Genomic DNA, 72,089 nt, shown 5'->3' with positions numbered 1-72,089 from the left:
CGTTTTAGAATGTTTAGCAACATCCCTGGCCTCCATCCAATAGATGCCAGTAGAACTATTATAACCAAACTGTCCCCAGACATTTGCAAGTGTCTCCTGGGGGGTGAAATGACCCCCAGTTGAGAACCACTGGGTTAAGGATATAAATATGAATGATATAAATATAAAGGATATAAATATGAATATAAATATGAATGACAATTTTCTTAAAATTTTAATACAGAAGATCATTTTTAAGATCTTGAGATAGGAAAAGATTTCTTGGAAAAAAATAAAAGCATGTAACATAAAAAAAGTTGTTAAATTAAGAAAGTAACTTTGTTAACATACCATAAAGAAATTGTACAAGCTAAAAACTAGGTAAAGATTATATATTTGCAACATATCCGAAGAAAAATATTATTATCTTGAATGCATAAAAAAGTTAATAAAAAAGTCAATAAAGAAAAAAACTAATAAACTAATAGGAAAATACAATTTAAAACCATGATTAGATCAAAATTTATACCCTTCGCACCCTCACTCTGATCTGCAAAAATGGAGAAAGCCTGCCAATACTAACAATTGGTAGAAAAGTTCAACACTCAACTTTGCTAATGATGGTGTAAATTGGGGCAACTTTTATAGTAATATTTTGTAGTAATATTGAATACTTGAAAACTCTATAACCTAAAATTTCATTTCCAGCTCTATACTATTGAGAAATACTTTCATCCCAGGATGGACATATGAGCAGTTTATAATATATAAAATTACAAATAACACAAATATTACCACTCAACAGAAATTGAATTAAAAATCTATAGCAGATTCAGGCAAAAAAAATATTCTACATGAGAGTGAAAATTAATGAATTAAAGCTACACATAACAATCTGGACATATTTCACAAAGAGAATAGAAAAAAGTAAATCACAAAAGGTTAGCATGTATAGATCAATAGATTGCTAGATATAGGGATAAGATGGTTCTTTTCATGTGAAGTCCAAAATGGATAATTAAATCATATGATTAAACTATATATTAAAAGTGCAGGTGCTTCCCTGGTGGCACAGTGGTTAAGTATCCTCCTGCCAAGGCAGGGGACACGGGTCTGAGCCCTGGTCCAGGAAGATCCCACGTGCCGTGGAGCAACTAAACCAGTGAGCCACAACTACTGAGCCTGCGCTCTACAGCCCGCAAGCTACAACTACCGAAGCCTGCGTGCCTACAGCCCATGCTGTGCACCAAGAGTAGTCCCTGCTTGCCGCAGCTAAAGAAAGCCAACACACAGCAACAAAGACCCAACACAGCCAAAAATAAATAAATTTATAAAAAGAAAAAAGAGCATACATAAGCGGTAATACTACAAAGTAAGGATAAGCACAAAATTTAGGCTTGCAGTTACCTCAGGGAAGAGGATATAGATATTGGGATTGTTCTATTTCTTAAACCAGAATTTAGTAAATAACGTGTTTGCTTTGTAGTAATATTTTAGACCATACACATAAATTATAGATAACTTTTTATAATATGACTATTCCATCATAAAAAAATCCTAAACCTTAAAGTGGTTAAATATATTTTTCAAAGCAGATGTGCAGCAAGTAATATATTGTATCTGTCACACTCCGTAAATTGTGTTTTCACCCACTAGGCAAAGATAAATATTTAATTTATTACAGTTCTCCTTCTGTGTTACCTTGATGCATACATTCAATAGAAAGTGCTGAGAACATCATTAAATTACTCATAGTTCTCAAGTGCCAGCCAAATTAGATATAAATTCTTTAGTTAAGCATTTAAGCCAGCTCTTTTACTTGACAATCCCAATCTGTTGATAATGACAGCAAGGTTTGAGCCTCTATACTAACAACAAAGCAGATTTCAAATGAAGAATATTATTAGGGTCGACAAGAGATATGTAATAAAGACAAAAGGAACAATTCACCAAGGACATAAAAATTCCAAGTGTTTTTACGCTTAATAACAAAGCTTCATTTTACTCAAAGCAAAACGTGACAGAACTAAAAGGAGAAAAAGACGAATCCACAATCAGAACTGGTGATGTCAACATTCCTTTCTGATAGAAAGATGGAATTGCATGAAATTAGTAGACAAAAAATCTAAGAATATGGGAGAATTGAACAATAATATGAACTAACTTGACCTAACTGATATTTATAGAACACTCCAACAAACAATAGAAAAATCCACATTTTTTTCCAAGTATAAAAGGGAAGGTTCACCAAGAAAGACTATATATGGGGCAATGAAACAAGTTTTGATAAGAATAAAATGACTAAAATGATATGGAATATGTTTAATCTTCACAACAGTTAAACAAGTGAAAGATATCAGAGAAATCTCCAAATATTTAGAAAATAAGCTATACAAACTTCTAAATTGCTTTTCAATCAAAAATGAAACCACAAGACACATTAGAATATCTTTTGCTCAAATGGCAATAAAAATACTTTATGTAAAAATGTGTGGATTTCAGCTAAAGCTTAGTGTAGAAGAAAACTTATAGTGTTAAATGTATATGCCAGAAAATAAGAAATATCTAAAAGTAAGCCTTAAGCTATCACTTTAAGAAACTAAAAAAAAGAACAACTAAACCCAAAGTAAGTAGAGAAGGGAAGTAAAAAGATGCAGCATAAGTAAATGAAGTAGAAAATGGAACTGCGTACTTAAAATTGGTCCATATGTGTATGTAATCTTTACCTCAAAGAATTTGATTTACTAAAAAAGCTATGAACAGGTAAGGTACGTAATTTATTGGAAAATAATTCTGGCTATCCTAGGCATGGAGTGTTTGGCTCTAAGGGGAAAAGTTGCATATACAGAAGTAATTTTATTACTTTTTAGCATATCAATCATTGTTTAACAGAAAAAAAATGAACACTAGGACGACAACAGGATCTCTCTTAACAATTCCCATTTTATGTGTGTTGCCATCAGCTGACCTTAATCTAGCTCTCTGCTTTTACCTTGGCTTTTATGGTTGAACATTTAAGAGGTCTCTAGATAAAAATGCCATACTGATACATGGATATATCTATATATGATTACAAAGTAACACATAGGTTTAATTCTCTTGGTACAATTTCAAGCTAAAGTTTAATGTAGGTTAGGAAAAAATAAATAAAAATTTCAGAATCCTACAACATACCAAACAACTTTAATACATATTTTGGTTCAATCCTCATAGCATCCTTCTTTAGTTTGACTCTACTTCTCAAGATAAGGAGAGAAATATAATCAAACAAGACATTTTCCCAAGTCATATAGCAGACTCTGTATGTCCTCAAACACAGCAATTTGTCTGCTATATCCCATTGCCTTTTTCTTAACCTATGTATTACATTTACTGTCTTATAAAACAGAGAAACATATGGTAATTAAACCATAGTAACAATCTTATATACACATATAGTCCAATAGATTTCTTTAAAACATCATTATCAGGGCTTCCCTGGTGGCGCAGTGGTTGAAAGTCCGCCTGCCGATGCAGGGGACACGGGTTCATGCCCCAGTCCAGGAGGATTCCACATGCCGTGGAGCGGCTAGGCCCGTGAGCCATGGCCGCTAAGCCTACGCATCCGGAGCCTGTGCTCCGCAACGGAAGAGGCCACAGCGGTGAGAGGCCCGCGTACCCGGAAAAAAAAACCCCAAAACATCATTATCAGAGGAAGATTTAGGAAAAATTAATTATGTAATTTATTTTTGCACTCAAAGCAGCTTTAAATCCAAGTTGAGGTTCTTTCTTCTAAACTTGTTTCAATTGGGAGAGATTTTACACCTCTTAGTTGATTGAGATAAAATAGTTTTATTTTAGACATATAATCTCACATTGATAGGTATAACATGTACTTTTTAATTCAGCTAATCCTGAAAGAGCTGAGTGCCTGATACTGGAATCTTTAAACTAATGAATCAGTTATGGAAAACAAAATTGGGGATATCAATTTTCTTTGACACATGATTTTGGTCATTTATTTTAAGACATTTGACTTTCCAATTATGGGCCTATGTAGTAAGGATACAAAGATAATCAAAATAGACTCAAAGAGCTTACAGCATATTAAGGGAGAAAAACGTGGAAACAATCTATTTGGAATATGATAGGAGTTACACTAAAATATCAACAACGCATAATGTTGATGCCAAAGAGGAAGGAATTGATTGTATATTTGAGCTTTAGGGGAAAAGGGTCTGAAAACTTTATAGTCAATCTGGTAAAATAGATAGACATTTTAATCCAAAAACATAAAACCCACTTGTTCAATATAACCTAGCTTCCAAATCGAGAAGTTAATTTGTATTTTAAAATTTAGGTATTAGTGTTCAAATATGTTTCACATTATTAGTAAATTCATCAATGAGATTGATTTTAAAGGTATCTCTCTTCTTTAAATATTTTCTCCTATTAAAACTGCCCTGAATCTGACACTGACCATAGCAAATTTGCTTTCAGGACTATGTCATTCCACTTACCTTGACCCTTTTATAGGAGAGATTTCCCTGCTGATTATTTAAAGACTACACACTGGCCTTGAAAGTCGCACATCTGAATAATGCTAAAAATTTTCTATCCGACATCGAAAACCCAGATACAGAGCATATATCATTAAATATTGTCTATTTGATATCATTATTTCATCCCTTTTATTTTTATTTGCACCTTTAAGAAGAAGGTATAAACATTCATTCAAGGAGTACACACCACATTCCAGGTCCTGTGCAAGGTACATTTTGTGCCTTCAGAACAACTTCACAGGATAAATTTTATTATAACTATGGCACATATATTTACCCTTAAGGGTTTCATGACTGTCTTCTGTTCAGTATCTCGGTTTGCAGTGCTGGTCACAATCTCCAGAGTATACCTTAAGACCTGGATAATGTAGACTTTAAAAATTCTAAGAACTGATGTTTAAGAGAACTGGCTCATGTCTGCCTGATCCCTTGACACCCCCCTTTTTTCACACTCTCCTTTCTTTCTCTGTCAGCTTACTATGGAAGCATCTCTCACCCTAACACTGATATTTTTTATGTGTATGGAATTAATTTTTTAAAGATATATTTTTATTTTAAAAAAGCTCTTAACATCTCATATTTCTAATTTTGTTAAAAGAAAGACCATTCTTCACCAGCAAAACACACATACACTGAGCCAGCTGCTCTGTTTCAAAAACAAAAACTATGATGCACAATCTGTAACTTCTGGAAAACTGCGATTCCGATTTTTAAAATGACTCTTTATTTTGAAATGATTGTTAAATGATCTTGAAGGTGACAATCCTCTGAGAATAATTCTGAAAAAAATAACCAAAGATGAAGACACTGTCACTTGACATAGGGAAGAAATTAGTAATCATATATATGAGCTGTTTTTTCTCACAGGAGTGATAATAATTTATTGTAGTCTAAAGAGGGAAATGTGTGAAAAAGTATAATTGGCCACTTTACTATGAAACAAGAATAAATGGACAAATCGTAAGAAAACACTCACAGATAACCATTATAATTCTGATTCACTCTATGGCATTTCAGTTTACCAATAGCCTTGGGAGACTATAAACAGATATTAGATAGAATAAAAAAAGATGATTTAGGTTTAATTTTAGGCAAGAAGACTTATTCCAGCAAGAATATATCTAAACTATATTCTTACAGGAACTTTTCTTTGTTCCACATTTGCTTGAGACAGCCCTGTTCTGTTTAGCTGAGCAGCAGTTAGAGATTGTCCTAGTATATTTCAGTGACCTCCTATGTAGTACATTTCCTTCACTGTTAGTGGTTGCTTGAAACTTGGAGATCGTTTCATCAACTATTTTTTTTGTCATATCTGGAATGTAAAGGAGACACTGAAGATAATTCTAAAGGCAAAGTTTTGTGATCTTCTGGATTCTGGTTAGGTGGTTATTACCATCTATATGATTTTATGCTTTAAAGTCCCCACTTACTCTAGCATACATGGGGATTTGAGATGGAACTTAAATACACATAAGTGTTCAATCTTCTATATACACCCAAATACACGTTAATCTTTGTCAAATTGCTCTAAAAAGTTTTCACTTGGACAAAATTCATCTTCTGGTTGTTGGTTCTCTTGGCTTTCTCAGCTTTGGATATCTGCTAATGGCTATTTGTATACTGCGATTTCATTTTCAGATTCATTTTTAGGAAGCTTTTTGCTTTGTTTGGTTTTATTATATATTTTCTCTCTCCTCACTTTGTACCTTCTTGTGCTTCCCGTGTGTGTGTGTGTGTGTGTGTGTATGTATGTTTATTTTCTATTTTTGATTGTCTCCAGGTGGCAGTCTGTGCCCCAGTTTCCTCACTGAAAACCAGATCTTAAAATATTTCTTTGGAGTTAAGGCCCTGTGGTTTTATTGGTAGATGGCAGATTCAGTCACAGAATTGGTGGACAACTTGGCCCATCCCTGATAGAAAGGCTGTGCCTATTTCTTTTCACCTCTCTAGGCATACAGGTTGATTCAAACCCCAAGCGGTATTTGGTAGGAGTTCATGTGTGTGTGTTTCCTTGTTTTGTTTAGCTGCATTCCAGAATGAAATTAGGGATAGATCACTCATTTTGAGAGAAATCAGCTGCCAAATGGTAGGGACACCTAAAGAGTCAGATTAAGAGCTCTATGCAGTGAGGAAATTAGGCCTTTCATCAATAGCCAGCATGAACTTGACCAAATATGTGAGAAACCCATCTTGGATATGGAAACTCCACCCAGTCAAAGACTTCAGATGACTGCAGGCCTGGCCAGTATCTTGAGTACAACCTCATGAGAGATACTTAGACAGAACCACCAGCCAAGCTGCTTCAAATTTCCTGACCTACAGAAACTGTGAGACAACACTTGTTTTAAGCTACTAAGTTTTGGGGTTATTCATTACACAGCAATAGATAACTAATATATTCATCTATGTTCATATCTTTGTCTATGTCTCCATCTCCATCTCCATTTTTGTCTATGTCTATGTGTATATCTATATTTCTTTGGAAAATTGCACTAAAGAAACATTATTAATTGACTGTATTAAAATATAAAAATTGGTAGAAAATCATTTTCTATTTAAATATTATTTAATGCCTTATTCTTTGACAAGATTACTTGAAAATAGCTCTGAAATTTGTATAAACTAAAAATTACAATCACATAATGCTCATTTCTTAGAAAAAATCACTAAGTTGTAGCTGCCTATTTGCATAAGATATTAATGGGATATAAATTATAAAAAGTAACACTGAAATCCAGAGCTGTGACATGGTGCTATCACCAGATCTCTGAATTATATTCCGTCTTTTATAAATGGTTTACCAAAGAAATTATATTTATTTACTAATTAAATATCATTTAAAGCTCTGCTACTATTAACAGGCTCTCAGAGACACCACTCATGGACTTCATAGTCTAAGTGGCCTCTAAAACATTGAGAGACAATTTAAAAGACACCCTTATTGAGAAAGGACTGAGATTTAAGATATTCTGACTACAAATACAGATCTGGAGCTATTGGAAATGTTTCAACAAAATCCAGTCCTCTTCTTGGTTTATGGATATGCAGTCTCTTAGGCCTCATAGCTGAAGTTAGATGATAAGAGTGTTCTGGTCTCCCTGGGCTCAGAGTCAATGCCTATTCCTGGCAAAGTGAGGGGGAAAAAGAGTGAGCATCACCCACTTCAAAAGCACACTGACTGAGAACACTCACTAAGGAATGGGAGACTTTCTGTCTCTCCAGGGGAAGGAGGCTGAATAGACAAAACTTTATGCACTGCATTTGTTATCTGAATTACTGGCTAGTTTTTAGTGCCAAAGTTGATATTCTAATTATCTGCCTAAGACAAGAGTGTTTTTCAAAATTTGTTGTCAATCTGTACAAGCATTATCTTAGGTGTTTATTCATTTATTCAATAAATACATATTAAACAGTTACTGTATGCCAGGAATGGTTCTAGGTCTTGAGGATAAAACATTGAGGAAAAAAAAGTGCACACCGTTTTTTTATTGTTGTTGTTCTCATAGAGATTACGTTCTATGTGTCTAACATTCTAGTGTTAAAAGCGTGCAGACCTCTAGATACCACCATGGACCTAATAAATTAGAAAATCTGTTAAAGAAGAAGATGGCAGAGTAGGAAGACATGAAGATCACCTTCCTCCCCACAAATACATCAAAAACACATCTACACGTGGAACAACTCCTACAGAACACCTACTGAACGCTGGCAGAAGACCTCAGACTTCCCAAAAGGCAACAAACTCTGCACATACCTGGGTAGGGCAAAAGCAAAAAGAAAAAACAGAGGCAAAAGAATAGGGATGGGACCCGCACCTCTGGGAGGGAGCCGTGAAGGAGGAAAAGTTTCCACACACTAGGAAGCCCCTTCACTGGCAGAGACTGGGGGTGGGCGGGGGGAGACTTCAGAGCCACGGAGGAGAGTGCAGCAACAGGGGTGCAGAGGGCAAAGCAGAGAGATTCCCGCACAGAGGATCAGTGCTGACCCACATCACCAGCCCAAGACGCTTGTCTGCTCACCCGCTGGGGCGGGTGAGGGTTGGGAGCTGAGGCTCTGGCTTCAGAGTTCAGATCCCAGGGAGAGGACTGGGGTTGGCTGAGTGAGCACAGCCTGAAGGGGGCTAGTGCACCATAGCTAGCTGGGAGGGAGTCCGGGAGAAAGTCTGGAACTGCCTAAGAGGCAAGAGACCATTGTTTTGGGGTGTGCAAGGAGAGGGGATTCAGAGCACCACCTGAACAAGCTCCAGAATGGGCGCAAGCTGCGGCTATCAGCATGGACCACAGAGACGGGCATGAGACGCTAAGGCTGTTGCTGCAGACACCAAGAAGCCTGTGTGCAAGCACAGGTCACTATCCACACCTCCCCTCCTGGGAGCCTGTGCAGCCCACCACTGCCAGCGTCCCATGAGCCAGGGACAACTTCCCTGGGAGAACACATGCTGTGCCTCATGCTGTTGCAATGTCACGTCAGCCTCTGCCACCTCAGATTTGCCCCACATCCTGATTATAACTACCGTACCACTTCCTGCCCCCGTCCTGAGTGAGCCAGAGCACCCTAATCAGCCGCTGCTTTAACCCCATCCTATCTGGATGGGAACGAAAGTCTGAGGGCAACCTACACAGAGCAGAGAGGCCAAAATTAAAGCTGAAAACCAGGAGCTGTGCAAAAAAGAAGAGAAACGGAAATTTCTCCACACAGCCTCAGGAGCAGAAGATTAAATCCCAACAATCAACTGAGGTACCCTGCATCTGTGGAATACCTGAATAGACAATGAATCAACCCAAAATTGAGGTGGGGGACTTTTGGAGCAACTGTAGATTTGGGATTTGCTGTCTGTGACTGACTTATTTCTGATTTTTATGTTTATCTTAGTTTAGTGTTTAACGCTTGTTATCATTGGTGTATTTTTTTATTGGTTTGGTTGCTATCTTCTTTTTATTTTTAATTTTTTTACTTTAATAATTATTTTATTTTAATTATTTTACTTTATTTTTTTTCTCCCTTTTCTCTGAGCCATGTGTCTGACAGGATCTTGGTGCTCCGGCCTGGTGTCAGACCTGAGCCTCTGAGGTGGGAGAGCTGAGTACAGGACATTGGACCACCAGAGACTTCCTGGCCCCATGTAATAGCAATCGGGGAAGGCTATCCCAGAGATCTCTGTCTCAGCACTAAGGCCCAGCTCCACACAATGGCCTGCAAGTTGGGTACTGGACGCCCCATGCCAAACAACTAGCAAGATAGGAACACAACCCCACCCATCAACAGAGAGGCTACCTAAAATCATAATAAGTTCACAGACACCCTCAATACACACCATCGGACATGGCCATGCCCACCAGAAAGACAAGACCCAGCCCCACTCACTGGAACACAGGCACCAGTCCCCTCCACCAGGAAGCCTACACAAGCCACTGAACAAATCTTACCCACTGGGGGCAGACACCAAAAACAACAGGAACTACGAACCTGCAGGCTCCAAAAAGAGACCCCAAACACAGTAAGTTGAGCAAAATGAGAAGACAGAGAAACACACGGCAGATTAAGGAGCAAGGTAAAAATCCACCAGACCAAACAAATGAAGAGGAAATAGGAAGTCTACCTGAAAAATAATTCAGAGTAATGATAGTAAATATGATCCAAAATCTTGGAAATAGAATGGAGAATATGCAAGAAATGTTTAACAAGGACGTAGAAAACCTGAAGAGAAATGAACAATGATGAACAACACAATTAATGAAATTAAAAATTCTCTAGAAGGAATCAATACCAGAATAACTGAGGCAGAAGAACAGATAAGTGACCTGGAAGATAAAATAGTGGAAATAACGACTGCAGGTCAGAATAAAGAAAAAAGAATGAAAAGAATTGAGGACAGTCTTAGAGACTTCTGGGACAACATTAAACACACCAACATACAAATTATAGGGTTCCCAGAAGAAGAAGAGAACAAGTAAGGGTCTGACAAAATATTTGAAGAGATTATACTTGAAAACTTCCTTAACATGGGAAAGGAAAGAGTTAATCAAGTCCAGGAACCTCAGAGAGTCTCATACTGGATAAACCCAAGGAAAAACACACCGAGACACAAATTAATCAACCTATCAAACATTAAATACAAAGAAAAAATTTTAAAAGCAGCAAGGGAAAAGCAACAAATAACATACAAGGGAATCCCCATAAGGTTAACAGCTGAACTTTCAGCAGAAACTCTGAAAGCCAGAAGGTAGTGGCAGGACATATTTAAAGTGATGAAAGGGAAAAACCTACAACCAAGATTACTCTAACCACCAAGGATCTCATTCAGATTCTACAGAGAAATTAAAACCTTTACAGACAAGCAAAAGATAAGAGAATTCAGCACCACCAAACCAGCTTTACAACAAATGCTAAGGGAACTTCTCTAGGCAGGAAACACAAGAGAAGGAAAAGACCTACAAAAACAAACCAAAACAATTAAGAAAATGGTAATAGGAAGATACATATCGATAATTACCTTAAAGGTAAATGGATTAAATGCTCCAGTCAAAAGACACCGACTGGATGAATGGATACAAAAACAAGACACATATATATGCTGTCTAAAAGAGACCCACTTCAGACCTAGGGACACATACAGACTGAAAGTGATGGGATGGAAAAAGATATTCCATGCAAATGGATATCAAAAGAAAGCTGGAATAGCAATTCTCATATCACACAAAATAGACTTTAAAATAAAGACTATTACAAGAGACAAAGAAGGAAACTACATAACGTTCAAGGGGTCAATCCAAGAAGAAGATATAACAATTGTAAATATTTATGCACCCAGTGTAGGAGCACCTCAGTACCTAAGGCATATGCTAACAGCCATAAAAGGGGAAATTGACAGTAACACAATAATAGCAGGGGACTTTAATACCCCACTTTTACCAATGGACAGATCATCCAAAATGAAAATAAATAAGGAAACACAAGCTTTAAATGATACATTAAACAAGATGGACTTAATTGATATTTATAGGACATTCCATCCAAAAACAACAGAATACACTTTCTTCTCAAGTGCTCATGGAACATTCTCCAGGATAAATCATATATTGGGTCACAAATCAAGCCTTGGTAAATTTAAGAAAACTGAAATCTTATCAAGTATCTTTTCCAACCACAAGCTATGAGAGTAGATATCAATTACAGGAAAAAAGTGTAATTGTAACAAATACATGGAGGCTAAACAATACACTACTAAATAACCAAGAGATCACTGAGGAAATCAAAGAGGAATTCAAAAAATACCCAGACAAATGACAATGAAAACACAACAACCCAAAGCCTATGGGATGCAGCAAAAGCATTTCTAAGAGGGTAGTTTATAACAATATAATCCTACCTCAAGAAACAAGAAAAATCTCAAATAAACAACCTAACGTTACACCTAAAGCAATTAGAGAAAAAAGAATGAAAAACCCCAAAGTCAGGAGAAGGAAAGAAATCATAAATATCAGATCAGAAATAAGGTTAAAAGAAATGAAGGAAACGATAGCAAAGATCAATAAAACTAAAAGCTGGTTCTTTGAGAAGATAAACAAAAATGATAAACCATTAGCCAGACTCATCAAGAAAAAAAGGGAGAAGACTCAAATCAATAGAATTAGATATGAAAAAGCAGAAACAACAACTGACACTGCAGAAATACAAAGGATCATGAGAGATTACTACAAGCAACTATAGGTCAATAAAATGGACAACGTGGAGGAAATGGACAAATTCTTAGAAAAGCACACCCTTCCAAGACTGAACCAGAAAGCAAGAGAAAATATAAACAGGGCAATGAGAAACACTGATATCGAAACTGTGATTAAAAATCTTGCAACAAACAAAAGCCCAGGATGAGGTGGCTTCACAGGTGAATTCTATCAAACAACTAGAGAAGAGCTAACACCTATCCTTCTCAAACTCCTGCAAAATACAGCAGAGGGAGGAACACTCCCAAACTCATTCTACGAAGCCACAATCACACTGATACCAAAACCAGACAAAGATGCCACACAAAAAAAGAAAACAACAGGCTGATATCACTGATGAACATAGATGAAAAATCCTCGACAAAATACTAGCAAACAGAATCCAACAGCACATTAAAAGGATCATACAAATGATCAAATGGGGTTTTCCCAAGAATGTAAGGATTCTTCAATATATGCAAATCAATCAATGTGATACATCATATTAACAAATTGAAGGATAAAAACTATATGATAATCTCAATAGATGCAGAAAAAGCTTTCAACAAAATTCAACACCCATTTATGATAAAAACTCTCCAGACAGTAGGCATAGAGGGAACCTACCTCAGCATAATAAATGCCCTATATGACAAACCCATGCCAACATCATTCTCAATGCTGAAGAACAAAAACCATTTCCTCTAAGATCAGAAAAAGACAAAGTTGCCCACTCTCACTGCTATTATTCAACATAGTTTTGGAAGTTTTAGCCACAGCAATCAGAAAAGAAAAAGAAATAAAAGGAATCCAAATCAGAAAAGGGTAAAACTGTCCCTGTTTACATATGACATGATACTATACATAGAGAATCCTAAAGATGCTACCAGAAAACTACTAGAGCTAATCAATGAATTCAGTAATGTTGCAGGATACAAAATTAATGCACAGAAATCTCTTGCATTCCTATACACTAATGATGAAATATCTGACATAGAAATTAAGGAAACACTCCCATTTACCATTTCAACAAAAAGAATAAAATACCTAGGAATAAACCTACCTAAGGAGACAAAAGACCTGTATGCAGAAAACTGTAAGGCACTGACGAAAGAAATTAAAGACGATACAAACACATGGGGAGATATTCCATGTTTTTGGATTGGAAGAATTAACATTGTGAAAATGACTATACTACCCAAATCAATCTACAGATTCAAAGCAAACCTTATGAAACTACCAAAGGCATTTTTCACAGAACTAGAATAAAAAATTTCACAATTTGTATGAAAACACAAAAGACCCCGAATAGCCAAAGCAATCCTGAAAAAGAAAAATGGAGCTGTAGGAATCAGGCTCCCTGACTTCAGAATATACTACAAAGCTACAGTAATCAAGACAGTATGGTACTGGAACAAAAACAGAAATATAGATCAATGGACCAGTATAGAAAGCCCAGAGATATACCCACTCACATATGTTCACCTTATCTTTGATAAAGAAGGCAAGAATATACAGTGGAGAACAGACAGCTTCTTCAGTAAGTGGTGCTGGGAAAACTGGACAGCTACATGTAAAAGAATGAAATTAGAACAATTCCTAACACCATACACAAAAATAAACTCAGAATGGATTAAAGACCTAAATGTAAGGCCAGACACTATAAAACTCTTAGAGGAAAACATAGGAAGAACACTCTATGACATAAATCACAGCAAGATAAGATCCTTTTTGACCCACCTCCTAGAGAAATGGAAATAAAAACAAAAATAAACAAGTGGGACCTAATGAAACTTAAAAGCTTTTGCACAGCAAAGGAAACCATAAACAAGACGAAAAGACAATCTTCAGAATGTCAGAAAATATTTGTAAACAAAGCAACTGACAAAGGATTAATCTCCAAAATATACAAGCAGCTCATGCATCTCAATATCAAAAAAACAATCAACCCGATCAAAACATGGGCAGAAGACCTAAATAGACATTTCTCCAAGGAAGATATACAGTTTGCCAACAAACACATGAAAGGATGTTTAACATCACTAATCATTAGAGAAATGCAAATCAAATCTATAATGAGGTATCACCTCACACCAGTCAGAATGGCCATCATCAAAAAATCTAGAAACAGTAAATACTGGTGAGGGTGTGGAGAAAAGGCAACCATCTTGCACTGTTGGTGGGAATGTAAATTGATACAGCCACTATGGAGAACAGTATGGAGGTTCTTTAAAAAACTAAAAATAGAACTACCATATGACCCAGCAATTCCACTACTCAGCATATACCCTGAGAAAACCATAATTCAAAAAGAGTCATGTACCATAATGTTCATTTCAGCACTATTTACAATAGCCAGGGCATAGAAGCAACCTAAGTGTCCACTGACAGATGAATGGATAAAGAAGATGTGGCACATATATACAATGGAATATTACTCTTCCATAAAAAGAGACGAAATTGAGTCATTTGCAGTGAGGTGGGTGGACCTAGAGACTGTCATACAGAGTGAAGTAAGTCAGAAAGAGAAAAACAAATACCGTATGCTAACATATATATATATAGAATCAAAAAAAATGTTTCTGATAAGTCTAGGGGCAGGACAGGAATAATGACGCAGACATAGAGAATGGACTTGAGGATACAGGGAGGGGGAAGTGTAGGCTGGGACCAAGTGAGAGAATAGCATTGACATATATGCACTACCAAATGTAAAATAGATAGCTAGTGGGAAGCAGCTGCATAGCACAGGGAGATCAGCTTGGTGTTTTGTGACCACCTAGATGGGTGGGATAAGGAGGGTGGGAGGGAGACACAACAGGGAGGGGATATGGGGATATATGTATACATGTAGCTGATTCACTTTGTTATACAGCACAAACTAACACAACATTGTAGAGCAATTATACTCCAATAAAGATGTTTAAAAAAAAGAATATCTATCATAAAGAAGAAATATGCATATTTAATGAGTTGCTCATATATGCCCCCAGGCATACTAACATTTCAGATCTAGGCTACCTTTCTTTTGCCATTTTCTTTTCTGTGCTCTGGAATTCTAATATTTACTATGAGATTTTCCTAAAACCACCTGATGGGATGTCACTTAATCTTGGACTGCATAGTCTGATATTCAAAACATCTATTGGGTTATCCTACTTCCTTTGTGTTACCCTTTTGATTTCACTTATAATATTATATTAAAACATGTCTTTCAAAATACTCTGTAGTTACAATATTTTATCTTCCTTTCACCTCCCAACACAAGAACATGGTTCTTCAAAATCTCTACCTACAAGTTTGACATGTAAAAAGCACCAAAATGGGGCTTCCCTGGTGGCACAGTGGTTGGGAATCTGCCTGCTAATGCAGGGAACACGGGTTTGAGCCCTGGTCTGGGGGGATCCCACATGCTGCGGAGCAACTGGGCCCGTGCACCACAACTACTGAGCCTGTGCGTCTGGAGCCCGTGCACCGCGATGAAGAGTGGCCCCCGCTTGCCACAACTAGAGAAAGCCCTCGCACAGAAACGAAGACCCAACACAGCAAAAATAAATAAATAAGTAAACTCCTACCCCCAACATCTAAAAAAAAAGCACCCAAATGGTTACTATCATCATTGTTGTGTGTATAGTATCCTGGACAGAAAAGTAATTATGTACAATTAATAAAATAATATTATAATAAATCTAAAAAGATTTATTGCTTTTGGTCTTTTTAGTTAAGATTATTGAAGTAGCATATCAGTAGGATGTAAAAATGTCCTGTATCTTATACTTTTCTTATAGTGAGGTAATTAGAAATTATAGGGAAAACCATAGCAAAATGTTATGTACTTTTTCCTTGCATATTATATAGGAAATATTATTATATTTGCATATATATAGGAAAATCTTCAGGCATGTTCTATGATAAATAATTAGAGTTAAAAAAAAGAAAAAAACAAACAAAAATGGAAGCAAAAGTGAATACCAATGAAACCCAACAATTGAAGCATACTAGCAACTTGAAAAGACCAGCCATGTTTTGTTTCTCCATTTATCTTCTCTTCTCTCTTGAGTACACTTTGAACAGTCTGTCTACCAAGTTCACAGATATTTCATATCTAAAGTAATAGTTACCATTTAACAGGATAATAGCCAACCCCATGTTCGAACTTTATCCAAATTCTTGATTAAGATTTCCTATTCAATCAGGATATAGTGAAAGGATATGGCTTATTTTACTCTGAACTTATATAGTAGATACTCTCTTAAGTGGCATTCATTTATTGGTTTTGTCAGAGAAACTTTCTCTATACATTTTACAGTGAACACCATCTAGGTATCCCATGTGACACTGAACTCTGGGATCATGATGTCTACTCTCACATAAATCCTTGTTCTTCTCCTTTGACTAGTTCCATCTCTTTATGTCAAGTTGTTATTGAGACTACATTATTTCATTAAATATGATATAAATTGATTAAATAGAAAAAGGTTAGTAGTTTGGAGAAATCAAAATTGAATGTTTCAGACTTGATAATGCCCTATCCTGTCAGCATTGGAATATATAGTTTAAAAATGCACTCAAATTAAGACAAACGTAAAGAAAATGGGGGTGATATTTTAAATTAGAGAACAATTCTACAAGTGACTGCTTTGCAACTCTCTTTGTAACTTCACTCTAAATAAAAATTACACTGGAAATGACATATAGGATATTATGTATATTGTTATTTAAGGAATATCCAGAGGACATCCAGATGGCCTCATTAAAAGCAGGTTTTGCTTTACTTCAAGTTATTGGTCAAAGATGCACATGTATACGATTCCACTTATCTTTTAGGTCTGAATCCAGAGTTCAGTTACTCTTGGTTTACAAAGTAGTACTCAATGACTAGTGTGTGTCCCCATCTTGTGTCCCCATTTCTCTGGAGATGTGTTTCCTGTTTGTTTGTGGGGTTTTTTCCCCTACAAAATTAGATAGTTTCTAAAAATAACTGAATAAAAATGATGAGACAACACAGGAGGTGATGATTAACTTGGTAAAAACTATGTAGTTAGTACTAATAGACATAATCCTGTTCTAAATTATTAGAAATCCGTTGAGAATAACAATTCATCCAGTGGTCAAATTAATTGTTTTAGTTCCTCATAGATTAAACTGAGAACTTCAGAGGTTATTTCCTAGATGGTGTCATGCAAAGTATTTTATTTTTTGTAGACTTTAATATCAAGCCACATTTGGTCACCCTTAATCACTGTAAATTGAACTGCATCTGTTATTCATGTGTCAATGTGAAAAGTAATGACAAGAAATTATGATATTTTTCAAGGAGAAGTAAACATATTTTGAAAAAGCTTGAATTCAAGATAAGATACAATGGTTTATAACATGGCCCTTTCTCTCCAGATTTTTGGGGCCCTCCTCTTCTTCTTTTTTTTTTTTTTTTTTCAATGTTGAAAATATAGAGTATTTGATTTTTTTAAAAAGGTTTTTATTATTGCATGTTTTTATCATGCTTGGAAGTTGAAAAGTGCCTAATATTATCATCATACTGACTTCACAGATTCTATTTGCCAGATGTGGATGCAAATGACAACTCTTCTAAAAGCAAGCAGGTGTAGGCCTGGCTCCTGAACTGCTCAAAAGGAAGCTGACATTTCAACATTAAAGTTCAATGCACTGGATCATTGTTCTAGTCATAACAAACTGTCTACATTACAAAATCCTGGCAACACATTCTAGGCATTATGCTGTATATTCCTCTATTTTCAGTCTGAAAAGCTTTTATTAATTCATAAAAGGATTTTCTCAGCCGAGAGAAATTGGAAGCTGGCAGAGCAAACAACAAAAACAGTTCCACTCATTTCCCAGCTGAAAGATTTGACCAGATTCATTAGCATTTGAATTACTTCTGAAAAATTCCACCCATCACTGATTACCATATATATTTTTAATGTATTACTGCAGACTTATATTTCTAAGCCTTTTCATCCAATTATGTTTTATAGAATATTTTTCATTTATAATTATAATGTTCTAAGCATAGTTTATTACACATTACTCCAGTGTTATCATTTTCTTCTCTTTTGGAAAGGCTACAAATAGAATCATAGTATAAGTGTTACCCGGAACAACAAATTATATCCTTTAGACCTGAAGTTGTTCAGGGTTTGCCCACTAAGCCTTTTATCTGCCACAGTCTCATCAAGGTCATGACCAAAAAAAAGAATTAAGACATTGTACCATTTGCAGTTAACAGTTACTAATAAGTTCATAAGAGAAAATTGATAAAGTAAAGAAAATAATTCTACCATAACCATTGGAGTTTTCCAAAATATGAATTTTTAATATAATTCCCTATAAAGTTTCACAATATAGCAAACAGTGCTTACTTTCTTTGTAAAGATCTAATACATGCAATCATTTGCATGAAATGCACTAATCCTTAGTGTGTGTCTCAGAGATGTTTACTTATATATACACTTAAATAATCACAAACAGGTGAGATGCAGAATATTTCACTAAGCTACACTAAAATGCCCCTTTTCCCCTATACCACCTTCCAGAATACGTACATTTATCCTGACTTCTAACTGAATATTCTGACTTCTGATTCTGACTTCTGATGACTCTGTCATCAGCAATGTATGTTGCCTCTTCTTGAATTAATAAAAATGGAGTAAAACTGTGTACTCTTGTTTCTGGTTCCTGCAATTAGTAAAATATTTTTAAGATTGATCCATCTTGTGGTGTTAGTAGTTCATTCTCTTTAATTGTATTGTTGTAATCCATCTTATTATTATAACACAGTTTATTTTTTAATAGCTTTACTGAAATAAAATTCAGGTACCATGAAATTTACTCTCTTAAGTCAGTAAATTCAGTGATATTTAGTATATTTTCAGAGTTGGTCAACTATCACCACTGTATAATTTTAGAACATCACTCCAAGAAGAAACCCCCTACACTTTAGTAGTCAATCCCAATAACCTCTCCCCCTAGCCCCTGGAAACCATTCATCTAATTTCTGTCTTGTAAATTTGTCTATTCTGGACTTTCAAATAAATGGAATCATACACTATGTACCACTGTTTGTTTATCCATCTATCTGTTGATGGACATTCAGTTTTTTCCAGTTTGGGGACATTATGAATAATACTGCTATGAAAATTTTTGCTTAAGTTTTTTTATCATTCACATTAATTTCTGGGTTTTATAAATTATAAATTTAGATGACCAGAAACTGCTGAATATTTTTCTAAAGTGGTTGTACAATTTTCTAATTCTATTTCTCCAGGAATGTACGAGAGTTCTGATTACACCAAACTTCTCCAACACTTAGTATTACTAGTGTTGTTAATAGTATCCATTAGAGAATTTATATAGTAGAATCCCATTGTAGTTTTCATTTACATATCCATGATAATTACTGATGTTAAGCTGTTGTCTAATTGTCCATCTTCTTCTGTGAAGAGTGGGTTTGAATATTTGATTATTTTTATTGGGTTCTTTGTTTTCTCATATTGAGTTGTCAGGGTTTTTTATACATTCTTGATGTAAGACTTTGGTACATAGATGTGTTAATTTTATTTGATCCCAATGTATTTAGCAGAACTTCATATTTTCTTAATGATATCTTTTGAAGACAAGACAATTTTAATTTTGAAGAAGTTAAATGTATGTTTTTTTCTATAGTAAGTGCTTTTAATGTGTTCTATCTGATAAATCTTTGCTTATACCAAGCGTGTGTTTTTTCTCCTAAATTTTTACCATTTACTTTCTTCATTTACGTTTATTTTTTAAATTTGTTGTGAGGAAAAAGATGAGGTTCATTTTTTAATGGCTGTCCAATTGTTTCAGCACTATTTGATGAAAATACTGTCCTTTCCATGTCACCATTTTTGAAAATCTATTGACCATATATGTTATAGATGGTCTTGTAAATCCCCTATTCTGGAGAAGTTCATTGAGCTATGTGTGTTTGCTTAGGCCACCACCACACTGTCTTGAATGCAATAGCTTTATAGTAAGACATGAAATCAGATACTGAAATCCCCCAACTGTTTTTCTCTTTCAAAATTGTTTTTGGGTATGTATTTTTCTTCACATCTCCAAATGTAAATGATCAATTACTAAGAAAAAGAAAGGTGCCAGGAATTTGATTGGTATTGTTTTGAATTTTGAATCAATTTGAGGAGAATGATATATTTAGCAATATTGAGTCATCCAATTCATGATTAGGATAAATGTCTCCATTTACGTCTGTTTAGTTTCTGTAAACATGGTTTATGCTTTTCAGTGTACAAGTGTTGTACATAATTTGTTAAGTATATTCTCTTCGTTTGAGGAGAAGCCACCAAGAGAAAATATTTTAAAATCACATATTAAACAGAGGATTGAATCTTGAGTATATAAAGAACCGTAAAATATATAAGGAAGTTTAGGAGAGAAATTGCTCTGTATCCTGTTTGTGGTCATGGTTACATGAATCTATCCAAATTTTAAAACTCATAGGACTACACACCAAAATAGTGTGTTATTAATCACTATTACTGTCTAACTTTTTTAAAAAAATTAAAATCTATAAGACAGTATTACTATTGTTCCTTAAATAATAATTGTCATTATTTATATAAATCTGCATAATTTCCACTCAGGGTTTTCTTTATTCCTTTCTTAAGTTTTCTGATCCCACCTGAAATCACTACTTTTCAGCTCAAAGATTTTTAGCATTGATATTTATAGTATTGCAATTTTGTTGGTGACACGTTCTCTCAATGTCTGTTATTTAAAACATCTATATGGCATCTTAGTTTTTCAAGGATATTTTTGCTGGTTATAGAATTCTAGGGAGAAAAATCTTTCTTTTATCACATCAAAGATATCATTTTATTGACTTCTGGCTTCCATGATTCTGTGGGAGAGTCTGTCATCAAGTTTAGTGTTGTCCTTTCAACAATAATTTGTCTTTTTTCTCCTCAACTATTTTGTAGATTTTCTCTTTATCTTCCATTTTCATCAACTTGATTCTGATATGCCTAAATAATTAATTCTACTCCCCCAGTTAATTCAAAGTGCTTCTTGGAATTTAATGAAATTCTTTAATGTATTGTTGATCTCTTTCATCAGTTTTTCAAATTTTTCCACAATTTTTTCTTAAAACACAATTTCTTTCTATGTTCTTTCTCTCCTTTCCTTTCCTTCAGGAACTCCAAAGTTTATGTCAGAATCTGACAGTGTCCCTTCATGTATCTCATGTTTTGTTGTGTTTTATTTTGTTGCTTTTAAAATTATTTTTCTCTGAGCTTCAGGTTTGGTAGTTTCCATTGATTTCCTCTTCAAGTTTCTGATCTTCTGCTGTTTTCTTCTTATATAAACACATCCAATGAATCCTTAATTTCAGTTACTAATTTTTCAGTTTTAGTTTGCATATTTGATTCTTTTTAAACAAATATAATTTCTCTGTTGAAATTATCAGGTTTTTTTATCCAAAAGACAACCCTTTTCTCCATTTTTTCTTAACATGTTTATAGGAGTAATACTAAGAGTTTTTCTGCTAAGTTTAACATATGAATTATATAAATGCATGGTTGTATTGCCTCTATTTTCCTTGGACCACATTTTCTTGCTTTGGATCACATATCTTGTTTCTAAATATGTCTCTCAATTTTTACTAAATGTCAGACATTGTTTCTAAAATGACAAAGAGGCTGAACTTGAGGTGCATTTCCCCTGAGGCAATATACATTTATCTATTTTAGGTAGCCAGTGATGGACTGATCACATTGATCCAATCAAGAATTGAGCACAACAAGGGATCGGTTGAAGCTTGCATTACTCTAATTTTCATGCTGATTTCAAAGATCTTGAGAATATGACCTGTCATGTGTTTACTGAACACCTGTCCCTCTGCCAGGACTTTGACTTTTAGGCACTGTTCAACTGTATGAATTTCATTCCACGTTTCCATCTGATTCCAAGCTGCCTAGCTCTTAGCTACAGTCCACTGGGAGAAAATTGGCAGCTCTGCATTTAGGCTCTCCAGATTTCAAACTGTCACATCAGCCAATGCAGCAATCAAAAGCTCCTCTGGCTTATCTTTACCCCATCAGAGTCTTTCTGCTTAAGACAAGCTTGATCCTCAGTCCCTGCCCAGATCTGCAAATGCCCTTGGAGAAAAAATTGGGGTGAGGGGGTGCAGAGTGGACATCAACTTAACTGGAATGGTCTCTTTTCTGTCTAATATCTTCTAAAATAATATGTTTTTGTAATAACTTTTTCCCTAGTTTAAATAGTGGAAATGATTTATTATGTAGAACCTGCCATAGCTTCTACATAATGATTGGAAGCAGAAATATGCCTGATGGATGTTTAAGTGGGTTTGGTAGATATTTTAGGGATATGCTGCATGACTGAAGAGGACATATCACAGAACCTACCTTTAAAGTGAAACTTATTAATAGACTAAGATCAAGGAATATCACCCAGAAGGATGCAGAATTTTCTAAATGCAATTACTTATTCTCTAAAGGACATAAAGAATATCAATTCAGAAATAATTTAATCTGTCCACTATGAAATAAGTACTTACAAACTATTGAAATGACTGGATGCCGAGTGGTATTTATAAAATTGTGAAGTGTATAACTTCATATTTTGCCTTGATCACTAATTTAAATAACTTTTTCATTTATTTTTCATGGTCCTTTAATTCCTTGTCTTCCTCAAACATTTATTAATGATCTACATAAAAGAAAAATAACAGAATAAACACAGCCAGTGAGATCCCAAAGTTAAGAATAACTCAAGTAGACTCATTAAAAAAACAAACAAACACAAACAAATAAACAAACTGTTTAGCTCAGGTCGCCCAGTTAATAGATTCAAAACTATCAACTATTAAAAGTTTTTTAATGCTTCCCTAGTAAACTCACAGTAATAAGCTCTGCCATGACTGCTTCCTTCTTCCTTCTCTTTCACTTTTAATCTTTTTTTTTACTTTTAAAATTGAATTTTGAATTCCACTGTTTAAAATACAAGGAAGGAACATAGTGAAGCAAGCGGCATCCTCACCTTGCTTAGCTCACAGGTTTTACTTTATCATTCCCTCATCCTTAAGTCAAATCAAAGCGAGTCTAGTACATAGTACCTATTCAGTAAATATTTCTTGAATAATTAATGAATCTCATTCAGGGAATACAGGAATAAATTATTGAATGAGTAAAAAAGAATATCACTTTAAGATTAGGAACCCCTGAGAAAATTATTTTATTTCAGATAAAATAATATTCTCAAGTCAATTTATTCCTTTCTTTTTTTCATTTGAGTAGAATGGAATATTTCTCACCCATGCTTACTTAACATTCCTTGTGTATCCTTGCTGTCTTTTTCTATAAACTGAATATCAATTGTCCTTTAATAGTTGATCTTTGGTTGTTGTCTAAGTTACATTTCACAGTAAGTAACAAAATTTGTAATGCTGTTATAGTAGTTGGATTTAATTTGCCATCTCAATGCTTTTGTACTTGAATAATCACCTGTGCTATTTCTACTAGTCTTATGAATCACAAGATTCTCATCAAAAAATATACTTTGCCTGCCAGCATATTATTTTACTTACTATTTTACCTATTTTACTCTATATTAAGTTATGAGATAATAGAAAAATAGATTAAATATAAAAGAAAAAATGATAACTTCAGCAAAATTAAAACTTTTGTTCATCAAAAGACACCATTAAGGGGCTTCCCTGGTGGCGCAGTGGTTGAGAGTCCACCTGCCGATGCAGGAGACGTGGGTTCGTGCCCTAGTCTGGGAAGATCCCACATGCCGCGGAGCGGCTGGGTCTGTAAGCCATGGCTGCTGAGCCTGCACGTCCAGGGCCTGTGCTCCACAATGGGAGAGGCCACAACAGTGAGAGACCTGCGTACCGCAAAAAAAAAAAAAAAAAAAAAAAAAAAAGACACCATTAAGAAAGTAAGTCAGTAAGCCATAGGCTGAGGAAAAATATATGCAATCAATACACCAGGTAATGAGGCTAGAAAAGAATTCTAAAAGTCAATAATAAAAAGATAAATCAATAAAAATGGGAAAATTCTTGAACAAATGTTTCACAAAATTAAACAAAGTACCTAATAAGCACATAAAATATGCTCAACATTACTTGATGTCAGGGAAACATAAAATCAAAATGAGTTTTCACTATATATTCCTGGAATTGGCTGAAAGTTTAAAAGAACAATAACACCAAAGGTTGGTATGGATATAGAGCAACTGGAACTCTTTTAATTACTAGTGGGAGAGAAACATGGTGAAGCAACTTTGGAAAACTGACAGTTTCTTTTAAGGATAAAAATTCATCTACCTTATAATTTAGTGATTCTCTTTCTATATATCTATATAAGATACATGAAAATATACCCATTATACTATATGTACAAGAATATTCATAATATCTTAATTCACTATAGCCAAACACCAGAATGCTCAGGAACAGGAAATAAATAAAAAGCTAGTATGCCCATACTATGTAGTACTACTCAGTAATAATAGTATTTGTAGATGAATCTCAAAATTATTATGGCTACTGTAAGAAACCAGAGACAAATGAGTATATTACATGTGATTCCACTTACAGGAACTTCTATAGGTGAAAGTAAGCTATGGTGATGAGTTCAAACAATAGTTGCCTCAAGAAGTAGGGGTGGGGATTGACTGGGAGGAAGGGATGCAAAGGCACTTTATGGGCTGATGTAAATGTTCCTATCATGATAGTGCTGTGAATTACCCAGGTGTATGCATTTGTCAGTTCATTAATCTATAAACATAAGATATACACATTTCACTATATAATTTCTCTAAATATAAAATATGCCTCAGTTTATAATAAATTACTAAAATAAAAATATAAAACAAAAAGAAACAAATACTTTAAGTGTAGATTTTCAAGATTTGTCTGTCAGAATTTCATCAATGTTATTTTACAATATGAAGTAGAACTCTTCTGAAGAATTATCAAGGACAACTTGAGAGCATCAATTATCTCCATTTTATAGAGTGAAAAATTAAGACTCAGGAAGAATATGTAATTTAGTCAAAGCTACACAACTCTAACAGCATTATATTCAGGATTTTAAATATGGTTACACTGTGATGACAGCCTGAACTCCTTCCCCATACTATGCTGCTTTTACATATGCTATTTTAACTCTGATCTCTCCTACATAATAAGCTTATTTTAATGAAAAACAAAATTGGTATTATGACTTTTGGGTAGCAAAAAATTAGAAACAGCTTATGGTATACATTAATAAAATAAGACTGTATGATTATGAATTGATTTAATACTAGAATGTAAAATTGACCTAAGAACTTTATGTTGATTTGGAAAGGACAGATAAACCAATGGATGCATGCATCCTACTTTGGAAAAACATTGGGAATGAAAGAGAGATACATTGACCATGACAGATTATACTTCTTTATAAGGAGAGGTGAAAAATTATATACGTGCTGGAGAATACACAATGATAGTACTAGGAATCACACAGAAGCTATATTATTTTTGTTCTAAGTTTTCAGAATAAATTGTCAGACTTATAAAGGTATAATTTACATACAGTAAAGTGAAAACTTTCTAGACGTCCCCTCGTTCTGTGAGTTTGTAAAAACTCATGCAATTGAATAACCATCACCACAACCGAGATATAAAATACTGTCATCACCTGAAAGTTCCCTAATTTGAGTCTGTTCCTGTCCATCACCCCCAATCTATAGAAACTGCTGATTGTATTTTTGCCCTCTAGTTTTGTAATTTTCCAGAATTCAGATAAATGGAGTAATATAGTATGCAGTGTTTTGACAACCACCTTCTTCTACTAGATATCATTATTTTGAGATTACTCATGTTGTAACATGTAACATTAGTTCATTCCTTTTTATTGCTGAGTAGTATGCATTGTATAAATATTCCACAGTTTGCTAATCAATTCACCAGTTCATGGATATTTGTTGTTAACATCTTGAGGGATTATCAGTAGAGCAGCTCTAAATATTGGCATACAAGTTCTGTGCAAACATGTGTCTTCCTTAATCTTGGTTAAGTACCTAGGAATGGGATTTCTGGATAGTATGGTAAATGTATGTTTAACATTATAAGACTCTGCCAAACTATTTTGCAATGTGGATATAACATTTTGTGTTCTCACCAGCAATTATGAGAGGCCAGTTGCTTTCATCCTTAAAAGAATGTGTTAACATCAGTTTTTATTTATTTGACCCATGCTAATAAGCATGTAGTATTATCTATATGTAGTTTTAATTTGCATTTTCTTAATGATTTATGACATTCATGTACTTATTTGCCAGTTGTATATCTTCTTCATATAAAGTACTGTTCAAAACTTTTATGCATTTTAATTAGGTTGTTTCCTTTCTAATGAAATTTGAGTTCTTTATATATCTTGGTTATCAATACTTTATCACCAATATGCTTTACAAATTTTTTTCTTTCTGAATGTGACTTGTAATTTTATTTTCTTTTGAAGAAATAATGTATTTTGAAGAACAAAAATTTTTAATGCTTATAACTTCCAGTTTATCAAAGTTTTCTTTAATGAATTGTGCTTTTTACGGCCCATCTTCCTAACAAAAGTTCACAAATATTTCTCCCATATTTTCTAGAAGTTTTATAGCTTTAGTTTTAAACTTAGGTTTATGATTCACTTCAAGTTAATTTTTTGTATAATGCAAGGTATGAGTTGACATTTTTTGCATGCAGATATCCAATTGTTTCAGCACCATTTGTTGAAAACAGTATTTTTTCTCCATTTAATTTCCTTGATAAATATGTCAAAATTGACCTTATGCCAGTGGTTATATTTCTGGCCTCTTCTCTTTTATTCTATATATCAGTTGTTCCTCCTTTCACTAATATCACATTGCCTTGATTACAGTAGATTTATATTAATCTTGAAATCAAGTAGTTTAAAACATATATATGTATATATCATCTCCTTTTATTATGTAGTATCTTACATTTCTGAATACACCTGAACTTTTTCCAGAAATTTTTTCTTCTCAATTATTTCATCTGCTCTATATTTAGTCTAAAATATGAAATATTACCAAATCATGTTTTTAAATCACAGTTTAGCACTTTTATAATCTAACATATCCCGAAGATCATTACATCATCACCATTAACAAATAAGGCCTCTATCTTTCTCTAATTTGAAAATATTTCTCTGTATAATTCAATTTGCTTAATATGAATGGTAAGTTATATAACATACTTATATCAGACTATTTTCAAGAAGACTTGAAATAGATTATGAGAAAGAAGATATGCATATAATAAGACTAATAAAATAGATATTACTAAGTTTTTCCCAGGCCTCTTCACCTTTTAGGTAAAAATGGGTCCACGGTAGTAGTCATCACACCATCAAAGAAAAAAAAAATAGGTCCCTAACCCTACTTACTCATATAAGAACTTCTAGTCGCATTCAAAGTCACTCCCTGTCATTTCTGAGAGTCCCCATGCAGTTGCCAACATGTAACTAAGAACTAGAATGTCAGCCAGTTATCCTTCAATGCCTGTCATATTTTCCATTTCTGCTCTGATCCTTAGTCTATGTCAATCTCAGTTTCCCTCAAAACCACTTGACAAAATTTTACCATTGTACCTTTGGCATATGTTCAATATAAGAGTCAAAAACCCAATAAGACTTTTATAATTAAAAGAAAGGTCAATTATATGACTCAATGTTGTAAAGTCAAATGTATAGCATTACAATAGATTTCACTAAAAGCTCTCTTGTAGAGGGTTCTGTAACATGGTTCAAAGATTTATAATTCTGCCAGTCTAACTGAATCCAATTCAGTATATACAGAGAATCAAGGAACTGGAATAAATATCTACCTCTGAGACTATACATAAATTATTCTTATTCCTTTCCATCAATTTTGAACATACTCAGTGTTCAATTTTTTTAACTATATTATCCTGCTGATATAGTGTTGCCATTTCTACCTATTTGGGACATTGTCAGCCAAAACAAGTATAACTTGAAATTATTAAGTGAGTTATAGTTTGAGTAAACAGAGACTGCCATACTATACTGGGCCTCTAATATACTGCAGGAATCAAATTCAAAGGATTGAGTATTATCAAGTCAATCAATCACTACACTTTTTATACAGATAACCCATCAACTTTATGGAATCTGGCTACTCTTTCTGACACACTAATTAAACTGCCTTTTTTTAAGATCATTTGTGATCCTGTGAATATCAAATCTAATCATATATTCCTAGTCTTCAATATCTCTCTGCAGCACTTTATATAACTGACCAGGTGATACTTCTTAAATATTTATTCTTCCTTGGCTTACAAAAACAATCTTCAACTAATTCTCTCAAAAATTTTCCCTCATTTCCTTAACCCAGATTTTTTATGATCTGTCATCTGGACAGGTGGCAAACTTCCTATCTTATTTCTGAATCACCTATCTGTTGACCTCCTAGCTTCTCCCACTGCCAAAAAAAAAAAGTATATTTTCTAAAAAATAAAACTTTTGTATCAATTAACTCATAAATTGTCAGATTTCTGAGTAAACAAGGCATATTGAACAAATAAGCTTAATATAGCCCTCTCATGAATTATTAAAAAAAATAACAAATAGATTTTTAAAATGGCTAAACTGGTCAGATAGGTTCACTGGTGAATTATACAAAACATTTAAGGAAAGAAGTATACCAAGTGTCTACAATCTCTTCCACAAGTTAAAAGCAGAAGGAATATTTTCTAACTCATTTTGTGAGGCCAGCATTACCCCAATACCAAATCCAGGCAAAGACTTTACAAGAAAGTATAGACTAATATCTCTCATGAATATAGATTTTAAAATTCTCAACAAAATATTAGCAAATCAAATCCAACAATGTATAAAAAGAATTATACACTATAACCAAGTAGGATTTATCCCAAATATGTAAGACTGGTTCAACATTCAAATATTAATTAATGCAATTTATCACATCAATAGGCTAAAAAAGAAAAATCACATGATCATATCAATAAATGCATAAAAAACATTTGACAAAGGCAAACACCCATTTATGATAAAAATAGTCTTTTTAAGAAATGGTGCTGGAACAACTAGACATTCACATGCAAAAAAATGAATCTAGACACATATCTTACAACCTTCAAAAAATTAACTCAAAATGGATCATAGACCTAAATGTAAAGCACAAAACTATAAAATTCCTAGAAGATAACAAAGGAGAAAATCTAGTTGACTTTGGACATGGCAACTACTGGAGGATGTGCTCCACCAAAAAGAGAGAGTAAACCAAAACAGAATGTGGTAGACGCTCTCAGGAGCTGTCCAGATTCCTCCTTATTAAGGTCATATTTCTTCAACTGTTGGCAGACAGCCTTCATCTTTTGATCCCGTTAGGAACTGCCTCAGGTGCAGAGACTTGCCTTACCCAAGATAGTAGCATTTACCTGGGTGGGTCATATCAAAGACATGACCAAAGTGTAGTTATAAAGACTTGCACATTTTGACTTATGCTAGGACAACTCCTGAAGAGCCATTCTAACTCTAGGACTTCTTGTAGGATCAGCCAAGTTTCATTGAACCCATACTGCAAATCAACCTTCCCCTCTGACAAGGCTTGCTTCTCCCCCTCTCTTCCCACTGGTTGATCCTAAGGTACGTCTTAATGAACATTCTACGCCCAGATCAACCTCAGAGTCTGGAGAACCCAGCCTGTCTCACAAATAATGGAATGAGATTCAAAACCAAGAAGTTTAATAAAGAGCAAGATGAAGATAATCACTCAGATAATGGTGAAGGGAAATCCTAGGTCAACATCCATACAGTAGACTCAGAGAGCAAACAGTTCTGGCTAGAGCAGAAAGTCAAAGCATTCCAGGAAAAAAATATCCGATAAAAAGATGAAATTTATAGCATTCTGAATATTTTGATCATGTTGTGAAGAGATTTATTTTCTTGTGATAAATGCTGGGGATGAAATAATTATGACCATAGAAAACAAAGCACAATCAGAGACAACTTGCAATATGGGGGAAAATGAGTGTTGTTCCAGAAAGTAAATGTAATCAATAATACCTTTCACAAGTCAAATAAGAATAATATGCATGGTCATAATAATGCAAAATTGAATATTAAGCTCACCAAAGTTTATTATCTAACTGTTCTGTGGAGGAAGTATATTAGATATCAATTATTCACTTTGGGAATAATCAAGTATTTCATTTTGAGATATCAATAGATAATGTTGAAAACTGAAGAGCCATGTATACAAATTTTGCAAGATATTTAGTGATGTAGAAAAAAGCAGCAAAAAGTTCAAGATGAGAAATGGAGGGAAGGGATGAGAAGTTCATAGTTTTAAACTTAGAAACTATTAAAAATATACATTTATAATTTTTGTTAAAATATTCTCAGGAGCATTTTATCTTATTAACTTCCAATAGTTTCCAGTATATTTGTCTCTAAAATGCTAATTCCCCTTTGTTGTGGTCTGAATATGTGTGTTCCCAAAAATTCATCCAATGTGATGGTATTTGAAGATGGGGCCTTTGGGAAGTAATCAAGTTTGGATGAAGTCATGAGAATGTGGCCTCCGTGACGGGATCAGTGCCCTTATAAAAAGAGACACCTGAGATCTCTCTCTCGGAACATGCACAATGAAAAGGTCATGTGAGCACACAGAGAGATGGTGGCTAGTTATAAGCCAGGAAGAGAGCTCTTGTCAGAAACTGATAATGCTGGCACCCTGATCTCAGATTTCCAGCCTCCAGAACTGTGAAAAAGTCAATTTTTGTTGTTTAAGCCACCAGTCTATGGCATTTGGTTATGGCAGCCCAAGCTGATGAATACACCCTTAATAGCATTTCAAATTTTTTCGTATGCATCTTATATTCCAGGCACACAGTTCACCAACCATGCCATACCTTTCATTCCTCTATACCTTATTAGCTTTCAACTTGTTTTCCCTTTTGCTATAATGATTTTGCTCACTTAATACATTTGGCAAACTCCTCATTCTTTTCTTTTCAAGTCCCAAATCAATCAACAGTACCACTTCCAGGAAGATTTACCAAACTCATCTGAACAGAATTAATCACTCTTCTTACTAGTACTTAATCATATTGAACATATTTCTATTATAGAATTATCATGTAGTTATGTTTTAATTATGTTTGCTTGTATATTTTTCCAATTGACTACAGATTCTAAAAGTAGGAATATTATTTATTAATCTCTGAATGAATTGTTGTCTAACACGGTGATTGTTTTACATAGAAAATCTTGCTAACTTCAATCAACACACACAAAAAATAATGTTTTGATAACTTTGCCTCAACTTCACTCTATGTATCTGCAATTTGTCTTTTCCTCTTGGCTGTTTCCCTCTACACATCATTTGTTTATCTGTAGTATTTGGAAAATTTCTGTGACCTTGTAAAAAAACAATCCAAGAATTCAACTCATACAACACACATAAAAATCTGTTTTAACATCCAAAACTATATTTACTTTTGATTTTTAAATTGAAATGAGTGGACTTATATAAAATTGAAAGAACTTTAAAAATAAAATTATGTTTTCTTAAAGTGGAAGAATTATAAAATTCCTCACATGTTTTTGATATCAAAGACTAAATATCAATATTATTTGTGTACAAAACTTCTAAGACAATTCTCTTTAAAACAAATTTTGATGAAGTTTTACAATCTCATCTGGTTACTGTGGTGATAAGTTAATCTGCAATGTAATTTTGTGTATAAGCACTATTGCCTGTTTCTTACATTTGCTAATAGAACTATAATTGAAGCATCAGAAAGAATATAGAAATCTGATATTATACGATGATTTTTAAATTGTTGTTGAAATACTAAGCAAGTTAAAACTTTATATACATTTATAATATATATATATGCACAATGATGTTCACCCAACAACTTCAAATATTTCTTTTCTAAAAGATTTCAAGAATATCAGTCTCAATCTCTTATACTGCTCCACTGGGATCATTACAGGACATATTCCCAAGTACAGGAAACATGAAAATAATAATATTCAGTCAGCTTTTTCTATGAAAAAGCCGATTTAGCAATAGCCAACACTCTACTGATAGACTTAGTTGGGTATGCCCTGTGAGGTAGAGGTACCTAAAGCAGTTGCTTCCAACTACCTAACACAATTGTTACTGAGACCACTGACATTACCCCCTGCCTCCCACCTCTTTATTTAGGTATAATCTACATGTAATAAAATTCACCCATAGAAGTTCTGAGTTTGATAAACTTTGAGATCTGTATTCAGTCATGTAACCACTGCCTCAATCAAGATATAGAATATCACTATCACCCCAAAGGTTTCCTTTTGCCTTTTACATCTCCTGAAACCAGTTAAATATTTTTGTTTACCATTTCACCCATTCCTTCCTCTTTATGATATATTATATCCAGTTCATTTACAGCACGACTCTGGAACAAACTGCTATATTCTTAGATGAATCAACTCTTTCTCAAATCACCTTCTGGGTTCTGGCTTCCACAGAGTTATTCTGAATGACACAACTCATATATGACCCATCACATTCTTTTATACTGCACTCAGGAAGGGTTTACATAACTAATCCGTCTACTGCAGAGTTTATTTTTAAATGAAGACTCATATCGCATATGTAATTTTTAATTTTGGGTCCCATACAAATTATTAAACTCAGAGTCATTTCAAAATTGCCGACAGCCACTGCCCTGAGTTCAAATCTTCAATTCACTTGCCAAGTGCCATACAAGTCATTAGAAATGAAAAGATAACTCAGAAAAAAGTATACATTAAAATACATGAACTTAAAATATATAAACAATTGAATTTATCACTTACAGAGACAATTCTAAATATTTATATAGAGAAAACGACACTGATTTCTACATTGATATATTAATCTTGTTATTTAAAGTCTCCAAAAATAAAATTATCAAAATCTAAAATATTTTTGATAAAAATATTAGATTAAATGTCATAAGATTAGCAATAAAAATAAAATTAATGTAACATTTTTTGCAGATATAGAATTAAAATATTCCAGTGACAGGAAACAAGTGTCCAACAATTACTTCAGTTTTCAGTTCCATAGTTAATAATGATCACAGATGATCTAAGAGCCTAAACAGGAGGGAAAGCAAGAAATTGAAAGGTATGGAGACATGTTCCCTTAAAAAAGTTAAAGAAATAAATTTATGTTTGGCCCTAAAAGGAGGCAAGACTAAGGGCATTCTTGATAGATATCTTGAAATCGTTCATGGGTTCCCGTTAAAATGAATGAGAAGACAGGATGTATGTTTCTCTAGAAGGCTGAACTTGATTGACTAAATGATGACAGAAGCAGAATTTACAAAAAAGGAAGCTTTGTCCATATAATAGGTAAGAATATCTGTCTAAATTAGTGGTCTCAGCCTGGCGTGATTTTATGCCAAATGGGACATTTGGTAAAGTCTGGAGACATTCGGTCACAAGTCTGAATGGGGGAAGAAGAGTGTCCCTGGTATCTAGTTTGCTGATGCTCAAGATGCTGACAAACATCCTACAGTGCATAGGTCAGCACCTACAACAGAGAATCACCCAGTCCAAAATGGCAACAGCACCAAGATTGAGAAACCCTGGTCTAAATTATGGAGATGTACAGGAGGGAGGTCAGCTGCCCAGCAGATTCTGGGATGTCCCTTTACTGGCTTTACTCACGAAAAATCTCAGCAGCTTCTTTAAGTATTGTTATATGATCCTTCTCTGGGTCCTTATACTCAAGAAACTTGTATTCTACTTTGTAAAGTAAGACATACATGTACGAGAAGATAAGCACCAAATAAAACATGGTACCTATTTAATTTACTCATTCTAAGACTTCAAAGGAAAAGAGGGAATCTAAACATGAGGATTAAGTGTACAGATTCTGGATACTCTCTTTGACTTCCGACCCCAACTATAATATTTTCTAATTAGCAGACTTAGAGCAAAATATCTGGCTACTGAGAGCTTCCACATTCTCATCTGTAAAATAAAGTCCTAAAGTTTAAGGTATGTGTAGGAAAAAGTAAATTAATATTTGAAAAGTGCTTATAAGGATGCCGGGCATGTAATATTAACTATTATGATGATGATGATGGCACCAAGAGATTCAGAGAAATTTTATGGAGAAGATGAGATTTGAGTTGAAATTATAGAATAGACAGACTTTAGATGGTTTATAAAAGAAAAAAAACTGGCATTTTGTAGGAGGAGAGCATCAGGCCATAAAGAATGAAATACACTACCCTCCTCACCCCACCTCTTTTCATTGCTTCCCTCAGGGCTACCTCCTTCTCTTCTCTCCAGAAGTTCTTATGTGGTCATTTCCAACCTGAACCAAGATGCTACATAGTGTGGCTTAAGTAGGGTAGCAGAGAGTAATGCAAAATTAACATTTTTATGTCATAAATTTTTTTTTCTGCATTTCATAGTTCAATGTATTTCAGCTGCTAAAAATAAACTATTTTTGATGTTTATAAAGTATTGTTTAAATTGACAGGCATCAATTATGCAATATCTCATATGAATTAATGGATTAAGCTAGAATAAAAAGTATTTCATTTTCCAAGTGCATTATACTTTTATGCCAGAAGCAAACAAACAGAAAAGCTGCACAGTTCTCAGTGTCATGGTGAGTTGCTTATGTCCCTCTCCCATGTGTGGGTTTGAGTATATATTTTAGAAGGGGGCTAATTCATCTGTTAACCTAAAATACAGAATATATCTGCCTGTGTCTCATTCAAACATCACAGAAACATCATAATACATCTTTATCTGCAAAAGAGAAAGAATTCTATACATATCCTAAATTGAGGCAGTATAATAAATAACAAAATGAAATACCAAGTGCATTCATCTACATATACAGGCAATTTTAAAAATAATTTAGTCTCAATAACAAATATTGTTTTCCTAGAAAATAAGTAAGACTGAGAACATAAGCAATTTCTTCCAAGGTCATCCAGCACAATGTTCTTGAGGGTAGAATCAGAAATGAAACCTCAATTTGCAACAAGATTTTCAAACTTGTCTATTCTATAAACCTTATGGATTGCTTTTGGGATCAGGGACCAAAATCCCTGGTATAAGGTGGTAACACAGATAAATCAACGCCTGTCATAGCCACACTTTATTTTTTAGAATTTTTGCTTTCGAAAGTCTACACTCCCAGAGCATATTACTTTTTTTCTTCTGTACAGTTTTCATTACCTATTACCCACGTGAATGAAAAGCTGAAAAGTCTTTAAAATCTTGTTAATACCTGACAACTTTAAACATTTTCAAAAAATTTTTTGACAAAGAAAAATGTAGAATCTAAATAACAAAATCCCTGGAATGAACATAAAGCCAATAAATATGGTACAAATTGAAAGCTTTATGAGCCAAATAATTTTGAATAGTGATTTAAGAGAGCGCAGAAAAGAGAGCATTATACTATATTTATATACCTATATGCATCTTTTATGTATTAACTTTGTGGGAATCTGCCGATATTTCCTCTTTTAGCTCTACAGAAGAACTCAATCACAAGTGTCTTTCTACTTTAAATGGTCTCAGGATATTTTGAGAGAAATTTTCAAATTGCTTTTATGTCCTGCCAACATAGCTATAGTTGAGAAATAGAGTAGAAAATGCATATAAATTAGGTTATTTTGCAAATTGGTAACATCTTCAATATTATCTTCTTTTTTTAATGGATTTAAATTAGAAACACTAATGACTATGTTAGCATATTTTGTACTCAGTGGGAGACACCATGGAAGGGATCTTTGGGTATATTTGGAGAGTGATAAACAGTTGAATATCATTAGCACCAAAATCAAAATAACATTTCACTGAAAATATAGAGTTTTAAAGAAATGTCAACTGCATCTCAGAGAATTTTAAATAAACGTATGGGGTAGTTGTAAACCATTCTAAAATGAAGAACTTATTGAAAAGTATGATTTTGCTCTACTAACTTAAAGTTAAAAAAAAATCTACTCCTCTCTGAATCATTCTCAAATGAGCTCTGTTTTGTGTTAGAAAAATATTATCCTAGACATATTTATTTGCCAGGTCAAGAAATCATTTGCTTATATTCATTCCTTTGCTTTCTTTTAGATGATACTTTTTATATTTGAAAACTGGAATACGAACTGCTGGAGTCAAAGCATGTATGGTTACTCAAACAGAATTATTCTCCACTGGGATTTCATGACATGCACAAATGGGAATTTCACAGAATGTAAATGAGGCAAACACAGCTAAGGGGACTAGAGCTGGGAATAAGAAATCAGAAACAAGCTTCTCTCTTTCTCAAGCACCACATGATTTCCATTTCTGCTTCTCTTGGCAGGACTGTTGTATTTTTCTTTCTTTTTTTCCTACAGGTTAGTATTCTCTGCCTGAACATTATAAACTTTAGCCATCCAGGCATGTAACCGATGTGTTTTATAAATTCAGCTTAGTGCTAACTGCCCAGCTGCCCTGAGTTCTGTTATACCACAGGTTCCGAATACCTAGGATGGAGAATATTAATCCAGATCAGCTCTTTGTCTTCCTCTGGTTAGTATCCCTAAACCTGATGCATTCAACTAAAGTGACCACAAATATGGTCATGAAGCAAAATCATTGATTCATCCAAGAAATATTTATATTTACTAGGTGATGAACACTGTGTCTAATGAAGATAAAAAGGCAGTCTTTGATCCAATGAAATACAGTTTAGTGGAACAGAGTTTTTTTTTCAAATGATCACATTAATTAAAGCATAATTGCCTGAGAAAAACTCAAAAGGAAACTGAGTGTTCTGGGAGAAAAATCTGCATTTCTGTGAAAGTGCATGAAAAAGGAAATTCATTGATTTGGAAGGTCAGGGAAAGTTTTTCTGAGGAAGTGAAGTTAGAAATGTGTTTAGAATAATGAATAGGAGTTCACCAAGTTAAGGAAGAAAGAGAAGGTGAGAACAGCATTCCTGAAAAAGAAAAACATGTGCAAAGGCCCTGTGGTAGAAGACAGAAGAGTGCACACAACATATTGTGAGAAGGGCTCAGTAGCTGTTGAAGAGAGAAGAATGTGACTGGATTCAGTAGAGCCTGAAGTGGTAAGCAGGAACCACTTCACTTGATCTTACTAATCTTTATTTGTCTTTATTCTTCATCCTTAGAACAATGAGATCCTTAGAAGAATTTTAAACACGTCGGTAACTTACTGAAACTTTTTTTTGAAAGATGTCCCTAATTGCAGTGAAGAGACTGTATGGAGGAAAAAGTAGATGTAAGACCAATTAGTAGGCAAGTTAATAGTGCAAATAAGAGATGATAGAAGTTTGGCTTAAAGACATGGTAGTAGGAATAAAGGAGTGTTTAGAATTGAGAGATATTAAAGAATAAAACGGATATGACAAGGCTTATGTTCCACCCTAGGAATGGGAGACCATGCTAGAAAAGGGGAAAGGGACAGAGCATGTAAACTTACTGATATGTCTGTAGTACCCAAATAGCAAGGATTAAAGATGCCCATATTATAGGTTCAATTGTTTCCCCCCATAAAGGATGTGTTGAAGTCTTAACCCCCAATGCTTCAGGATGTGGCCTTATTTGGAAGTAAGGTCTTTACAGGGTAACCAAGTTAAAATGAGGTCACTAGGTAGGTACTAATCCTGTATGACTGGTGTCCTTACAAAAGGGGAAATTTGAACACAGAGGCAGAATGCACAGAGGGAAGGTGATGTGAAGACACACGGGGAAAAGATGGCCACGTTACTGGTGTGTTACATCTACAAGCCAAGGACTGCCAAAAATTGTCAATAAACCACCAGAAGCTTTGAAGAGGCAAGAAATGACATTTTCCCTACAGGTTTTGAAGGGAACGTGGCCGTGCTGAAATCCTGATTTTGGACTTCTATCCTCCAGAACTGTGAGATAATATATGTCTGTTGTTCTGAGCCACATAGTTTGTGGCACTTTGTAACAGCAGTCCTAGGAAACTAATACAAACTATAATCCTGGAAAGGATTTACCTGACCCCTATGAAGATTTATCTTATAAATTTGATATTATTGTTAGTGTTCTTAAAATGACTAAAGCAATAATGACACATCAGATTTTATACTGTAGAATGTATAAATTTCATACCTTCAATAAGTCACTGATTTTACATAACTACTTATGCCTTTTGTTAAGATATCAGGTTATAGAAGGTCTAGTTTTTAGATATGTCACCATTTTTTTATGTCATCATTTTTATTCAATAGTAAATGTGCTCATTTGAAATCAGCTTGAAAGACATACAAAAGATGTTTAGGCCAAATAGAACTCACTAGACTTCTAGTTAAAGATGGTCTCATAGGCAGAATTCTACAGTGGTTCCCAAAATCTCTACTCCCTGATATACATCCCTATATAATCCTCTCTTCTCAATGGGACTTGTGAATATAACAGAATTTTACTCCTGTGACTAGGTTACATTATTGGGCAAATGTAAAAGGGATTTTCCAGATGTAATTAAGATCCCTATTTAGCGGATTTGAGTTCATGGAAAGAGAGACTGTCTTGAGTGGGCTCAGCTGATTTGGTGAGCATTAGAAAGGGGGTCCAGACCTTCCCTGGAAAGAGAGATTTGAAGTGCTTTTGCTTCTCCAAAAGTTGTTTTCACTTCTCCAACACATCCATGGGTAATGTCCATTAATGAAAATTCTAGATTATGAATTTATAACAATTTTCAGAAGTTATCGCCTGTTGCATACAGCTCACCTTGTACCCCGTATCATATCATGACAGACACCCAATATTTTAACTTCCCATTTACCAAGGGCCCCAGAAGAATGTAATGGGAATAGTATGGAACTTATCAAATGAGACCATAGACCAATTCCACTCACTCTTATGTGTCACTTTATTTCTTTATACTATTGCTAGTTATTACCTGCACTTTTGTGACATGAACTGGCTTATCCAAAACCACTGGAACTTCAGTCTTCTTGTCCAGGAAAAAATGTATAGCAAGGAAAAGATGCTCATCATTATATGTTATATAGCAACAATATCAAAACTAAAACCTGATTAAAACATAGGCCGATGACCTTAATAGACACCTCACCAAAGGTATACAGATGGCAAATAAGCATATAGAAAGATGTTGCACCTCCTATGTAATCAAGGAAATGTAAGTTAAAACAAAATGGCACACCACTACACACCTATTATAATGGCTAAAATCCAGAACACTGACAGCACCAAATTCTGACAAGGATATGGAGCAACAAGAACTCTCATATATTTCTGGTAAGAATGCAAAAGGGTTCAGCCACTTAGGAAGACAGTTCAACTGCTTCTTACAAAACCAAACATACTCTTACCACACCATCCTGCAATTGTGTCCCTTGGCATTTACTAAAATGCCAAAACTGCAAATTCTTATAGGGACTAGAAAGGTAAAATAGTGTGAGCAGATTAGGTATGAAGTAATAGGAAATAGTGAAGACTGTGCTGTCACACTGTGTCTGTTCACCTAAAAGCACTTATGAATAATTTTAAAGATAATCCCGCTGTCCTGACCAAACAAAACTCATCTGCTGGCCTGAATTTAGGTCTCTGGTTTGTAACAACTACTTTATATGTTTATATGTTAATTAAATTTCATGAGATTTTTAAGGGAAACTGGCAAAAAGAGTAAGTTACTATCAGGTAGTAGAGGAGTGAAAGACCATTTCATTCAATTTATAGGTGAGATTAATCTGGAGTGAAAATGGTATCCCCTAAACAGAATTGGATTTTTAAGTTAAACTAAAGTATGTAGAAGAAATTATACAGCTGAAACTGTTTTTAAAATGAAGTGAAAATCTTGTCCTGGAAATTAGGAACAACTGGAATCAGGGTGGTTGGTGGGCAAAGAGTTTGGAGAAGACAAAGAATTCAACTTCTATTGGCTACAACACAAATATAAAACAAAACTTTTAACTGTTTTTCTGATATCCCAGTGGCTCTTGCTCACAAACAAAAGAAAACAACTCTCTGCTCAAGGAAAGATATCACCTTCTATATTGCATTTTAAAAGACCACATAAACTAATATACTTAATAATATAATCTAAAGTGTAATTATAGTATGTGTTGCTGTATTATTCTTCTGCCGTTACATCCTGCATCACTTGATAGGAAAACCTGTCCTCACTGTCCTTACCTGATTCTGAAGGAACCACTTGAAATAATTTGGAGATAGATAAGAATGCTGAACCTTAAAGAAAAATAAACTTTAAGTCCAGAAATGAAACAGGGAAAATTGGGAAATAGGCGCTAATATGAAGAAATGAAAAGTAGGGTCAGACAAGAAAAGATGTTTTATGGCTCAAACTCCAATTCAACATTAGTTCCATCTGGAAATAAACTATTTTGTAATTTGCTCGAGCCTACTTTTTTGACCTTATTAATATTTTTAAATACCTTCTTCATTTCCTGAGAATCACATTGTGGTGATTGTAGGAATGATTTTTCCAAGAAGCATCAAGGAAAAACTAAGGACAAAAAAGCAATATTCCACCTTCCTTATCTATATCTACCATAATTACCTGGTTTTGCTGCAAAACATATTCATTCTCAAAATTCATAAACCCTTATTACTCCTTTAATCTTTGTATAACTGATATTCTGAGGAACTTCTCTAATTCACTCATTTCCTTTCACCAGTGCCTCTGAAATTTATAGAAAACAGAGAGGTGGAGAAATGACTGGACAGGTTTTACTCACCAAGACCCTTCACCACAGATGTGGTAGTGAGTCATTCTGGATCACTTACTCTTAGAAATAGAGGTTTTCGTTTCAGCACAGGTCAAGGGATGTAACTGAACAGAGCCCTTCATGGTGAGGACTATCTCTAACTCCTCTTGACTATCTCTAGCTCCATGGGCCTACGTGACAAAGCCTTGAAAACCATCATTCTTCCTCCCTACAGGACAGTATGCCAGTCTTAACTCTGTTGCCTAAAGCTGATATGGACTTGAGTTAGAGAGCAGGGTAGTCACTACGCCCTGCAGCTTCTTATTCTAGCTCCTTTGCCTCTGTCTATGTTGGAGCCTAGTGTCAGGCCTCTGATTCTTCCTTTCTCTCATATTTGCTAAGGAAGTATAGGTATGGATATGAAGTCACTGATCTAAGATGATAAGAGAACATATAGGAAGCCAGAGTGAAAATATCTCTATTCTGGCTGTGTGCTTGTTAGCTTTGTTATTGCTATGATTCTTGTCTTAAACTCTTCTGTCTATACTTGTCACTATAAACCTACTTGATTTCATGGATACTATTCTTCACTATTATCAGTTTAAAATATCTGAAAAACCTTCAGAAATAGTATGCTCACTTGTGACTCAGCTCTTTTCTAGGTTCTGATAACTGTAGCTTGCTTTTGAACAATGAAATTGGCAAAAGTCCTAGTTGTTATTCTAACTTCCCGGTCTTCATAACCTAGACTTTCTTACTCTCAGTCATCACTGGAGTTAAACTGTTAAGGGTAAATATTGGGTTAGCCAAAAACTTCGTTCAGGTTTTTCTGTAACATCTTACGGAAAACCCGAGCGAACTTTTTGGCCAACCAGTATAAGAGAAATTGAGAACACTTCTGGAGCCTGTGAAAGCTTTAGGGCATAAAGCCAAAGCTATCTATTTTTTTTATTCTAAATAAACAAGTTTAAGGTAATTCTCTCTAATTATTTATTTCATTATGAATGTAATAGAAAAACCCAGTAACAAACTATTTTCTCCTGGACGTGTATTTAATTTATGTAATAATGCATGTATTCATTCGTCCAGAGACTACACTATGTAATGGTGACAAAGAATGAACTAAAAGAAATGGTTCTTGACCATAAGAAGACTCTTTGAGCTTAAAGACTGTGCTGCCTCACTCTCCTCCTCTCCCTCCGTCTCCTTCCTTTCCTTCTCCTTTGCAGGCAATTGTTCATGTGCCTCTCTCTCTCTCTCTCTCTCTCTCTCTCTCTCAATGTCCTCATGTAGCTACCTTGTTTCTTTATATAGTGTCTGGTCTCAAGAGTGAATCAAAAGAACATGTCCCAATGTATATATGCTTATCAAGTGCCTGTTTGCATTATGCTTTCTAACGTTAAAATTGCATAAATCCTAAATCGGTGTGGGAGAGAATTATATCAGGGCATGAATACCATCAGGCTTGAGGGAGTCATATCACCAAAAGAAAAGTCTACCACAGCCTCTTTAAAAAGAAAAGAATTATCTATGTTTCTTGGAAGATCTTTATGCTGACACAACATAGTTTCATTAAAATTAGTAAATATTAGAAATTAATCTTTTCAATTAATAGACAAAACACTGTCAAATGGAATTCCATATTTCAGTTCAACTGGACATTACTCCTTATCTAGATACAGTCATTTCTATGCAATAAATCTTTCTTTTATCCCGCCTACATTTTGAATATATGATTTTGGATAATGTTTTCTTCTTTCAGATAATTTACATTTTCTATATGTTGTTAGCTATTTTTATATTTTTATTTGCTAAATTGATAAATATTAGTGATACAGCAAGCTAGCTTATGTTGAAAAAGGTAAAGTATAGCTATGTTTGTGTCTGTTTCTTCTCAAAGAAAATATAACCAATATATTTGTGTTGTAATTTTCCATGCATTTCTACTACAACTTGTTGTGTTTTAATTTCTTATAAAGTTTCATAAAACTTTCCATGATACTAATACACACACAATTTTATGCCTACAACATAGAAGCTCCTTTGAGCAGAGAAATGATCTACCTGAATGTCAAAATTGCTGTTCACAAGCCACACATCATTCTAAATTAATGCTATATCTAGCTGCAAGATAAAAATTTTAAGACATTACAGGTTTGAGACACATTTTAAGTGAGGCATGATAATAGTGTTGAGAAGCAATGCAATTTCATATCTGAGTAAAATAACATTTTTATAGCACACGGGTGCAAGGACAAATTCCAGCATAAGCTCACAAAGGAGTGAGAGAATTCCAAATGGTTTTAAAATATTACCTGACTTTCTAATTATGATTGCAATAGGTTTATTTTTTGCCAGAAAATGAAAATATATTCTTTGTTTCAAAGAAACCATTGGAAGTCTTTTTTTTTTAATTAAAGCTTTATGTTACTAAAAATGTACTAACTTATTAATTAGCTATACCATAACATGTGTCAAACTGTAATGGATAATCAGTAAATCATCTATAAAATAAATTTGTCATTGATTGAATTAATTGAATGGCTCTCTTCTCTATTATTTGCAGTGTCAAATTACCCTATGTGCTTTATTTTTCTCTCTCTTTTTTTTTTTTTTTTTGCTGTACGCGGGCCTCTCACTGTTGTGGCCTCTCCTGTTGCGGAGCACAGGCTCCGGACGCACAGGCTCAGCGGCCATGGCTCACGGGCCCAGCCGCTCCGCGGCATATGGGATCCTCCCAGACCGGGGCATGAACCCGTATCCCCTGCATCGGCAGGCGGACTCTCAACCACTGCGCCACCAGGGAGGCCCTATTTTTCTCTCTTTTTTAAGGTAAACTGTTAAAATGAAAAGGATGGAAAAAGGTAAAATCTTAAGTGTACTTTGATGAATTTACACAAGGTGAACATACCCTTGTAAAAATCACCCACATCAAGAAACAGAATATTCGTAGAAACAAAAGGTTCATGCTCATTTCCCCACTCATTCATTACTGTATATTGATAAAGTTAAGCACTTTCCTAATTTCTATCACAACAGATTTGGTTTTGTCTACTGCAGAAAATCATGTGAAGAGAGTACATATGAGTACATAGTATATAGAGTACTCTATATAACAACCATGTTGTTTCTATTGTGACTGACTTCTTTTACTCTAAATTACATTTGTGATATTCATTCATGTAGTTGTATGTACTAGTAGTACATCTGCTTTCATTTCTATGTAGTCTTACATTCTATAAAAATACTCTGAGAGAGACAAATACTGTATGTTTTCACTTGTATGTGGAATCTAAAAGTTAAAACAAATGAACAACTATAACAAAACAGAAACAGACTCACAGATACAGAAAACAGATGTTTGGGTTTGTGACTACAAAATATCATTAATTTTGCTGTTGCCACAAAATGGATTGCAATTTTTCTTCTCTTTAAATTTTTCACCTTTCATTGGAATCAACAAATTTTGTGTAATATAACAATGCATATTATATGTTACTTAGTAAAATTTCAAAACAAGGATTTTAGTAATATTCAATATTAAGTGCAAATAATCTACAAATGCCAAATCATAGAACAAACCAAACTTTCCTTTTTTCTGAGCTTCTTCAAAACTTCATAACCTGAAAAAGCAATAAGAATCATGACAGAAGCTATGGGGAAGCTTAACTATCTACTAGAAATGAAAAATAAACATCCTGAGCAACATTCTTTCACAGGTTATTCCAAATAGAGTCTAGAAAAAGACAAGTCTCTTTGTTTTACATCATTAATAAAATTCTATTTTTCAAATAGATCTTTCTTTAGAGCAGTTTTAGATTCACAGGGAAATTGAGAAGGTACAGAGATTTTCCATTTTTCTCCCTGTCCCACAAATGCACAGCTTCACCCCACATCAACATCCCCCATCACAGAGGTACATTTGTTACAACTGATAAACCCATACTGATAAATCCTTATCACCCAAAGCCCATTATTTAAATTAGGGTCCACTTTGGTGTTGTACATTCCATGTCTTTGAACAAATGTATAATGATGTGTACCCACATTTATAGTGTCATGCAGAATAGTTTTATGGCTCTAAAAAATCCTCTGTGCACCATTTATTCACTCCTCCTTCCCCTAACTCCTGGCAACTTTTTATTATCTCCATAGTTTTGTCTTTTCTAGAATGTCATAGAGTTAGAATCATATAGTATGTGGCCTTTTCAGTTTGGCTTCTGTCACTTAATAATATACATTTTAAGTTTACTCCATGTCTTTTCATGGGTTGATAACTCATGTTTTTTTAGCACTGGATAATACTCCTCAGTCTGAATGTATCATAGTTTGTGTATTCGCCTTCTAAAGGACATCTTGGTTACTTTTAAGTTTTGTCAATCATGAATAAGCTACTATAAACCTCTGGGTGCTGGTTATTGTGTTGATATAACTTTTCAACTCCTTTAAGTAAGTACCAAGGAGTGTGATCATTGTATTGTATGATAAGACGATGTTAACTTTTATAAGAAGTTCCCACCTGTCTTTGAAAGTGTCTGTAACATTTTTCATTCCCGTTAACAAGGTAGAGGTCCTTTTACTCCACATCCTCACCAGCATTTGGTGTTGTCAGTGTTCCAGATTTTTGCCATTCTAACAGCTGTGTAGTAGTATCTCATTGTTTTTGTTTTGTTTTGCGGTACACGGGCATCTCACTGTTGTAGCCTCTCCCGTTGTGGAGCACAGGCTCCAGACGCACAGGATCCTCCTGGACCGGGGCACGAACCGGTGTCCCCTGCATCGGCAGGCGGACTCCCAACCACTGCTCCACCAGGGAAGCCCTCATTGTTGTTTTAATTTGCATTTCCCTGATGACATATGAGGTGGGACGTTTTTTCATAGGCTTATTTGCCATCTGTATATCATCTTTGGTGAGATATCTGTTAAGGTCTTTGGCCCATTTTTTAATCCAGTTGTTCATTTTCATATGGTTGAGTTTCAAGGGTTCTTTGTATATTTTGGATAATAGTCCTTTATCAGATATGTCTTTTGCAAATACTTTCTCCAATTCTGTTGGAGTCTGTTTGTTTGCCATTACTACTAAATTTCTATGTTGTTTTCTAAGGATTTCCCAGTACAGTAAAGCAGGATTAAAAAATAAGACTTTTAAATATTGGAAAGGAATAAATAATCATTATAGTTGGTAATTTATACAACAGTCTACAGAGAAACACAAGATATTAGTTGAAAAATTATCAGGTATTACAAGATATTTCAATTTATATAACCCACTGTTTTTTTTACTCATCAGTACTGAAAGAAAAATGTAAAGTATAAGAGGACAGAAGGGAAGGAGGAGGAGGATGTTTACAAATACAATACAAGCCTATAAAAGATTTGGTAATAACCTGTTTTGAAATGTCCAAACCCAGAGTGAGGAACAATTGATAATGAAGAACATATTAGAAGGCCGAATAATAGAAATATATGCCAGATTAATGCATTGAAGCATTTAATGTAATAAATGTTTCTTTTCACATTTAAATTTTTTTCTAAAATATTTCAAACAAGGCCTTTGAAGTAAACTTCTAACTCTAAAAGAGTATCTGGAAAAGAAAATGTACAAGGAGGAATAAGGAAACATTTTTCAAAGACTAGTGAAGTTCTTAATTTACCAAGTCTCAAGGTTAATGAAAGGCACAAGTCTTCAAAAGGAAAGACCCTGAAAAGTGTTAACCAAATAAAAAGAAAACACTCTCACTTAGATATCAAAATATGCTAACAGCAATGTTAAATAAAGCCATATGATATTGGTGCTAAAAGTAGATGCCGAAAATTTTAAAAGAATGAAGTAACCATAGCAGAATTAAGATATATGTTATATATATATATATATATATATATATATATATATATATATATATATATATATGCTTGCACACATGCATACACACAGATATACACATACCTATACAGATAGAGAGGTTTAGTATAGGATCAGTGCCGTATTTCAAATAACATACAAATGTTCAGAAACTGGCCTTGGGAAAATTACTATACATATGGAGAAGAACTGAGTTAAATATGTAATTCATACCACACACAAAAATATATTTCAGTTGGTTAAGAATCAAAATGTATAACACAAAATTGTAAAAGTACTAAATGGCATTAAAGGAAGAAAATGTAGGATAAAACTATAATAATCTGGAGTTAGATAAAATGTTCTAAAAATATATGAAATCAAAAATTACAAAGGAAAGTTTACTTAATCATATTAAAAAATCTCTGCAGCAAAAGACAAAATAAAAGTGTTAAAAGATAAACAACAAACAAGAAAAATATAAAATTATTCTAAAATCTCTAACAAAATTAAATATGAGACACTTTGGCAAAGTAAATAAATAATCAAAAGAAGAAAAATACAAATGCCAAATTAACATGCATGAACACATTTGGCCTCACTAGTAACAAGGAAATGTAAATTAAAGCCACAATGAGATAACACCTCACTCCTGTTACATTGGCAATAATTATAAAACATTGTAATATTCTCTGATGGCAAGTATATGGTGAAATAATCATTCTGTACACATTAATGTTGAGAGACTAAATTAATACAATTATTTGGAGAAGTTAGCAGTTTCCCTCAACAATTAAATAATACACTCAGCCAGTTCTAGTTCACAATGGCGAATAGCCCTTATGCTTCCCTTCCTTTATTGCTAAAAAGTCACTGTTATCAAAAGAGGGAAATGTCTTAAAAAGGGATACATTTACTAAGGCACTGAAATAATAAAAGATACTTCAACAAATCAAATATGAACTGTAGGTGGGAAAAATGTATTAAAAGTATTAGTGGGAACTTCCCAGGTGGCGCAGTGGTTAAGAAACCACCTGCCAATGCAGGGGACATGGGTTCGAGCCCTGGTCCGGGAGTATCCCACATGCCGCGGAGCAACTAAGCCCGTGCACCACAACTACAGAGCCTGTGCTCTAGAGCCCGCGAGCCACAACTACTGAGCCCGCGTGCTGCAACTACTGAAGCCCATGGGCCTCGGGCCTCTGCTCCACAACAAGAGAAGCCGCCGCAATGAGAAGCCTGCACACTGCAGCGAAAGTAGCCCCCGCTCGCCGCAACTAGAGAAAGCCTGCAGCAACAACGAAAACCCAATGCAGCCAAAAATAAATAAATTAATTTTTTAAAAAAAGTGTTCGTGGAACAAAACTGATCCTTAACTCAAAGCTTAAGAGGATGGAGCATGGAACATGCAAAGGGAAAAGCAGAAGAAGCAGCAGTACCCCCTACCTGGAGTATGAGGGGACTGGCCACTAAAGTAATTTGACTGGTGAACTGGTTATAGAATCAATGTGGAATTTACCCCTCACTGGCCTTCAACACAGTTACTACTCAGAGTCCTGTACTTCCACTATTACCATTCACCCGCTGGTTGAAGTCAGAGAAGTAACTTCTAAAGAAATGAAGCCACATGTCAGGAGTGGAAGTGGGGGTGGGTGGAGGCTGGCATCACAGAGTCAGGGTTGACATCCCATCCAAACTTGACATTTGGGGCTGAAAGCCCATCCTCTCTGATTCCCTGCAGTTTGCTCAAGTAAAGTATAACCTGTCAAAAGATAAGCAGACACACACAGGGAAAGCTCCTCATTCAAAAATGATGCAGGTGATTGTATAGAAAATCAATTCTTAATGTTTAATTAAGTAAGTAAGGCTAACATTCATAAATATGATCTGGCATCACCAAGCAATGGAGGAAAACCAACAGCAAAAGTGTAAATTATCAATATAAACAATAGAAAAATTGTCCCAGGAATAAACATTAAAAATTTACTGAAAAGGAGGAAATAAGAACAACAAGAATCTAATTAGAATTCTCAGAAAGATTTTTAAATACTGCGATCAAAGTAGAAATCAGGGTAATATGTAAAGGAGGCAATCAGAGGAAAAGAAAGAAGGCAAAGATGTGTGCCAGCCCTATTACTGGCTCAGAATAGATCTGTAATTCTCGAATGAGCCTGTTGGGCACTCTTTCCGGTCTGTTTTCCACCCCACTAATGTCGGCTTGGCCTTCTTTTGTGACTTGCTTTGGGCAATAAAATCCAAGCAGACTGATAAATACCACATCTAAGAAGAAACTTTAAGAGATCTCGCATGACTCCACCATTGTTCTTCTCATACCACCAAGAAAGTAGCAGGTACCAGATAACTGTATTTTCATCCTAGGTCTCAAAGAGAAGAAGATACTTGGAGCAGGGCCACAGCCAAAACTTAACACTGGCCCAAAACAACTGTTAGAATAAGCCACTAATATTTTACAGTTATTTGTTACTACAATACTATGTAGTGAAAGTTTGCCAACATAAACATCTAAATAAAGATTGAGAGAAAACGTCAAGCAAATCACCCGAAAAGTAGAGCCAAAAGATGAAGAGAGAAAATGCATGAGAAAAAAAGCTGGCTGAAGATCAGTTCAGAAAGCCAACATCACCTAATGGGGCACCAGAACAAGGCATCAAAGAAAGTAAAGGGTGGGGAATGATGGCAGAAAGAAGATTTGCTAAGGCTAGAGAAAGATACAAGTTTTCAGATAATAATAAAAATCACAAAGTAGCAAGTAGGAGTTTTGTAAAGTACTCATTTTCATAAAATTTCAAAGAAAAATTGAGGAGCATAAAATCTTACAGATAAGAAAATCCAGAATAATTAGCAAAAATAAGATTGAAAAGAGCTTTTTAATATTAGATGCTGGAAATTAATGAGCAAAGTCTTTAAGTTTCTAGGAAAACTATTTTAACACAGAATTCCATGCCGAAGCACACAACAACAAAACTTGGGGAAATAATTCAGGAAAAAAAAAAAAGTGACACATGGGATCCTTGATATAGTGGACCGAAATCTGAGCATGTAATAGAATTTGTAGTATGACAGTTGTAAAGTAGGCCTAGAAATAATTCAGTATATGCTAAATCATTTAACAAATAAGTTGACTAAATATCTGAAAGCTGTTAATGGTATGAGGAAAATAGTTTGTTTGTTTTTTACTTGCCATCTGTCAACAAGAAAGGGAAGATAATTAGAAGCACCAGAGAAAAACCATTGTGCAAGAAAAGCGTGGTCAAAATACAGGTGTTAAAATTGTATGGTTTGAAAAGGCTATTGGAATATATGAAAAAATTCATTCATTTTGATACTTAAAACAGCTCTGGCATGAGATTAGTTCCTACATTATATTTTATTCTCTATGAATCCATTGAAACTACCTTGTTCTAAAGTGAATATTTGTACAAATGTATTAAAACTGTCCCTTTAAAGTTATAATTCAGACAAAACAAAATTTTAAAATAATTATATAACACTTCTACACCCATTATTTATTAAGAAACATTTCTGATGTGATTTAGATCTCCTATGTATGTGCTTTTTCAAGTTCCTTCCTCTTTGATATATTCTCAGGAGGAATCAATATCATTATTTAGTGTTTATCATTTTTACATGCTTTTACAGTGTATCACAAGTGTATCATAAGGTTAAGCAAATATTAAACTTCATATAAATTATTCTGTGCCATAATATCAATGTATAAGCTATTTTTTTAATTCTGTATTGTTTTGAGAGTTATGTATTTGATACTTGTAACTTAGAATCATTCATTTTAATAGCTGCATAGGGTTTCTGGTATTTAGACCAAAAATCCTCTCTTTTCCTGTGAAGAGATATATATGATATTTCCAAATTTTAGTCATATTACAATGAACAATCATGATTATTCCTTGTGTACATTGTAAAAATTCCTATATGACAATGGTGTTCAATTCAGTCAAAATCATCACCCCACTTTTCATAGCAACTATTTTGTCACATGCCATTTACTCTCTCTTAAAAGTATTCGTAGATAATATACCTATGTATTATCTATTAAAAAATAAATAACTATATAAAACAAAAAATAAAGTAATTTAAAATAATATGTATTTTAATAGGTAAGTACTCAGGGACAGCTGCACTTGAAGTCATAATGAAATAGGGAGATTTACTTTCCCCCATATATGGAATCATTCTGAAAGCAACATGATGTTGGAAATAGATATTGTTTTATGTTATAAATAGACATCGATACAGGAAGATTGTATCGGTGACTTAAATACTATGAGCTGTTCCATTGGGGGTAGTTTCCAAATGGTGAACAACACATGGTAAATTTCCAGACAAAAGAAAATTTACTCCCAGAAAATTCAGTATACATTAAATCATCTGAAAATACTGCTTAATTTTTTAATATAAAATGATGTTATATGCTAAGTTCAGGTTATTTAAAACAGATATTTCACTTAGGCAAGTGCCCAGGAAGACATTTGAAAGAAAATATAGTTCAAGTCACATTTCTCAGTAACAGAGACTCAAATATAAAAACATAGTGGTAAAACACAAACACCCAGGTAAGCTTTCATAACGTAATAAAAAATATTCTCAACATTTCCTGTTAGAATTTCTCTCATTTATCCAAGTAAAATTATTGATCTGTTCAATGTTCCTGGATACTGCTACTATATTTGTATATCTTATCTTCCAAATTCCAGAGGATATGTTTACATACTAAATATGTATCTTCAATGATAGAAACATTTAAAAAAGCAAGAATTAGCATAGTTTCACCATTTACTTCCATAATCGTTGCTATCATGTTGCTGGCGCCCATCTTAATTGAAACTGTCTCCAAGCCTTGCTTGAACGACCCAGTAGGAGGAGTGCTATTTTATGAGATTTCCTGTTCAGCTTAAGTAAAAATAGGCAATACGTAATTTGTATTTCTGAATAGGAGTTTGTGGATAAGACAATTTATGAAAATAAAATGTTGTAGCTCTTCTAACCACTCAAAAGGAAACTCGCTCCATTTCCCTCCCACATTCCCTGCTCCTTGGAAAGTAAACATTTTCTGAAAAGCTGACCTTTTTCTAACTTAAAACTTAGCTAAACACTCTAGCCAGTTCTGTGTCAACATTCCCCTCATAACATTTTCAGGAAGAATTCCACTTCAATCCTTACCAGTGTTTTCGAATAATATGATGTAGGAGTCAGCTGATGGCTACAGCCCTATGTTTCAGCCAACATTCATATTGTACAAATATTATGATCTTAGAATTTATAATCTACCCACTCCACTCATCATTTAAAGCAGAAAAATTTCTGTGGAAAGAAGAGAAATTGAGTACATATGGTAATCTTAAGTTTTTTAGTATTCACTAATATTGGCCAAAGTTATATTTGTACTTTATCAGAAAGTAATTGTATTTCATCACAGTGGGAAAGCTGAGAAAAAAATGTTTTTCTTCATGGCAAAGCCCATTATTATAAAGCAACAAAACTGTACTATAGAGAATTATTAGAAAGCAGATGTGAATGCACCCGGATATTTATTTCTTTGTCTACAAGATTATCATTTTCTGCTCGAACTGAGATGTCAAGTAGAAAATATTTTCCTTAAAACAGAGTGAGTCTTGTAGGCATTTCTCTCCTAATAGGATCTGCTACCTTTATTTTATAATTTTCTTAATGAATTCATCTTTCTTAACCAGGAATCTTAAACAAATAAGTTGATTTAAACTCAAGATACACAGACGACAATTGATTTTTTCCACAGGGAATGACTGTGCACTAATTCATAGAGATTCAGATGGCTGTCAATGCCATGTACAAGCAATTTCCATTAGTGTGGCCAGGGATGCAATATGATTATATAAAGACCAACTACCTTTTAAATTTAACTGAAAGAATGAGATAATAAAGGGAATATTCTGTTGGGTTGTTTAGCAATAATGCTTTTATTATTTTATGAGAGGTCCAGGGCGTCCATCACCTCTTGAAAACAGTCTGAGTTCAGCTGACACAGAGTAGGTATTGCCAGTGTCCAATATCCTGAAGAAGTTGTTTTAACTACTTAGGTTACTGAAATATTATTTAGGACAATGTATCATTAATTTAGTTGGGAAACAAATAATAACCCCACATTCATCAATTCCTGCCATACCAGCAATCCACATGTAATGTAATATAACTCTGAAGTTAGAATGATGGAAAGAGGGTTAGAGAGTAACAATGGCTTTTGCAGTGATTCAAGCAAAATGTAACAAGATAACAGCATGGGAAATCAGAAGGGAATAGAGGGCGGTTCAGAAGTAGAATAAGCAGATTTTGGTAGCTTGATTTGGGAAATGCAAGAAGAATAATTTATTAATGACACCCTAATATAAGTTGTTACATCATAATCAGTCCAAAGTAATGTTGTACTATCTATGCAGCATGAGATTTGTTTTAAATAACTGTTGTAATTGCTGAGAAAGTCCCCAGGCCTTAAATCACAATGGAAACAGCCAAGGATTCAGAATATGATGACTGCTGTATTCTTCAAGTTATTTAGAATTCTTCACCAAAACATACATATGATTTTTCTGTATTTGAAACAGCAGAAAGGCATTTCATTTTGACATCCTTGTAAGTCATCTTCTGAACTTTATCCTAATGACCTTTGAGTTTGTTTTATAAGATAGAAATCCCTATTTTTAAAGTTCATTTTGAAATTAAATACTAAAAACTTGACATCTTAAAAGTGACTTGCCAATATTAATTACAGAACCAGATCTGTATTTAGATTTTGGAATGCAACTCATAATTTCACAATGTCTAGATAGTTATTTTCCAATAGATCTTCAAGTCTATGGTTTCTTTCTTTAATCTTTTTATATGGTCCTTTTATTTCCCCTTTCATCTGAATTTTCTGTTACCTCTCTTATACTACCCAATTCTCCTCAACATGAAGGCCAAGTTTATTAAGAACTTATGTATGAATTAAAACGTACTGGTTTAAAACAACACTCTGTGGTCCCCAGCAGATGCCTATGAAGACAGCTCGGCTTGCACTTTTTTTTCGTTTATTATCAGTTGTGGATTATTCTGGTGACCAGATGGGGTAAATCCGAGAGAAGTTAGAGAAGATATTTTGCTATTGGAGTCTGCAAGTTATTTCTAAGGGTTTCCTTCTTTTACACCTATTTAAATAAGACGAATCTTACATCAGTATTTCCTTTCAGTTCCATGATGTTGACAAAATCTCCTGATATCCAATGGCACAATAATAGTGACAAAATTGTCTTTAAAGAAACATCTGGGGAAAAGATAAGACTTCTCTTTCAAAACGCTTTTAATGGCAACACCACCACTAACAAAGCAAAGCAAAACCTAATATCTATTTTATGAAAGGAGTATGTGTTAACCCCACTAAAATTTTCAATATAGTAGAATAAGGATCACACATTTAACATTTCACTTTATACACCTAGAATAAACCCAGTTTTTATGGGTACCATTTGGTTACTGGGGAATATTTTACATATATTGGGGCATTACATGGGCATGTTTTGTTAGTAAAAGAAAATATTAATGTATAAGACTCAATGAAGATAGATTCACATTTTATTCTTCCCAAATAATTGCTCATGTATTTCTGTCTCCATTTATTCTATTTACCAGCTGTAAAAACTAGAACTCTTGGGAAATATGTCTACCTATTTTATAAAATCCTTAGAACAATAAATGTTTTACTGAAGTGCAGAAATACTATTTATATCATAAAATATATCAAATAAAGGTACTCACTCTTATTCTTTTTTAGCTCATCAACACAATTATGTGATGAAAAAGTCCCAAATCTAAGAAAGTTGAAAACAGACTATAATTGGTTTTATTGATTTGTGACCAATGTTCTCACTCAGGAGCTTCATAATCTCAATTTTGGAATGAAAAGCACAAGATAGAAATGTCTATTTCATAAGTTAATACATCCCTGCCTTATAAAATCTAACAACTTTATTTCCACTTTATTTCAAATCCCTACAAAGAGGATGAAGTTTTACCTTTGCTGATCCTGCATGATTTCAGTACTTTATTTTCTTTGAGGTATTGTTATAAAATCTCTGAAGAGAGACTATGTTGTGTATTCTTTAGTAATAAACACAATGAAAATTGTATTAATTCTTTAACCATACTCCCTTAATCCATTTCTCTGTTTTAAAAAATGAAAGAATAAACTCTTCTATCCACAAAAGAATAAGGTCTAATAAACTTATAGATTTACCTATTTTGACAGAACTTTTTGAAAAAAAAATATGGGTTTCATTGCAAAGTGATAAACATAACAAACATCTTCAATTATTCTGCTATAGGTACTATTATCTACTCAGTGTTCCATCTTTGAATTACCTGGGTTGATTTTTTTCTGTGTTCATTCTATAACCTTTTATATTATGTATTTAAAAAAACATCCTTAGCCAGATAAAAGTAGTTCAAATTAGTAGTTCTCAATTGAATTATTTTTGGATAATATTTTATTTTATTTTATTTTTTATTTATTTATTTACTTTTTAAATTGAAGTATAGTTGATTTTCCTAATTGAAATTAAGCCAGGAGATATTCTTTACAGAAAAAGAAAAGTTCTGTCTCAGGTCTTAGGACATATTCCTGACAGAAAAAAAGAAACAAAGCACAAAGGCATGATTCTTTTTTTTATATATACTGGAGTAAAGTTGATTTACAATGTTGTGCTAGTTTCAGGTGTACAGCAAAGTGATTCAGTTATACATATACATATATCTATTCTTTTTCCGATTCTTTTCCCATATAGGTTATGATTATTGGCATGATTCTTGGTGAAAAACTATCCACTAAGTGAAAATACACTATTGCTCTTTTCACACACTTCCACCAGAGAAAACTCTTCTCATTTGATTCAGACAGCTGGAGATTTCGAGTGCACCCTCTAAAATGGTTATGATAGATTACCTTTTCAATATCTCTTCTGACATTGGTGTACAGATGCTGGAAAGCTAAACAAATGAGGTACACTTCTTGAAAACTTAAGCTGAATGATTTGGGTAGGAAAAGAAGGTATTGTATACACGACATTCATTCTGTTGCCATAGAACTGGAATAAATATGCATGGCAGACTTCCGATCCAGAAATCAAAGTTAAGTTGGTACAATGCAGTGAGCAGCAGTTGGACAGCAGCTATTTTATTTCCCAATTTTGTGAGTGTGGTAGAAGTGGCAGCTCCCTTGCTGACCGATTCTGCAGTGTTTTCTGGGAATCGGTAGTGGAGGCTAAACTTAGAGCCTCTACTCCAGTCATTCAAAAAAGTTTGTACCAGCATTCACTTGTACTAAATAACATTGTGCTTAATACTGAATAAATATTTTCCGTTATGAATTGAAATATGAGTTGAAGTGGATTTAGAATGGATGAGAATGGGCAAGGAACTGGAGTTGGCAGAATTTGATGCCTCTATTAGGAAAGTGTTTAAGAATCTATCCTGGAGAATAGTCTGGGAGTCTCCTGAGCCCAGAACTCATTGTTCCCTGTAGTATTATGTGATTCTCTCCTCCATTTGAGAAATCCAACTTCTGAAAATATTTGGGACATATATACATGGGATATATATTTGGGACATATATATAGTGTATATGAAAATATTGGGGATATGTATAATGTATTGGTTTTATTTTTTATTATTGCTAAAATAACAGAGAAAGATCAAGTTATCTTAAACTTTTTGAAAATATTAAATACCCACTTATGGTGCAGACTGTGTGAAAGCTAGAAATACGAGGGAAATTTTTAATAAAAGGCATTTGAAAAAATTCACAAATCTTATATTTCAGTTTTCATCATACATAATGGGAAAAACTTGAATATTTTCCATTTAAATTCAGGAAGAAGGTACGGATGTCCCATTTCATCATGCCCTGTCAAGAGAATACTGACATTTGAAGTGCACTAAAAACAACTAAAAGAAATAAAAGGCATGGATATCAAAAGCAGAAGTAAAATTCTATTTGCAGATGATATAATTATTTACATAGAAAAATTTTTAAAATACCCAAGAAAAAGACTAAATCTGAAAATCAATTTACCAAGGACAAAGGATAAAAAATCAACATACAAAGCCATATGTATCTCTACTTTCTAGCCACAAAGAATTGGAAACAAAATGTCAGCAATTACTGACACTTATTAGAAATAAAATACTTAATAGGAAGGTAAACAAAAGATGTAGAAAACTCTACCTTAAAACTAAAAAACATTGCTGAGAGAAGTTAAAGACCTAAATAAATAGAGAAATATGCCATGTTGATGGATGAGAAGCCTTAATATTACTAAGATGTCAAGCCAATCTATATGCTTAATGTAATCTCAAACAAAATTCCAATTCCTTTTTCTTTTCATTGACATATTGACAAAAGTTACATAGAAATGCCAAAAACGTAAAATAATTGAAACAATCTTTAGGAATGCAATTGAAACTGACTTCTCATAGACTTACAGTAACCAAGAGTGTAGTATCAAAATATGAAGAGACAAATAGATCGATAGTACAGAATAGAATCCACAAATAGACTCACACACAAAAAGTCAATTGATTTTCAACAAAAGTCCTAAGACAACTTGATAAGGAAAAGAATGCTATTTCAACATATGATGCTACAATAATTGCATAGATGCATGAAAAATATGAACCTTGAACCCTACCGCTCAACATAAAACAACTCTAAAGTTTGACAAGAAAATATAGGAGAAAGTCTTCACGAGCTTGGGGATAAGAAAGATTTCTCAGAAAGGACACATGAAAATTAGCCATAAAAGAAAAAATTGATAAGTTGGACTTCATTAAAATTTAAAGCATCTGCGTACCATTAAGAAAAATATCATTCATAATACATATAGACATAACAAAGCAATTGTTTCCAGAATATCTTTTTAAAAACTACAAAGCAATAATAAAAAGGGGAATTCAATAATGTGAAAGGCTTGTTCCATAAAAGAAATAATTGATAAGCTGGACTTCATAAAAATTAAAAACTTCTTCTCTGTGAAAGACAATGTCAGGAGAAATAGAAGGCAAGCCACAGACAGGGAGAAAATATTTGCAAAAAACACATATGATAAAGAACTGTTATCCAAAAATATACAAAGAACTCTTAAAATTCAACCATAAGAAAACAAATAATCTTATTTTAAAATAGATCAAAGACCTTTACAGACATCTCACCAAAGAAAATATACAGATGGCAAATAAGCATATAAAAATAAGTTCTATATCATATCTCATCAGAGAAATGTAAATTAAAATAACAATGAGATACCACTACACACCTAGTAGAATGGCCAAAATCCAAAACACTGAAAGCACCAAATGTTGACAGGAATGTGGAGCAACAAGAACTCTTATACCTTGCTGGTGGCAATGCAAAATGATACAGCCACTTTGGAAGACAGTCTAGTGATTTTTACAAAACTAAATATACTCTTACCATACTATCCAATAATCACACTCCTTGGTATTTACCAAAAGAAGTTGAAAACTTATGTTCATCCACACAAAAACCTGCACGTGGATGTTTATAGCAGTGTCATTATAATTTCCAAAACTTTGAATCAACCAACTATGGTATACAGAGAATGGAATGTTATTCGGCACTAAAAAGAGGTGTGTTACCAAGCCATGAAAGACATAGAAGAAACTTAAATTTACATTACTATGTGAAAGAAGCCAATCTGAAAAAGCTACATACTATATACTTCAACTATATGACATTTTTAAATAGCCAAAAACTATGGAGACAGAAAAAAAAAAAACAGTGGTTGTCAAGGGTTGGGGTTAGAGATGAACAGGTGGAGCACAGAGGACTCTCAGGACGTTGAAAATAGTTCCTATGATATTATAAGGTTGGCTACATGTCATTATACATTTGTCAAAACCCACAGACTGCACAACACCAAGAGTGATCCACAATGTAAACTATGGACTTTAGGTGAGTATGATATATCAGTGTAAGTTAATCAGTCGTAACAAGAGTCCCCCTCTGGTGAGTGACGTAGATAATGGGGGAGGCTATGCATGCGCCTGAGCAGGTGTTATACGGGAAATCTCTGTACTTTTCTCTCAATTTTGCCTTAAACCAAAAATTGATCTTAAAAAAACATGAGTGTAAGTATGGATATTGACTGGAAAGAGTCCTGAAGACACCTTCTGAAAGACTGAAATTTTCTGTATCTTCGTGCTACAACAAAACTCAGTGAATTGTACATTTAAGATCTATGCATTTGTCTATATATAATTTTATCCTCAAACAAATGTGGAAAATAGGAAAGTAAACTAGAAAGAGAAAAAAAATTTCTAATCATAGTAAGTGACACTTAAAGGTCCCCGAAAGAATTGCAGATACAATCTTATACACAATCTCCTTTATCATTTAGGTTTTTCTTTTTTTTAACATAAGTGGTGAAGTTCTTCTTTGGGGCAGAGCCTGTGGTATGTAGATTCAGTGAAATATTTGAACCTTATATTTCAAGAAGATAAATAGAAAGGAGCCAAACGTTAACCTCCAAAGATCTCTTTCATATTTTGACCATTAGTCTTTTGCACAAATGAGGAAACTTTTGGTTCAAACCCCAATCAGTCATGGGCAATTTGTACCAATAGAGCTCTAGAATTTCTTCCATCATCAGAGACAGTGGTGAACTCAGCTGCCTTTGTGAAAAAATGCTGATTTTCACCTAAATCATGTAAACAGAATGTATGAGGGCACTCACTTTAGATGGATCTGTGGCAGTGCACATCAATCCTGAGTAAAGAGAAATGCTGCCAATAGATCATTTTAAGTGTATATGTAGAGACAAAGATTAAAGCAGAGGGGCAAATAAAGAACCACCACAGAAGAAGAACACTTTAGTTAAGACATTATGCCCAGAATTCTGGCTATCAGTGATGGAAAAGTAGCTCCTGTTGCACAAACCTTATTGCAGATTGCACCTGAAAAACTCAGCACTTCCATCAATCTAGGTCCCTGAAAAAGAATACAGAAGAGACCTTTCCACCAAGGTTTTCATGCTCCCAGTGCTATTATGTGGTCAAGAGATACACTTATAATTTGTTTGAGCCAGTATTCACTTTGGGGTTTCTTTTTTATAGTATTTATCCAACGAAGAAAGAGGAAGTGATGGGATACCAAAAAGGAGGTGGTGGGGAATGAATATAAAGCAATCACTAAAAGACAAGAAAGAGGACTATGTCAATAAAGCAACTTGACTGGGATTCAAGTATGAAGATGGAAGGTCCTAGGAAAGTAACCTCCTACAACAAAATGTATTAAATATAGTAAAAGATATGAGTAAGGAGTGAAAAAATATAAATGCATGATACATGCATATTTTTAAAATAAAAATAAAACTAAGAAAACATGACACCACAGTTTAATTGAAAGTGAGCTAAAAATGCAGATGGTTGGTCAAGGAAGTCTGCTCTAGGAGGATGATACATTACCTATGACCTGAATAACCATGGAGATTTCAGGAATGAGTATTTCAGGGGTGGGTTACGGCAAATTTATTAAACACTAGTGTACAATAACAAGCTTGCCATAAAATGTGCAAGGAAGTAAACTTATAAAATGTATAAGACTAGTGAGGATGGAAGACAGTAAATATGGGCTGGAGTGACGAGATGATGTAAAAAAGGTAGGAAAGAATAGATTATGTAGATCTTGCAGAACATGGTAGAGAATTTCATTGTTATTCTATGTGCAATGAGCAAGCATTTGAAAGCTTTAAAAAGGGATATATATATATATATATATATATAATGAATTTTTAGTAACTATTGATTACAAGAGATACTCTCTTGATATCACTATAATTCTTACTGTCAATCAGGCTCCAAATATTAGTCATCTTTGATGCAGTTCTGCCCCATATCTAGTGAGTCACCGTGTCTTCAAGTCAACTCTAAAATATTCCAAACTCTTTCCCTTTTCTCATCCTTATTATTATCTTATTGGATGAGGTCCCCATTCTCTTTTTCCTAGGTCATTGTGCAAACCGTTTCTTGATACTCAGCATCTGTCCTGTCCAGTTTATTCTCTTAATGCAACATTCTCTCTTCAAAATCTCTCTCATTCTCAAAAAACATGGCTGTCCATGGTTTATAGAAAGCCCAGAGGCTGTAAACCTGGGCCCTCTGCAGGTCATACCCTGCCATTAACAAGCCTTTACTTGTTAAATGCTATGCCTCAATCCTGCTTAAGTACTGGCCTGGGATTTTGATCAGAAAGTGATGTGTTGTTTTATAGTAAAGAATGGGACCCAAAAGGTGAAACGTACATGTAGACAGATTTCAGCTCAATATTAAAAAGGTATTTTAGGGAAGTAGAAGTATTTAACACTGGAAGAGATTGTCTCCCAACATAAGGGAATTTAAGTACAACTGAGTGACACTGTGTATGGAATAAAGTAAAAGGTAATCTTGCTGTAGGAGAGAGGTTGAATTAGATTAATTGGATTCTTTTTCTAATTAAATGTCTCTGTAACTTTTGATTAAACTTACAAATTCAAATATCCTATTTTAGAGCTTAAGAAAATAATGAACTAAGCTCTTCATAATGCTTCCAATATGAAGTGTTTTCATTTTCGACACCCTATTCTGGGATTATTTAATTCAAACAAAAAGAAAAGAAAAGAAAGCATCAAAATTCACAAGAATGTTATGATGTGTGTGATAACATGTTATCTACAGCCTTTGAGCTCTTTGAAGATAAGCTGTTGAATAATGTCACTACATTATTATTATAGTTAGAATATAAATACAGTTTAGCGTCTTGTCAAGATGATACAACTTTCAAAAGAGTACAGAGTGAGAAATTCACATCTGCAATTTTAAAAGAAGCAAGCAAGATTCAAAAGCTCAAATCAAACAAAAAATATTGCATTTTATCAATATGTACCATTTTCATGGAAATAAATTACAGAAACATACATTATTAGATAAATTTCAGTTTGGTTGCCCTTTATTTTATGTGAAAGTGTTTTGAGGATTTCTGATGACCTTAATTGAAATGAATTGTAGAATTGACTTATTTACATTTAATTAACATTGGTATTTAAACTGGACATTTTTATAACATTTATTTTTAAAGTAAAACTTGGTCATAATTACGAAAGCCCTAATTATTTAACAAAGTAAATACCATCTTAAGGTAAAAAAGACAATGAAATTTTAGCATTTCTTCATTGTTGCCTTTAAAGCAAAGCATGATTTCCCAGGGTATAGTACTCTAATGTAAGCCATTTGGGTTAATCCTTAAAAACAAACAAGTGCTTAATTACCCCAAGGCACAGAACCCACACTACAATTTAATTTAATTTAAAATGGGAAGAATAATTAGTCTCTTGTGTGTAATTAATCAGTCTTCTAAGAATTGGGCCAAACTGTAGTTTAGTTCTTCCTACAATTCAGAAGGCAATTTTAATTATATTGAAACATTTATGCATCTAGTTTGTGGATATAGGTTCTAAAAGTAAGTTAAATCTTTGTGTTTACTGTGGACTTAGGAAATGGAAAGAAAGGCTATACTCAGAATTAGATATCCACTGCAAAACTTCAAAGTTGTTTATACTTCTTTTACAAACTGCAATGGCTTAGGAGCCATAGAGTGCTTGATAGACATTTCAAAAAGCAAATATAGTTTATACTGCAGTTTGATTTAGAAATATCAAGCACAGAGTTACTGAATACCAATACAGAGAAAAGACGTAAAAATTAAGAATTTTTACAATAAGCTTTAGAACAAATAGTATATTATTAGGAACAGAAATGGATCAAACATTTGAAACACCCTTTCAAAAATGAAACACCAAATGATCAATTCAACAAAAAAAAATTTCACTACCTTTGCTTAATTTAATAAAGCAATGTTTCTTTTAGGAACTTATAAATTTCACATGAATTCATATTTTAAATCGTTTTTAAAGGTTTCTGCAACGTTTTTAATTTGTCTTTACAGTAGCAGTTTAGGAAATGTTCCATTTGTCAAAAGCTAAGGGTTGTAGGTAAATTTAAACTTCCTGTCAATATATTTGATATTCATAAAAGCCTTTTATTTTTCACCTGTAGTCAAAATTTAAGTATCACTTTGTAGAAACTTAAATTTTTGCTAGTCTATTTTGAATCATTTGTAATATAATTTCCTGTTCTGTGAGCCATGAATCATGATCAGGATATTTTCTCCAATTTTTTCAAGTAATATGTCAATTTTAGGTTTTTATGTATACTTTTCAGAAGTGAAAATTTGCTACATTTACTTTGTTTTTAACATATGAACTATATTTCGAATTTTTAAAGAATTCCTAAACAATGTTTTTCTTCACTATTTTGCATGTATGGCTAGTGTATATAAAATCTGAAGTTCAGATTATGTTGACAATTTAGTCAATATAGTAATATTTCCAGGAGGATCACAGTGAATAAAGTGGTAGGAGATGTATAGAAAAACAAACAGACAAACTTTTACTGCAGCATGTGGAAAAGATGTAAACAAATGCAGGTCATATTCCTTTCCTGACTGGAAAGATGAAATACAAAAATCACATTATTTCTTCTTGTATTAATCAGGACACTTAATGTGAAAATTAACATAAAATCAAATCAAACTGGCCTTATGGATGAGGGTATTTATTGGCTCATGTAACTGGAAGCCCCGGAGAAAATTGAAATTCAAGGTTGTCTTAATTTATTGACTTACGTCCAAAGTCTCAGTTTATTTTTCGATCTTTATGTTCTGCCATGCATGTTGTTAGCTTTATTCTAAGGTTTGTCTTTTTTCCTGATTGCGAGTTAGTTGCCCAGAGTTCCCTGGATTATTGGATTTCTTGTCCACGTTGGGGGTGAGGGAATGGGAGATCTATGTCTTTCACAAACTTCAAATAAAAATCCTGAAGTACATTCTACTGGGTCAAACTTTAAGTGATGTGTTCAACTCTTAACTAATCACTATGGTGAGGAAAATCTCAGGATCTGATTAACTTAAGCCAATAAAGAGTTATCTTTGCAATCTGAATTATACCCCATAGCTAAACTCAAGAATTATAAAACAAGTGATATTGGGAATGAAAACAAAAATATCACTTGCCAAATCACTTATAATTCAATATATATCCATTGAAAATGCAATGGGATTTGAGGAACTCGACAAATTTATTCTAATGTTCATCTAGAAAAATATTCCTAAATTCAAATGCCTACAGGTTCCAAGTAGTTAACCTAAATAACAAAATTAAGACAAATGAAAGGGCATTTACAAATATGCAAAGGTAGGGTAAATCTATAATTTGTTTTCCTACCCAGTACACATAAGCAAAAAAAAGAGGCACCATTAATTATTATTCCAGGGAGGAGTTATAATCCAGACTATCCTAGAAAAACCAGAACATGTATGTTATCATCCTCTCTCAAGAGGGCAGTCTCCTAGTTCCTGCCAGTTGTTGAAATATAAGAAATAGTATTATTGGATCTTCTGACATTTCTGGACAAATAAATAATCCAATTTTTATGTAAAATACCCTTATTTGAAAATGTTGGCTTGGTTAAAAATATCTAGAAAAATATTTTGTCTTATAAGTTCTGTTCTAGGAAGTAAATGGTAAAAATTGTTTTGATTTGAGGAAAAAGACAAAAAAATGAGTAAGTATATTGCCAAATATTAAAACACATATGAAAACTGCACTAACTAAAGTAGTATGGTATTTATGCAAGAATAAAATCTAATCAACAGATTAGAATACATAAAACAGAAGCAGAGCTATATGTAAGCATTCAGTATGTTTAGTATATAAAAGTCATTTCTCAAGTGCAGTTCTTTCTCTCTATCTCTACTACCAAATACTCTCATCTCAGCTACTATCATCTCTCATCCAGATTATTGATAATTTCTGGGATGCATTTTTTATATACTCATGTACCTTGTCAATCTATTCTACATACATACATACATGGCTAGGGCTTTTAAAGTGGCAAATTTGAAGTTATTATTCCTTTCTTATATCAATAATTTGTCATTGTTTTTAGAACAAAGACAAAATTTCATAATGTCTGTAATGAAATTCACAGTCTGTTCCTTACCTGCTCTTACACTTCAACTTGCCCATGCTCCAGCTTACCAGTATTTGGACTTTGTTTTCCAAGATGGTAAGTTTCAGATCCTTAATATGCATATAAGTTGGAGAAACTTAATAGTGTCACATGAACATCATGTTCAAGAAAGAGTACTAACCTATATTTATAAACTTGAAAGTCTTGAAGTTCTTATGTGCTTACAACAGCAAGAATAAATGAGTTTACCTGAGGAATATAGATACAAGGGAAAGGAAATCATAGGTCTGATTACTGGGGCATCCAGCATTTACAGGGTGGAAAAATAAAGAAGCAGAGAATAAGATGCCAGAAAAGCAGGGAGGAAACCAGGAGAGCATATCAATCATTTCTAGTAAAGAAGTAAAGAAGGTGAAGCAGTCTAGCCAGTATATATATAAAGAGAAAGATATAATGTCATAGAGATTATAAATGAAGAAGCAGAACTGTCATGTTTAGAAAGTACTGGCTACGTAGAAAACCCAATGGGATCTAAAATCTTTATAATTAATGAGAGAATTTAGCAACTTTGGTAAATATATAATCAATATACAAAAATCATTGTTTTTCTATCTGAAACAACAAAGTTAGAAAACCTAATTTTGAAAGGTTTCCATTTTCCATAGCAACTCTTTGTCTGTTTTAATCTCAATTCAACTAAATCTCTCAACTTAATCACTTTATCTCTCTCCATATGTGTGTTCGTGTATGTGTGTGTGTGAGTGTGTGATGTGTGTGTATGTATCATGGGCATATCTCTAATAAAAGATGAGCATGATGCTTATGGAACAAATTACAAAATTTTATCAAATTATAGTACATAGAAATATGTATCTAAATATCATATTGATATATAGGAAATTTTAATATCTTAAGATACTCTAAAATTTGTGACACTGTTTTTAGTGAAAGTATTAAACACGTATAGTATTAGAATAGATATAAAACACAGAAATGTGAATAAGGAATTTTAATATATGATGAAAATGGCATTTCATATCAGAAAAGGATGGAATATTCTAAATAATTGTACTGTGATAATTATCAATGGTAGGGTTGGGAATATGTCTAGGTATGAAATGATATCAAAAATCAGTTCCATGTGATTAAGCACAAGTATGTAAAAAGAAACTTCTTGGCAGATGGACCTTTTGTTTTTATGCTTCCAAAATTGTGATCAAGTTTTTGTAAGGCTGCTTCTGATGCCACATCAGAAAGTGGTAAAGGACAGAGAGTGCTTAGAAAGTCTACCTGGACATATCTTTTGGAAATAACATTCAGTGTGCTTACTAAAACTTAAATGCATTTGCAAGGTAGACTGTTTCATAGCCATTCCTTTTCATATATCTTTACATACTTCAGAAATGAATCTGTTTGTGTGTTTTAATACTATTTCACAACCTAGCAATTTCACTCCTGGGTATTTATTCCAGCAAAAATGAAAATTTATGTCCACACAAAAACCTGTACCCGAATGTTCATTGTGACTTTATTTGTAATAGCCAAATTTAGAAACAATTCAAATGTCTTTCTTAAAACAAAACAAAACAAGCAAACAAAAAAACAAAACAAAAAAAAACATGAATTAAAAAAAAAAGAATGTTCATGCTATGTAATACTAGTCAGCAATTAAAGAAAATAACTAGTGATATATTCAACTACTTGGATGGATCTCAAGGGCATTATGCTGAGTGGGAAAAGCAAACCATAAAATGTTACATACTACATGATTTTATTTACATAACTTTCTCGAAATGACAAAATTGTAGTGAGGGAATCAGTGATTAGAGATTTTCCCTGTCTTGATGGAACAGTCTGTATCTTGATTTTGTGGTGGTTATATGGAATTGTACGTATGATAAAACTTTTATCATGTTGCATGTCAGAAGACAAAACAAAAGCAAGCGCATGAAAAAAGTGGTAAAATCAGAATAAGGTCTGTAGTTCAGTTAATAGCATTGTATGAACATCAGTTCCCTGGCTTTGAAAATGTACTGTATTCACCTAAGATGGTATTATTGAGGAAGCTGAGTGGAAGGAGAACTGATCACAGGTTATGCTCTATATTGCAAATTATTATGAGTTAAACTATTGCAAAATATAAACAACAACTTCATACTCTACTACTTATTCATTTCATCTTGCAAAAAAGGCCTAACCAAGTTTACCAGAAACCGTTTTTTCCTTCTAAAGAAACTTGAGCTTCTTTTCACAAAAAAACACATTTAAACACTATCTACATCAATAGATAGTACTTAGCATAGGCATGCAGCAGTCTTTAGCTTTTCTGAATGGCCAGTAATAGAAAGTTATTATCAGTATGACTTTGCCTCCTGAAGGAACTTGAACTCACACACACACTCACAGCAGGAATAGACATGCTTGCTGGGCTTTCAAGCACGGTAATATAGTAAAGAGGGAGAACAGCAGCACGAAGGAGATAGGGAAGTTATAGAGAGATGTAGGGAGCCTCACTCAAATACATCAAGGGATTAATTCTGTTCTCCCATTATGGCATATTTGGCCTCTTAGAAACTCAAGAGATTTTTATTAATGGTAAATCTATGCAAACCAGGATGCATCTGTTATCTGAAAAAAAAACCCTAATAAAATATATACACACTCCTTATATATATTGATTTGTATGCACTGAAAACTCTGAACACCCTTCCATTCACTAGCTGTCCTGTTGTCTTCAGAAAAAAAATCATGAAGAGAAAACCCTTAATTAGTATTTCACCTTAAGTGAATAGACTGAATAAAAAAAGCAATTAGTATTTAGATAATAGAAAGTCTAATTATCAACAAGCATTCAACAGAAAATCTTCATTATTTTCCTTTCTGGAACTGAAGCAGGAGGTACAGAAGCATCTCAGGAGTGTCTGTTCTAATCTCTCTCCTGCCACTAATTTATTGCTAAAGGCACAAACAAGTAACTTACAGGAAATTAAGGCATTTGGCAAATATACTTGAGGCTGGTTCTGCTTTGGATGAGTGGAATGTGTTTGGGAAGACTCTAGAAAACAAGCTTACTTCTACATAAGCGAAACAACATTTATATTCTGAAGAAAAGGAAGAGAAGAAGGAAACACTAAAAGCATTCCACTAAACCTGAAAAAAGTGTGTGTGTGTGTGTGTGTGTGTGTGTATTCCACCAGGGCAGAGTCAGCCTTAAGGGCAGAAATAGGGAACATAACCATTCACTAAACTTAGAGCATTCTAAAAGTGACAGTTTAAGCTAACAGAAAGAGAAATTAAGAAAGCAATCCCATTTACAATCACAACAAAGAAGAATAAAATACCTAGCAATAAATTTAACAAAGAATGTGAGAGACCTGTACCTGAAAACCATAAGACACTGCTGAAAAAAAAAATTGAAGAAGACACAAAGAAATGGAAATATATTCCATGCTTGTGTATTAAGAGAATTAACACTGATAAAATGTCCATACTACATAAAGCAATCTACAGATTCAGTGCCGTCCCTGTCAAAATCCCAATGACATTTTTCACAGAAATAGAACAAAAAAATCCTAAAATGTATATGGAACAACAAAAGATCCCGTATAGCCAAAGCAATCCTGAGAAATTATCACAGTCCTCTTAAGTGTTTTGTTTACATAATCTGTAAAAAAAATTTAACAGGCACAAAGAAAATTTCAAGAGTAAAAAGAAATAAATGTACTCCTCAATTCTTTTATATGCATATCATATATGTATATATATACACATATATCATACACACATACATATTTTAGTGGAAAAGCATGAGTACAAAACCCTGTAGATAAACTCAATTCACCAATTTGACACATTTGTCATACAACATGCCACATTTAGATAGTCCTTGATTTCCAGGGACGACACTTTAAATCCTTGGCCAGTTATTACTACCTTATCAATTCATGACACTCACAGCCCAACTAACGTGAATTTATAAACTTACTTTATTCTGCTTTTGACAAGCAATGCATAAAGCTTCCACTTTTTTTCCTCAGATGTCTTAGTCTGTTTGGGTTGTTATAATAAAATAGTATAAACTGTGTAGCTTATAAACAACAGAAATTTATTTCTCATAGTTCTGGAGGCTGGGAAGTCCTTCATCTTGGACTTCACATGGTGAAAAGGCAAAGGGGCTCTCTCCGAGCCTCTCTTATAGGGACACTAATCCCATTCATGAGAACACTACCCTCATGACCTAATCACCTCCCAAAGGCCCCACCTAAAAGTACCATCACATTGGGTATTAGGATTGATCATATGAATTTTGAGGGGACACAAGCTTTCAGAGCATTGCAGATGTATTTTCTTACAAAGTACCCACTTCTACATGTTCCATAGACCCACTCTATCTGAGTGATTGGAAACCTTTCAACATAACGAAATTGTAGGGGGAAAGAAAGACTCTGCCGTTTGGTACATACAAGAGGAAAGGTGTGGTGCTTGTAAAGTGAGGCTACAGAGAAAGATACCATCTCAGTCATGTCTTCCAGGAATTTTCACATTACTGGGAAGAAAGATGGATGAGCAATTCAACCATTACAACATCGTGAATGCTACAAAACCTGTAAATTCAGTACAGAATGCTGAGGAAAACCCCAATATTATTACTATTTTCAGCCTAAGCAGAGGTGAAGAGTAAGATACCTCAGAGCTGGTCCTTGTGCAAAGTCGGAAAGAATGAGTAGATCTCCACAGCGAAATCTTCTTACCCAGTCAGGAAAAATGGTTTATTCAAAGTGTGAGGCAAAAGCAAACACGACATTGGCTAGGAGTCGCAGGTTTACCCCTGTAACTGGCTTATATTGGAGAATAGTGAAAAACTAGGCTGGAAAGGTAGAAAGTGGTCAGTTCGCAATAAAGACTCTTGTTCAGATGCAGCAGTTGGACTGATTAAGAGACATTGCAGAATAATGATCATATTATGCATTTTACATAAATGCTGCCAGCGCCTGTGGATGACACATTAAACGAGAAGTTTAAATGGAGGTTACAGAGGATATTCCAATGGAAATAGAATAGATACCATGTGTCTCAAACTTCAAGAGTGAGAAGGAGGAAATTAGGAAATGAAGAAAAAAGGAAAAAAGAAAAAACCTTTGTTTTCAGAATTAGAGAACAAACCAATGATCGTAAGTTCATGAGTCCAGTTTCTTAATGTCTGGTAAACCATCTCTAGAAAATAATTCTATGTTGTAAAACCTTACAGAAAGAATATATCCATCCTCTCACCAGAGGATTACTTGAAAGCACAATACCTTTCTAGATGTAAAAGATTCCATATAGTTGCTTTAAAATTAACTTCATTCCTGTTTTTTTGAATGCATATTTTCTTCAGTCACTGAAATCATTAAAAAAAACTGATATAAAAGTGGTATTTCATAAAAATTGCAATCCATTTCTCTAAAGCAAGGGTCAGCAAAGTTTTTCAGCAAAGGGCCAGTTATTAAATATTTAGGCTTTGCTGGCCAAGAGAAAAAATCAAGGATATTATGTGGAACTTATATACAAAGAAAGAATGTCCACAAACATTTAATTTTTTAAATTCAAAATTTTATTTATAGTTATGCTTTTAAATTTCATATTATTTTCATGTTTCATAAAGTATTAGCCTTTTTAATTTCTTTCAACCATTTAAAAATATAAAAATAATTCTTAGTTCACAGCTGTACAAAAAGAGAAAGTGGGTTGGATTTGGCCATCAGGCTGTAGTTTGCTCACTCCTGCTCTAAAGTAAGCCTATTTACTATTCAAGAGAAATTGAGATTTTGGTAGTGAAATGTAGTCATAGGGAGAAGAATAGCATGTGCAAAGAAGAGTTGCCATATCCATTTTTAAGAACATGTATGCACTGTGTCATCATTTGAAAAAATGAAACTATTAAGGTGAATGAGAGGGCAATTCAACAAAGGAAAACAGCCCTTACTTAAAAGCAGAAGAATGGCTTAATCCTTAATTCCATTACTGTTTGGAAATATATATAGCGAGAGAAAGCAGGAAACCAGAATAAATTCTCAAAGTATAATGAGATGTCTTGTAAAAAAGAAAAACAATGCCTGTGAAAAATCACCAAAGAAGCTCTTTTAAATTTCATACAACTCCCACAATTTGTTGCATTCATTATGAAATTTGGACTGAAATTGTAAAGAAGAAAAATTCAAGTAATATACATCATGGTAAGGCATTGTATCTTATGACATTCAATTTAATATCATTGGTTACTGTGTCAGTTTGCTTAAGCTACTTATATATGACCTAAGTACTTTATAATAAATGCTATAAAAGTTATTATGTCTTTAAAATGAATGATATTTTGTTTCATTTCTATAGTAGGTTGGGCTTTAAGCCTTTGGTTAATAAGAGAATCCCTTATTAGACCATTTTTAATGTTAAATTTTAGATTATTTTTATTTATTTCTATTTACAAAATAGAAAATTTCCAGAATAAAACTCAAAAATGGAAAGACTGCTCAAACTTAAATTTATCCATTCCAGGCCCCTCCAAATATGAGAATTAAGACAGTTCATTATTCACATTTAATGATCTCAAAAAGTATAACAGAGTTCAAGTGAAGCAAACTAATTCAAATTAGTGCATTTGCAATCAGCTCACTTCAGAACGTTTCTTCTGTTTCGCTTCAAAATAAATATGTCCTATATGTGATGTTTATTCGCTTTCTAAATTAATCCTTACCATGCAGAGAAGCATCTAGTGAATCAAGTCCATTAAATAATCATGGAGAGGCATATTTGGCTTATATCACAGCAGTAGTGTTTCCCTCTAGTTTTTCCAATCAAATATCACACAAAATTGAAACCATTAAATGATAAAGTTTTACAAAATAAAAATTGCTTAATGAAATGTTATCGAACACCAGAATAAACGTCAACAATAAAATATTCATGGTCCTAAGATTAATGTATATCTACCTTTAACTTAATGCTTACCACATACTAGCCATGTACTAAACACCCGTTATGCAAAATCTTCTTTAATCCTTATAACCATGGCCAGTAGCTATTACAACTTCAATTTTATAGGTAAAGAATTTAAGGAAA

The sequence above is a fragment of the Mesoplodon mirus genome (assembly GCF_964341445.2).
Source record: "Mesoplodon mirus genome assembly, chromosome: 10".
Taxonomy (NCBI): Eukaryota; Metazoa; Chordata; class Mammalia; order Artiodactyla; family Ziphiidae; genus Mesoplodon; species Mesoplodon mirus.
This window is presented reverse-complemented; position numbering follows the sequence as displayed.